Source organism: Chamaea fasciata, unplaced genomic scaffold, assembly GCF_029207755.1.
Source record: "Chamaea fasciata isolate MVZ Bird 193981 ecotype frontalis unplaced genomic scaffold, bChaFas1.0.hap1 SCAF_12, whole genome shotgun sequence".
In the NCBI taxonomy this organism is placed as follows: Eukaryota; Metazoa; Chordata; class Aves; order Passeriformes; family Sylviidae; genus Chamaea; species Chamaea fasciata.
The window spans coordinates 5,305,700-5,377,788 of record NW_027094097.1 but is presented as its reverse complement, the minus strand read 5'-3'; the positions used below and the strand labels follow the sequence as shown (position 1 = coordinate 5,377,788).

The 72,089-nt window shown below is 37.8% G+C and overlaps 1 long non-coding RNA gene across 1 annotated transcript; it reads left to right on the top strand.

The window, feature by feature from the left end:
- Positions 1-16,391: 16,391 nt before the first annotated feature.
- On the top strand, positions 16,392-20,167 carry LOC136295712 (uncharacterized). The gene is made up of 3 exons (XR_010722777.1): positions 16,392-16,454; positions 17,157-17,218; positions 20,097-20,167. It is a non-coding gene; the product is annotated as an uncharacterized lncRNA (long non-coding RNA).
- The last annotated feature ends 51,922 nt before the right edge of the window (positions 20,168-72,089 follow it).

The following is a 72,089-nucleotide window of genomic DNA, read 5'->3' as shown; positions in this document are numbered from 1 at the left end:
ATTCTCCATAATTCAGCTAACACAAAAACTGTGATACTTCTTCTGAAATGTAAAATTGGAGAGTAGGAGGATAGGCAAATATGTTTACAGAAATCTTCATAGTAGCGGTGTAACCAAGTTGTGAGAACATTATTGCTCAAAATATATCCAAGTGATATTCTGTCGCTGAAATGAAAAACGTCCTCATTTGCTTCAATGGGTGCAGTATTTGTGTGCATTCCAGATTACTGAATAAAAAATGAAACATTTCAGATTTATAATCCTTCATGCAGAGATTAGGAGAATGTACAAATTAGAAGAAAACAGTGGAAGCAACTCAGCAATAAAGCTTTTATAAATAAATAAAAAGCACCAAATTTTCAGAGTAAATGAGAGCGGACGATGAGTGATGTGTTCCTAATGAGTACTGAAAAGCTTCCAGTGTAAATAAACAGATGGTAAAAATACTTAAGTTACAAATTTTTCAAACCACAAATACCTAAGTCACAGGTCTGTGCTGCAGACTTCAAAGGAAAATATTGCATCCAGCTTTTCCACGGTGTAAACATTTTCTTCCTCTTCAGAGGGAGATAATAAATTGGTACTTCCTCCACACAGGAAGTTTGGGAAGCTTATTGAACAGCTCAGGTTTTGAGAACTGACAGGTGCTGTGCTACAGCAGGTGTTAGTAACACAGCAAGAGAGGAAGTTTGGTGTGAGGATTTGCCAGAAGAGACTTCAAATTAACTAACTGCAAAAGGGAGCTGTGTCCACATGAGCACTGGGCTGGGGGATTATCTTATTGGCCTCCAGAGACATTCGCTTGGTGCAGAAATGTGTTGGGAGACAGACATTTGTGTGAAATGCATCTCCCTGTGTGCATTAATATCTGAGTTACTGCATGGTTTTATTCTAAGGTAGCTCATAGAAAAGCCAGGTACACTTCAGAAAATAAAGACAACATCTGGAAGACATGGATGCATTTTGTTGAATAGTTAGATCTATATTGAGCCTCAATGCAAAGAGAAAATTGAAAGGATTTTTTTGTTGTTATTATCTAGGAATCACACAGAATTATCTCTAAATGTCAGGGTAGTTCAAATAGTGCTCAAATCAATACTTCGCTGATGTCTTTCAGGGGTGAGCTGATAAACTCCTGTCCATTACACAACACATGTTCCAGCGTGCCCATCATGTTTACATAATAATATCATATGTTCTGAGATATTATTTCTGGGGTAAAACATGTTTATATTTTGATCAAGAAGTAAATATGGGGAACTCAAATGGGATTTTGTTTCTGTTTCCAGGACTGAGCGCTGAGTCTTGGTGGATCAGCAGACACTCGTTTACTCCTTTTCCTTGTAGAAATTAGAGTCCCTCTCAGTTCAGGGAAAGGACTAAATTTTTAATTTGCACTTAGCCAAAGATGTTGTCTCAAGACATCTTTCCCTCATGTTTTGTGCAAGGTCTTGTGTTTGACATTTTCACTAGAAAAAAAAATTGGAGTGGGAAGCAGTTTCAGGCACTCAGTAGTTGTTTAGATTGTTGTTTTGACTCCATTTTTCTATACACCAGATTAATTTTGTACTTAGTGCTTTAGCCAAAATCAGAAATGAGTGGTGTGCATCTAATAAACTTTGTTTGTCTTCATTTGTTGAGCTAATCTCAATGATGCCTAGTTCCAGAAGAGTCCAAGTAACTCCCAGGGCATTAAATCAAATTCCTTTCATGGTGACTAGGACATGACTATGCTTTTTCTCTTCCCAGGAGGCTGGTATGCGAATTTAAGAGACTTTTCCTAGCTTCATAGAAACGCAGAGTTTAGCTGCTTTGAGTTGGCATGTTGGGTATCCTGAGTGGGTCAGATCACTTCTAAATCCTGTTCCAGACTTCCAGATCTTGTCTTGGTGCTGATGAATTTCCCCCAGTGCACTTCAGAAACATTTGTGCTTCACTTCTCTCATAACCAGATACTCCACAGAGGCTGTTGTAACTGATTCTGCCACATCTTTGGCTCCCAGCAGGAAAACCGAATTGCTCCTGGTAATTGCTTCAAATCTGCAGCCCCGACAGGTATTTTTAGGTCTGTCTTGAAGAGATATCAGCCCCCATACACTTCAACTTCTTTGTCTGGAGTCACTGCAGCTCCAGACATAGCACTGGAATGGGGTGTAATTGTGGGCTCATGACTTCTCTGTCCACCCACCAATCTCAGCTCCCTTAAAGCAGCCTCCTGCTGTGCTGCAGGGAGCATTTAGAGCCTTTCTGAGCAAAGCAAACTTGAACTGTGGCTTGCGCCTGAATTTAAAGACTACCTTGGAAGGAGGAGGAGTGGAGATGAGCTGTGAAATCCCTCCCTATATGACTTACAACAGGGGAACACTTCAAGCTATGGATTTCATTGGAATTGTATGATTTACACTGTTCATCCTCCTGAAATGTTGAATTCTCATTATTTTCTGTCATTTTAGCACAAGTGGTAAGATGTTATAAGGCTGATTAACAGGATAATGGAGGTCTAAACCATACTGTCATAAAAGTGAGTAGGATTTGGTGAGAAGTAGGGAAATAATCTGGTAGCACATAAATGTTCCAAGAGATTTTACCAAAAAGGGCAAGAGAGAGGAGGAGAAAAGCCACTTTCACTGCTCCATTTAGATCAGGTTGTGTCCATGCTAGAACACCAGAATGCTTATTCCCAGAAATAATCCCTTTGAACTCAGCAGAGCTAGTAATTGAGGTTTTGTGTGCAGGCTACATGCAGCTTCACTGGGCAGCTGCTGGTTAGCTCATGCAGCTTCAGTTTTTTTTTCCTTTCACTAACTTCTAGATGCTACATAAATGATTCCCAATAAAATGGGAAAGGAGGTGGAAGGAAGGGTTAATAAGGGGGTTGGGAAGTCTAGAAAGGAGAACAAGATAGGAAGGGGTTTTTTCCTTATTTTTGCTACTTTTATGCAACCCGAAGGATAAAATTAGCAAGACTGGAAACTTTTTCAACTGGTGCTGTATTCTCACATTTAAAATAAAACTTTTAATCTTCTGTAGCTGTTGAAAGATGTGGCTCTGGCTGGCTCCTTGCTTCTAATCAGTGAATAAAGTAAAAATACCACCAAGTCTGTCTTTCATCAAGCAAGTGAGAAATCTGTATGGTCACTCTAACACATCTTACCAGAGAGCAGCTGGGATATGCTCCGTGCTTTGGCAAACTGAAGTTTCTTTAACTGCTGGAATACAGTTGATTGAATTGTTGGCTTTTTGCAATACAAGGTTTTATGACTTCTTCTAATATAAAACAGAAGATAGAGGGGAAGCAATACAAAATAATATATCAGTGGCAGATAATGTTAACTTGATAGTGTATTTTTCTATTGCATAGTTTCAAGAAATACTTCAGACTATTCAAAATGCCTTGCCGTCAATTTAGATTATATTTGAAGAAAGCAGTATTAAAGTCAGAAAAATGTCAGCTATAAGTCAGTGCACTTAATATAGGCAGCAAATGGACAATAATGTGGATAATTTTTTCTGAATAAGGTAATGAATAGGAATCCATCTCCTAATTTATATCAACTCCATGTCAATCAAATAAGGCTGATCACTTGTTGGAACAGTATATTAAGAGTGGGAAAATGCAAGAACATGATGAGTGGCCAGTAAACTAAATTGGTAAATGGATGATATTTATTTTTCCAATATGGAAAATGTAATACATTTATCTCTTCAGATATTTTCAGAACTACAGCCACCGAAAAAAAAAGCAAACAACAGCAGTAGCAACCACAACCATGTCTTACATGGAGTGGAAGTAGTCTGTTTCAAGTAAAGCTGAACTGTTTTTCTCAGGAAGTATTCTGTAGAAACAAAAACATACAAAAACAATCAAAAGAAAATATTTTGCTCTGGTAAATCAGTTCATACTCATTGCAAGAACAATTGAGTTATTTAACTCAATTGGCACAAGTGCACATAGAGAAATACAATTACGTCTATCAAAATTTTCAGCAGAAATAGTAGCACATGAGCAAAACTGGAGGGAAAAAAAATCAAGTAATTTTAGTGTCAAAGAATATTTTCAGCAATAGAAGTACCTAAATGGAAAAAATATTTTCATATTTGAAGATAAGGTAACATCTACTTCCTATTGAGGTAAATTGCGTCTGTGCAGGAGCCCACTGTGCTCAATGTTAATCTTTCCATGTGTTTCTATGGGCTTTAATCAGGCCTGAGTTTTCAATTTGTCCGTCTGCATCTGTTTGTCTGTCAGCAACCAGTTCTTTGTAGCTCCTTCTGGGCTCACTTTATAAAGGTTTTACAAATCTAAACTGGGAAGAAAGCATTTGTTTAATGGCAGTTCAGCTCAAAACACAGACTCAGCTGTCAGTCTGAACTTCCCCAGTCCTTGCAGGGCTCTTTGCTGGCTTAGGGCAGCCAAGACTCCCAGCTTTGATCTACTGTGGCTTCAGCTGGACTGGTCCCAACTTCAGCTAGGACATAAATGGGAAGGAACCCTCTCAAGGGAGCTGCATTTAAAGCTAACAAAAATGTCACCATCACGTCAGTGAGAATATGTCTTGTTCTTCCTGGTTTGTCCCTTTAATATGTTCACTCTGTAAGGTCTCCGAGGCAGTGATTGTTTCTTCGTGTGGGTGTATGTGAGACTTGAAAGGGTAGTCACTGCAGCAATGCAAATAATATTAATACAAAATTTAAAGTAGGAAACTATGCTGTGATATGGATTGGGGGAATGTAAAAACAAAAATGCCAAAAGAATAGATTTAAATTACTCCTCTAATAATACATCTGTGGTTACACGAAATATAGGCTGAGTAAATGCACAGTCTATTCTCCCTTGCATGAATTTACGTCTAATGCAAAATTGACAGATCCATTCATGCCTATGAAATTAAATCCAAAAAGGTTAGTATAAGCACTAGGTTTAATGATCACTGCACAATATAATTAAAAGATGATGTTACTTGAATATCAGATTTTCTATATGCGTGTTTATTTGGAGTTTTTAATTGAAAATAAACAAAATCAGAAGTGCAAAAAAAAGTAGAAAAGATGTGTGAAATGTAATGATAATGGTTGACTTCTAAACAGCCAAGGAAATTATAGTCATCTTATGTGTGGGACAGGAACAAACACCTCTTAATTGCACTTCATTATAACGTACCTTTCTCTTCTCAGTTGTATATATTAATTATAAAAATCATGTTTCAGAGACGAAAAGCTGTACAATAGGGGTTTTTTTTCTTTTCCCTCCCTCCCTTGTGCTGTCTGCAGCAGGATGGAAGAACAATATCAACTGTCATCCACAGGAAGAGCTTAAGAGCTTTCAAAGACAAATCATAAAAAGAATGAAAGGCTATTATAAAAAAAGGAGGAAAATGCTTTGATTTCACAGATTTGCTACTTATTAATGTTTAAGGTTCTCTCTTCTTTAAAATATCTTCTCATATTGTTTTGTATGTGTTATGTGCAGGTACATCACTTTTTGATGACTATATCACATGACACGTGGATTACGTAGATCATTATTCACGGATGGAGGTTGAGGGATAAGACAGGGGAAAGGCACTGCAGCAGCCCTCCAGGACTTGTAGCACTTCTTCAGGTAAATTGTAGAAAACTTGGGTATGAATTTCATGGCACAAAATTACTCTGTCTTTTGAGGTTTTGGGTTTTTTTCCATTCCAGTTCATCCATGTGTTTCACTGGAGCAGTACTTAGAGACCCTTGAAAGCAAGGACATGACTGTCTCATGTTCCTGTGGGTGCAGATTGTTTTCTTGGTTTGGTTTTTCAGTTCTGCTGTTTCCTATACAATTAGCCAGGATGTTTCCTTAAAACCTGCCTTCCTGCTTACAGAGCTGAGTATTCTCACTGGTTTTGTTGAATCGAGCAGCTTCCTTGCTGAGCAAGATTTTGTGACTGCTGGATGTTGCCTTACAGCATAACTACCCACTGCATGACCCTCGGCGTGCAGTACCTGGGTGATAAAGCAGTGAGAAATTACCTGGTTATACTGACTTTTATTATCCAGCCTCTTGAAGCTTTTCCCATTTATTCCATTCTTTTCTGTGTCCCTCTATGCCTCTCCTGAAACAGGAGTCTGTGGTGCTGGGGGTCTCAGGTACTTCCTCAGGCTGATGTTTTGTTTCTCTTGAGCCTGATAGCATCTCCTGCAGCCTCTGAAGATCTTACAGGTGCAATGTCTCTGTCAGAGTCAGAGACAACCCATGGCTCTTTGTTGCGTGCACGGCCTATTGACAGCAGGTGAAGACCTACTGTTGCATGTGTGTTATATACAACATACATATTCTTGCAGGAAAAAACAAAACCAAAAACAATGAACTATGTTTCATTAGTAGCTGTGACTGTCAGGGTTTTCTGAAAGGTCAAGTGCTCACAGAGATACAGGTGCTGTGGTTTTCTGTATGTGCCCTCCAAACTTTTAAACTACAACTCCTTCAGAGAATAAAGAAAAGACATTCCTATATTCCATTCGTTACTTTGGTGCATTCCTGGGGATGGATGCTGGCTTCTGTCAGCTGAAAATTTCCTGCTAACGCATTCACATTTCAGCTGTTGTTTTCCCAGGTAGATGAGGGAACTCTTCTCAAAGCTGCCATATACTTTAGACCTTATGCTTGTTCTGGTGGGACAGAAATCCTCCAAGTGTGAAAACTTGAGGCTTATTAAATTTAAAGTGGATATAAAATAGGTATAAGGATATAAGTACTATCAATAGGTACTGTTCTCAGAATACAAACTTTTACTTCACTGATGAATTCCTTTAGTTTTTTCTGCTCCCTGCAAAAAAAACGTACCAGTTATTAGTGAAAATGGTGATAATTATCAAAGGTAGAACTCCTTTTCCAGTCTCATGAATAGTTACTGCTTAAAGATTTTTTCAATGGATTGCTAAATTTATATAAAAATAGATTAAACAGTAAAAAGGAAAGATGATTTATTTACAAAATTACTCTAAATTGTGAGCAGGAGCTAGACTGGCTAACAGATCATCCTGAGAGGACAGCAAATAGTTCTCTCTTTTTCTCTCTACCATGTGCAGTTCCATAAAGCAGCATATGCTTCTATGGATGGATTTTTTCATTCTTCCTATTATGTACTTTGGTCTGTATTATACGTCAGAGTAATTCAAAGGCACAACAGAATCAGCGGAAACTCTCTGCACTCCTCTCTGGTTTAATGTCATTTCTGAAGTAGTTTAACCATTAACATGTATAAAGCCACCTAACTACATGAAGAATAAACACATGATACAGGTTTTTTTTTTTCCTAAGGAAATATTAACTTTAAGCTAGGATAACCAACTTCCAAGAATTCACATAAAAACATAATGAAGTTAATATTAAATAAAAGGCTTGTGCAAGCTTTTATTTTTACAATATGTGCTGATGTGTCCCTGATTTAATCATGTTTTGTTTATGATTAATGAATGATTCACCTTGAAGATCAAAGTTTGATTCATATCTCATTAAGAATTGGAAGAAATCATCTGTTTAGAAAATAAAAGAAAGCTGCTTTGTGTCTTACCCAATACTGTAAATTTCGCCAACCGCTGAGAATTGAAGCTGAGAGTACATGGGAAAGCTTCAGTTTTGACAAGTATTATCAGACCTCAGACTGTTCAGGAAATCTTGTATAAATTGTGATAAATCAAAGCATGAAAAATTATCTTTTTTCTCTACTGTGTTTTATCATAAATGTTGATTTATGAGATGAACTAAAAATTTAAGCGTGGAATTTTTCAGTTTATTTTCAATGTATTTATAAGGCAAAATGAAATACTTTCATGAAGAAAAACAGCTAGAAGTGTGACCAGGTTTCCTTGTCAAAAGAAAATGCACAATTGTGCAAGTTTCAGTTTATATTTCACTAGGGGTATAGCCATTTCTGTGACACTTCACCTACATAAAATATTACTAGGTGACAGATCTTAGGAAAGATCTGAAGTAAACTGCGACACGAAGGAAAGTATTTGTGTTTAAATCCAGAGCACAGAAGTATTTGTCTCTATGTTATAAATTTATCAGTATTAATATGTTGGGTTTTTTCTGCTCACACAATAAGGATTATTTTGTAAGGATCCATGTTGGAGTGTGAGCAGGTAAATTTGCAGGAAGCATTATTTATAAAAAACCTGATATAATGGGAATGTTTTCATGTGCCAGTGACCTGAGATCTACGATGTTGCATCTTTTAATTTTTAGAAGAGAAACACAATCTGAAGATTGCCTGTGGTGGATAGATAATGGTTAATTTGATAGCCTAGCATTCATTGTACCTAACAACCTTTTCTGTCAAAATGGTTTTATTACAATGATAGACAGATGACCATTCTGCTGTTATCACTGGGTGACAGAAAATTGTTTATGCCCTAGAATACTGATATAACAGAATTATTGTCCAAGTATTAACGCAAAATTCATGGTAAAATTCAACTCTCAACTCACATCTATCTCTAGTTCTCTAACGAAGAGTGAGTGAGAAGGTTTTATGTGTTGGTTCTGGCCTATACTGCATTTAACTTTCTTAGAATAATTCTTTGGTGGTAATGATGCATGACCTACAGGATGACCAGTTGAAAAACATAATGCAAAACTAGACTGTGTAAAGTGAGTGGGAGCTTATGCAATAGTTCAAAATGTGTCTCTCCAGAGAAAAATGTTGCTGTTTTCCTGGTGGAAGAAATATTTCTGTCTCTTGTTTTCTTCATTTACTGATAGAAAAGTGGACAATTAATTACTTATTTTAGGTAAAGTCTTGCAAGCAGAGGATTATATGTCAAGTTGATTCTAGTGGCATTAGCACATGATATAAGACTATATCAGAACGTTAAAAATAAGAATGTTATAGTTTGCTTTCCTGTGAAATTCTCTTGATTATTTGATGAATAACTTTGCATTGTATTTTCCAACTTAAAGAAGTTTGAGAACTTTTGAAAAAAAAAGTCAGTTTTCTGGTTCAGCGAGTTCACTGCTTGCTGTTCATGTAAACTCCACATGCTTTACTTGGATTTTACATTTCATAATTCTTTGTGGCACATTTCATTCAGGCTGGTTCACCCTGATATTGACATCACAGAGTTCAATGACTTCTGCATGGTTTGTTTCCCCACTTAAAAATAATATAGCTCTGAGAATTGAGTGATCTTTGTCCTGTGGTTTGCTTAATATTGTGGGTTTATGTTTTTTCTATTTGTTCAGAACTATTTGTACTTGGATTATTAATCTATAACTAAATGTTGTCCTTTGTGTTCATCCTGCTGACGGTATCTGGAATCAGACCAAAGCTCTTTTCCTTAAAATTGTGCAAAGCATGTTTATTGTCACTTTCTTCTTCACTTATGATCTTTTGGGGATCATGGCTAAAGGGGGAAATATTAGCACAGAGTAATATTAGTACCTGTGCTGGTTCTACCTTTTTACAGCCAGAAGCCTTGGATATCCTGCGTAAACCAACCCTTAATGGGAATTCTGTCTGTCTCTCTCAACGGCAGCGTATCAGGCAGAGGATCTGAACTGTCACTTGAACAATCATGGTTTAATGGGAGCTACGGCCAGTCACTGTCTGAACTCACCGTGTTAGCACCAACAAACATTCCTGAGGAAATATCTTGTCTCAAAAGGAGCTCCTGAGGAAGTGGACCCAAAGGTTCTGTGCCATGTCTCTCAGGGGTCTCTCAGAGGAGGCACTGCAGTGCAGTCACACAGCCTGAAGCATTTTGCCTTCCAGTGTGGCTTGGCTGGAGGGGGGAAATCCTTCTTCCAGGGAAAATTTCCCTCAGAGGCATTGCTAGAGTCTAAGATGTTTATAGTCAGGATCACAGGTTTGATCCATTCGAGTTGTACAAAAAATTTCAGTCTTAGGAGTTGTTTGAAAGTTTGTACCACCTTAACCAAAAAGGAAACAAACCAAGCTTGAGGCCACAAGGAAGCTTTTGTTTGGGTCAAAACTTCAGATTTAGATGTTGTCCGCTGTTCTGAAAGACTGAACAAATGAAAATGAAAAAAATTCTTACTTATCATAGGTGGATTGAGCTCCCTATCAGCTCCATGGCATGAGGGCTGCACATCTTCTGGTACTATCATGACTACCTGTGCTGTTGTTAAAAGCAGCCTTAAATGAGACAGTTATAAGATGCATTTTTGTGTACAGGTACATTTTTGTGTACATCTATGTGATGAAAAAATATGAGATTCTTAATGACCACGTAACTGTTTGATGTTAGCCTCATAATGTGTTTTCCTTCTCTTTTTCACTATGATAGCGTGTGACAGATGGTATAAAACAGAACACCTCAGCTTCCTAAGAAATTAACCCAGTTTTGAACATCTGGAAGCACAGAATGCTGAGAAAATGGAGGCTTTGTGCAGAGTTTTCAAACAGTTGGGGGGACACACACATTCTTGTAAGTCTGCTTCATTGGGTGCAAGTGTGTGGTGCTATTGGTAAGCTTTTTAACTTGGGCAAAATTTCACCTGCCATCAAACAGAGTTTTCCTGAGTAATCTGCGTTATCTGGTCTTTAAAGGCATTACATTGAAAGGAAGTGAGGAATTTCTGATGCTACAGTTCAGATACCCATCTTATAAATTAACTATAAATAAACATTTATCTAAGCACTGAAGGTTCTCTATGGGTAGAAATTCTGCTCCTTCTTTTTCTCAGTTGTTGCCATTGTGAAAGACTGTGGGCCAATTCTGTTTGGATAAATCTTTCTGTCATGTATTTACCTTCAAGTGTATAAGTAATCAGTTTTAAAAACATGTTCCCATTCACATCCTATCACAAATTTGAGGGAAAATGAAAAAGTTACTTGCTCACATTAAAGTTAATGAAGTTGGAGACTTCCATCATTCTAAGTCACCAAGAAAATAACTTGAAGTGAGGAAGTTTGATGACTGTATCAAAATCTCCCTCATCATAACTGGCATCTTTTAAAGAGTGGACTCCTTCTGGATGGTGTGTACAGCACCACAAATATGCAAAAGAACAAGAAATAAAAATGCCAGAGTTCCTCTTCTTCTCCTCTTTCATACTTGAATGATGTATAAGTAAAGTTTGGTTCTCATTGAAGACAGATGAGTTCAGCAGTTTTTAAGAACCCTGTATTTGATGTCTGGAAAAATGTATATTTACGCTAATTTTCACCAGTGTGCACACACCAAGTCAAATCCCTAAGTCTGACAAAACACGATATGAATGGTAATTTTCATTTCAGTAACAGAATTAGAAATTATTCCAAAGATGTTGCTGAGCAGGGGGGAACAAGTGTGTGTAAAGAGAGGAAGCTCTAATTAGTATTTTTACAATAAAATTTTCCATGCAAGTTTAAAAATTGCATCATAGAGTTAAACAGAATCTCATGATTTTAGATCAACTTATGACAGATTTATAAATTAATGGCATGCATAAATAAGTGGGAGATAGGACCCAAAAGTAAACGGGCTATTTTATATGGTGATTATTTATTTATGCTGACCTGGACCAAGTATATTTCCATCTGCTGGCAGTTCCAGTAACTGTTTGGTACTGTTCTTCAGGCAAATGCAGCTTGATTGCTCTGGAAGAAATACACCAGATTTGAGCCGCTTAAATATATTTCAGAACATGGCTTGTTATGTAATAATACAATAGCAAGCACAAAGATGAATGAATATGCATCAAACACATTACAAAAGCACTTATTTTTGCAAACAGTAGTTGCCTTAAATTGCACTGCAAATAGGACTGCACAGACCCTTTGGATTCATTTCGTTTCCCTGAAAGAGTTAATTTCTAATTATTTTATTAGCAATGCAACAAGCTAATAAAAATGGAAGGTTGTACTGCCTCAGAGCAGAGGCCTTCCTGACGTGCTCAGAGCCCTTTAGTTCTGCTGTTGTTCCTGTGTAAGAATCTATACCACAGGCAGCAATTATGTGGTGTTGTTTTTTGGCTAAAATTCCCACACATCTGGGATAAACAGATATTCTATTCGAACTTCCTCTGTTAACTCCACCAGTTTCCATGGAATGACTCTCTATATGCTTGTTAAGTAAATGATTGTTATAAGACTATGGAGACATAGTCGATCAAATTAACCCCTTTTGTCCAGCCTCCAAAATGGTTCCCTTCATTTGCCTAAATTCAGCTGCTTTGGGGAATTTTTTCAAGCTTGAAGGACTCTCTGGATTCATCACATTAGCAAACTGTAACCTGAGAAGAGGGTCTTTGGAACAGCAGGACTTCTTTGGCCCCCAATTGTTTTGCTAATCAAGATTATTGCCACTATTGAGATGTGGAAAGATAGCCTAGCTGACAAAATTTGTCAGCTTCCCATGAAATAGTTCTGTCAGTTTAGTCAGGGTGCCGGCTAATATTAACATATAAATGAAGTCTCTCCCCCTCACCCCTTAATAGATGCAGAGAAAATATAAACACACGCACAAAAAACCCCTCTGTGCTTAAATCAAACAAGCTTCTTTTCTCAGCTCCAGCCCATGTCCCTGGAAATCCTGTGAGTAGTGGAGCTAAAGGGAGGGGGGAGGGAAGCAGAATTTGCACAAAACTACTTTTAAGCCATAAAGCAGCAAAGCCCCACTCCCTGCTGATAGCAACAGGAGATTGATTACGCCTGCAAAAGTACAAATGGTTGCCTGAATGCAAGTGGCAGACCTCCAAAGCAGTGTGCTCTATGTGCTGGTTTTACATTTTCCAGCGGAGGGCTTGGATACAAAGTGGAAGAGTGGAACAGGGGCTATGAAAGAGTTATCTTTGCCCGGAGGTCAAAGCTGGGAGCGCCGTCCCCGTGGGGCTCAGCCCGGCCCGGGCGCTGCCAACCCCAACCCCAGCCCTCAGCACCTGTTTTCTGCCTTTCTCTCTGTTTCCTCATCATCAGAATACATATTGTATTTTCCAGCTGACCTACGAGGTGATATAATCTAATGCTCTTTCACCCACTTATACAAATTTTGCATTACTTTGTCAAAGGCAAATGCCTCGCATCATTCTGGCGGCAACACTTTCAAAGCCCAGCTGTACCCGGATCATAAAAAAGTGATTCAAACTTACGCTCATTTCAATTGTAAATGGAGCTACTGAAAGTCCTCTTAATCTTTTAGCCTGATTTAAATATAAATAAATTAATATCTCGTGATATTTGTAATCTGCAAATCAGCAATATTGGCCTTTTGGTACTAAATTAGCCCTTGAATGGCAACTGTGCAGCAGCTTTGTGTAGTTAGTGCAGGCATCGGAGATGACTCTTCTAGCAAGTTCAATAGGCTTTGCAAAGCATAGCTTTAAATAGAAGAAATCCTTCAATCATGATTTGTTCTTGCTTTATGAGAAACAATCAGATTATTCCTTTGTGCTGGACTGTGACAATACTCTAAAGCATGAATGAAAACTGGAATATATGTTCCCCCAGTGGATTACATCAGCCTTCTTGATCACTGGGCTAATGTGAAAAATAGATTTAATGCGTAAAATATCTGTCACTGAAGAGAATATTAAGAAAATTGCTTGGGAGCAGTTTATGAGAACTTCAGAAGCAATGAGTTAATCGCAAAGCACAGCATTTGTTAAGAAGTTCAGGGCAGATCATTCCTAAAAGGTTCCAGGCAAGTAGCTAAGCTCTCTGCTTCATGATTTCAGAAGATGTCATACAGAATTGATTTCAACTTCTCCAAAGTAAAATATTGTGTAAAATATTGCATTAGTTGCCCAGAATGTGGAGCTAAAGAAGCATAATCTAAACAATTCCACTGGTACATCTTGCCCTGAGTTAATGCACTATTTGTGCTCCTACCTTTGATTTGAAGCTTCTAAAAAAATCCTGAGAGGCACAATATTAAACATTGTTGGAAATGTTTAAGAAAGAGTTTGCAATAATCATAATAAAATAATAAATCTTCTGGCTAATGTCATAGTCTGCTTAAAATTCTGGTCTCAGAGTCTTGGTGAATTTCCTGGATTTCACTTCTAGCTCAGTAAAGTTTGCCTACATTGAATCCTGCTCCCTCCTGTGACCTGACTGCTCTGCTGGTGAGGGAAGGCTGAGGGATATCTTACTACCCACCATGTTGTGTGGGGATGTTTTTATACAAGCAAAAGGAGTAGTCTTTGTCCCGGGGAGTTTACAGTCTGGAACAGCTTTTAATTATCTGTCGCAGTATCAGTACATCAAAACATAGATATTCTAAACTTTAGGTTCATCCAGCTCTAGAACCTCTTGCAGTCTGTCTTCTTTTATAAGCCTCAAGTCTAAAACTTCACAGATACCTTTAAATAGTTAAAGGAGTGATGCTGGCAGAAAGAAGTCAGTCTTCTGCTGAACAGCTGTCTTTCAGGCCAGCGCTATCCAGAACTCATGTAAAGTTTCCAGGAGTCAGCAAGACACACTTGGCCATATGCTTTAAAACCTCTATTTACTATGCACGACCTTTCCTCATGTTTGTTTCTGATCACACTCCTTCATTTTGCACCTGCACAACTTGTCAGGTGTACGGTTCCTCTAAGAAAAAGGAGTCCTGCCCAAAGGCCAGGCAGGGTGTGGAGTTTTCCTCCACTTCAGCAATTGCCCAGCTTGTGAACTTGCCTTGGAAAGGGAGCTGGGTGGTGCTGATAATGGAGCCCTTCATACCTCGAGAGAACAGCTGCCTCACACTCCAGTGCACACAAACAAAACACGTGCTTCAACCAGAAAAACCAGAAAGCACTGAGACTGGATATGGGGTGGATGGTGCTCAGACTTTCTCTTTTATCTCTTCTGAAATGTTGTAATACATTTTTTAGCGTTGCAGTCATTTTGAAAAATTGTGCAGTTTTGTTTATAGAACCATTTTTTTCTTCTCTTTTCGAGAGATGTTAAAAACCTCTGCTAATATTTTGCTTTTTTGTCATTAGTAAAGACGAACCTCCTTAAGGCTGGTTTGGGTAAGTGTCCTGCAAGTCTGGCTACTCAGCTTTTAGACTTCAAAGTGGATCACTTAAACTTGAGTACAGGCAGCCTTTCATTCACACCTATCCTTTTCGAAGTATCATTACAGGTGCTGAATTCTGCTTAATTTGGTATTTTTCTCTTGCATGTTGTAGACATACAGGTGAATATCTTTCATGCAGTAACAGCATTTCATCTGTCCTATTGAAGTGTAACTTCAAGGGTGCAACATCAAGGTTCTTTGTAAGACAAATGACATTTTGACATTCTAATTTTAGCTATCCCTTTCATAAATATCAGGCTGGGAGAAATGGCTCTTCAGGAATGGCAGAAAGATAAGTAACTCCACTGAAAATAAGTATATAACACTGATTAAAAGATGATGAACTTATAACTCAAGATCACCAATAAATTCTGTAACTTCTCACTTTCTGTTTCGCTCAGATTAATCCTCATCTCTGACAGATTTCCCTTGGTTTCATCTGAAATGCCCATTAGTGCAGGGAAGTTCTCCATAATGGCTGTTGTCATATGGCAGCTGTTATCATTTGCACTTTGTTATACAAATTTATCATCTCCATCAGTTCATAATAAGCCTGACTGATACCATAATACCCTATAATGCCAGCAACAATAATTGTCATTCTACTTGGATGTTGTAGAAGAGAGATTAAGGATTTAATGTTTAAATTTTAAATGAAATATTCTCTCACCATTATGGGTGGTCTCCTCCTGGAACCTTGGTAGGACAGTATAGTAACACTGCCCAACACTACTGCCTGAACTAAGCATTAAAAAATATCCTCAGTGCTCTCAGCCTTTAAATGTTCTAGGTTGAATAGGCAGCACGGAGTGTATACATTAATCAAAATAAATTTCAACTTCCCTTTTTTATTTTTAGTTTTGCCTTAAATTTTATTGGACTGAATAACTCTATGTAATAAGCATAACTATTTTATTTAACCAGGGGAAATGAGTGGGAACAAGTTCCGACTGACAATGGCTCTCTGCTGGAACCCAGAGAAGCAAATGCAAGCAATGCAGTAAGGAAGATCAAACTTGTTACACTGCTGATATTCTAAGAGTTTGAACTCGGACTCCCTGCTGACCTCAATTTTACAATGATAATCATTTCCTAAAATGTCTTCATTTTGTAAATGAAGCTGTACCTCCCTCTGAAGCAGGGGTTTGCAAAGATTAAATCATTTACATTTCAAAGGGTTCATTTTTTCGCCAGTGTGAGAAATACTCAAGCAGGAAAATGAGTGCTCCTTTTAATTTTTGAAAGCTGGGAGAGCATTCATAGTGAAAATAATCACAGCCTATTACAGCAGCCTTGCTTGCCCATTCCCACTTCAAAAGGATGAGCCTATCTTTTCCCCGCCCAGCAGTGAATGACCACTTAAATGAGTGATGGCTTATTAATACTATGACTCAGCCACTTCTCGATAAGGAGAACAATAAGGGGTCAAAGCTTGAGCATCCCTTACAGGAATTAATGAGAACATGTTGCTGGTAATTTGGTCTTTTGGAGATTACATTTAAATTAAAAGGTTCTTGTGTCAGGCTTAATGGTGAGACTGGTGTTGTCACTATTTGAAATCCAGAGACTGCATTTTTGTCCTTTCTACCTGTATAATTTCGTTGACTTTATCAAAGTTGCCTTGGGGCTTGGATACCATTTAAAGAACAAAATCAGGGAAACTGGCAAAACAAAACCTTAAGGAAGTTCTCCAAAAGTAACCCCCCAAAACTGCACGTATTCATTTGGGCATAGTGTTGTTTTCAGTGTCAGGATATATAATTGCAAAAACAATTAAATGCGCATATCTGAGATATGTTGCATTAACATTTCTGCATAAGACCTGGAACTGATTCATTGCCAAAGAATGTTTATTCTGAAGTTGTATGAATAACAATTTACCAGGCAGTGTTTGTGCAAATGTGGGGCAAATGTGGGGTCTTTTCATTGGTTCCTCATCCTTCTTTCCATTAAAGACTTAGCATTTGGGATGTCTGGTTTTATTCTTAACCATTTTTTTTTTACATTTTATTATTGATATTGAAATGGATGGTGTCACTTTTTAACAAAGGCATGAAACACAATGGTGGGATCAAATTTGCTTAAAGGAGTTAAATTGCTTATATCGTTGTGTGTGTTATTAACTTCAGCAGAGAAATCCAACATACACCTTTTCCATTCTCTGTTTCTTGCAGTTGTGGAAATACTGGATTTAGCATCTTTTCTGACCTGAAACTAACTCAAAGATGCGTTCTAGGTAGGATTACAAATATAAACCAGTGATCGTTGTGCTAATTAGTGCATTGTGTGCTAACTAATGCACATTGCATTTTCAAGGAACTTTGAAAAGGTGGGAATCAACTATTTATAAACATTTCAGATGTAATTCTGAGGGAAAGTAACAACTCAGTTGTTTTCTCACTGTGAAATTATATTTAAAATGCAGAAAAATTGACATATTATTATAAAAATAGGCAAATCATAAGCGTGAGAATTTTTATGGTCTTGATATGGGGTTTTTCTGATGTATCTAGAAGTAATATAACAATTTTCCTTTTTTTTTTATCTTTTTATCTATAGTAACATGATCTTACTATATCTGATGGAGAACTACAAACCTTACAAGATATAAAAGTGACACCATGCTATAAGAAAAGTAAATATGGTTGTTCTGAGATTAGTTGAAAAACTTATGAAGTATTAATGGAAAAATATTCACTCATAATACCAATCCGCAGATAAGGTTCTCCGTTCCATGCAAAAAATACTTAGATTTGCACTGGAAAAGAAAAGAACAGGTTCTAGTGCAAGTATACAAAATGTTGAATGAAGTCACAATGAACCTTCCTTATCCGGCATTAGTTCAATTAATGTGTGATTCTTGGGGAAATAAAATGTCATTTTGAGCAATAGCACCGCCAGATTAGGAATTCAGAAGGTGGAGGGAGGCTAAATCCCTATGGTAGTGTCACGGTAACAAATGACACAATGGGAAAAACAACGGACGAGGGACTCCTTCCCTTGTCTTTAAAGATACCTAAAAAAATATTGAAAAATGTGTACTTCAATGATCTCTTTCTGTATCTTGTTCCCCCTTTTTTCATTAAAACAGAGTTTCTGGGTGGCTGAGATTGTTTCTGTTTTGCCAGGTTGAGATGATCCCTCGATTTTGTGGTCAGCCTTTGCTGACATCTGTGGGATGTTCAAAATGCACTTGTGAGGGTTTACAAGGACTGTGCAACTCACTTTTCAGAGGACCTCTATGCCTTCTAGACTCTTAAAGAGTCAGAAACCTTCCAGATTCTTTTTCGTGGGCCTTTCTGGGGCCCCAGTGATATTTTTTGTCCTTTATTTGGTCAGTCAACCATTGGTTACTCTGAGCCTACTCATGATGCAGTAGGCTTGTACATATTGCTCTTGCCAGAGGCAATGAAACTCGTCCCATTTGGAAATATAGAATGTGACTACTCCTTAATCAGGAGAATATTTCATGGCTTGGAGCCTTAAATAGCCTCTCTTTGCTATGCAGTAACTTTTAAAAAGAATGTAATGCAGAGCAATGAGGAAGAGTTGTAAAGAGAGGGGAAGACTGAGCAGCCCAGTTTAGTTGATGCCAAGGAGAGGAGCTGGCAGCCCCCAGCACTGGGCACTGGGAAGCTGGAGCTGCCTGGAATTGCTGCCAGCCAGAGCCTCCCTGGGGGTGACTGGCTTGGTGCAGGGGACTCTTGTTTTGTGACTAGTGACTGACTTATTGTTCCTGAGAAAAGTGGCAACAAGCCAAGTAAAAGCCCTTTTTGTCCTTTACTCCCAACAGGGGACTTGGTAATGGTTTGTCATGTGCCTGGGCATAATCCAGGCAAAGTCCCCATACGCAATTAAAATAGATTTTGCTACTGTATGTGTTTCTTAGGAATTGGCACTCCAAGTTACGGGTACTGCTTTTTTATTATTATTTTTTCGCCTGATTTCAATGCTTAATTTTCTTGGGGATCGTTTTTGTCTTTTAATCAATACTCATTTTTCAGTATCAGCACTCCCTTAAATAATTCCAGTAGTTTGCATATTACATAAAAGAGATCTGATTTATAAACAGTAATGTCTATGAGTAGCCATCTCTCCTTAATGTAAATTTCAATATATGTCATGATCAGAAATCTCCAAAGTATAGGTTTACTATTTAATAAAAGTATTAAGTATTAAGTATTAAGCATAGACTTAATTCTCACAAATAAATTATATTCTTTTTGAACTGTCCTCACAATAGTCTGTCGCCATCGGTTTTTATGCCCTTGTAACCTTAGTTAGACTTTTATTTGTAATTTTTAAAGATTATTATTAGTATTCAATTTTAACATACTTGAATGTAATAGACCTAATGGTGCTAGAAAATCAATCTTAGTTGTTTTTTTTGTAGCTGTTGTGCAGTTTTATGCCATTTTCCACAGTTTGAATGCTGTGGACTATAGCTATCTTAGATGATCATGATAGATACGTGGCAGGCAGAGTCTCACAATTATTCACACTGAGTAGTAGTTCTCCAGCAGATTATTTCTATGAAATTCACTGGAATATTACGGGAAACAAGGGGCTGTGCAGTGCACTTTAGCTACCTTTTCTCATGACAAATCTGTGTTTTGTAAGGCAATATTAAAAATCATTTGAGAAAAAAATGTCTTTTGACAGAAAATATAATCTTATATAAAAACAGGAAGGTTCATACAACACTCTTAAGTTCTAAAAATTGAACTTTTCTAGAATAAAAAGATAATTGCATCCAGATTACAGCGACTGGTCTAAGGGTGCTGCCTCTGCTCTAGAATATGAAATGTTGGGATTATGCCCTCCTATGTGAAAGCACATTTTGAATTTCAGCTCCAGTAAATATTTCTACAGTGCTATAGAAATATTTCTGCAATAATTCTATGTTATCTCTGCATAACGGTAGAAAGTCTAATTAAAATCTTAATAGGAGCAGTTGAGAAAATTAATACAGATGGTGTCTAGGAGAGGGCTAGAATTTTCCCTGAGAATCTGTAAGGCAGGAGGATTCTGCCACATCTTGATGACTGATTAGGCCATACTAGATGCCCGTTTTTTCATTAACACCTCAAGCCATTCCTTTTTTTCTTGTGCAGGTATAAGGGCAGAATTGGCTGGATGTAAGATGCAGTGGAGAAGAGGGAATTGGCACTCAATTCTGCCTTTTAAAGAGTATCCTCATTGTAAGTATCCTCAATAGTTGTTTATTTCTTGTATTTTTAATAGATCAAGTAGCCTTTCCTTGCTGTGTAATACCATTGCTATGCACCTGATGCAAGCAATGGAGGAACACTCTGGATGCTATCCAGATTTCTTAACAGAACACTTTCATTAACGAAACAGCGCTGGCCATCACCAAGTCAACTGTATTCATGTTTTAATTATTGAAGCTCTCAAATTCCTCATGTTTATTCAGGACTGGCTCTTTCCTAATTATTTTAGAAGTAGCATAGTTCCCAAAAGCATGTCTTAACATTTCTCTTATGAGTAACTCTGAAACACTCAAATACTTTATTTAATTTTGTATCTCGTAGGTACTGATTCCTCAACTGAAACATTTAACAGGGAAACATCTGGGAGTGGTTTTTAATGAAATGTTTATAGGCTAGAAGGTAGTGCACTCTTCCAGATTCAGTGGGAACCCCAGTTTCACCTGGGGCTCTGTGAAAGTTGCCCCATAGAGTGCTCTGAGAGCAAGGTCCAGCACAAAGTGGAATAATTTAGGCCCACTTGCCTATGTAAAATTCCTGGATAAGTAATTATATATTTCTGTTGATGCAAGGAGAAATTCAACATACTCTCAGTTGTCATCTGGTAGTGAAGCATCTTCTGGAACATGCACCAGTTTGATTGTGGGACGCTTAGTCCAGGTGGAATTTCTCCAACTTGCTGGAGTTAAATTATTGCCAGGGTTGTCTCCTGTATGTAAGTAGAGGAAAGAGATATCCTCCTGAAGATTCTATTCTGAAAAATTTATTTTTATTTTTAAACAAATGGCATTTCTGAGAAATTGTGTAAAATGTTTTAAGACTAAAGAATGTTTGAGAAATTGAGTAAAATGTTTCAAGATAAAAGAACTTTAAATATAGCTAGAAATAAGAGAGCCATATGTTGAAAGCATATCAGCTTTGAAACCATGCACTTAACCCTGGAACTCAACAAGATTTCACATTTTAAATAAAAAATTTAACTTCCTGGAAAGATAAAGTTCATTCATCTTGAGAGTAGCCTAGAAAAAAATGGGGAAATGTGATCCGTGGAGAAGCCCTTCACTAAGATAAGTATCTCTGACATTTGAAAAAAAATATAATGTGTAAAAATAAAATGGGTCATATCCATTACTAAAAAAACTGTTGTTATAGTTGTACATCAAAGTAGGAGTAGGGTTATTTTCTGAGTGGTTTTTTTGGCTAACAAGTACATTATCTTACAAAACCATTGCCAGAAACATAAAATCTTTGTTCAATGGGAAAGAAATGTACCATTTTAGCACTCCTATTTGAAACATTATGCAGAACACAGGCTGTTCTAAGTTCAATGCAAGTGTTACACAAATATACCATTAAAAGTTTGGTCCACTAGAAAAAATTTATCTGGTTGGTTCTAAATCATATGGATAAATGTCAACATTTGTGTTTAACACAATATGCACATGTTTGTGCAACCATCATATCTGTTCAATTCAATTGATTTTATTTCTTGCACAAACTGAGCTTTCATCCTGGAAAATGTTTTCCAGTAACACAAGGGCAGATCAGGAAATGTGTAAAATGGATCAGTGCCCAAAAGACCAAGTTATGCATCTATTCTTGGAAAAACACAAGGACACGTTGTCTTAAAAAGAAAGGCATAAATTACAGAACATTAAGTTCTTTTGGACTGGCATACTGAGCTACACCATCAGCACAGATCCTCAGGATGGCACTCACTGCAACATGAAGGGTTTGTTTTGAAGGCAGGTATCAGGATATGCACATGATGGGGGCCAGTGAGTGCCAATGGGACAGAGTTGTCAGCTTCCCCAGGGATCTTGCTGATTTTCACAAAGGCTCCATGAATAGTCTCTGTGTCAGCAAAAGAGGGAGTTTAATTTTCACTGGAAGATTTCTTTCCAGAGGCAGTAAAGTTCTTCCCATTTTGCACTGCATCTGAAGATGCTTTCTAGGCTGAAATCTCACAGGTGTCATTGGCTGTGCCCAAATTTCAGACCAGGTGCCCCTTGAGGCCCTGGTCATTGGCCCCACCAGTGATCTGATGCCTTTTGGAACAGCGTCATGTTCATTTTATACCTTAAGAAAATACAAGACACCTTTGATTGTGCCATTAAGAGAAAAAATAGTATTTTTCAATAATATCCAAGGCATTTGTTTCAAACTGTTGGAGAATCACTGATTAAATAAATGCAATGTGTTTGTATGAATGCTTTCTCTAGATGTTGCCCTACCTTCTGATGATTGAGTCGAACCCTCTTTAACTTCTTTGACAAGATTATTGCCCGAAGTAACTTTTTTAATTAGCATTCTTGATTGTTTATGTCTAGAGATTGAGGAGGGAAATAACTAAAATCTTTGGAACAACTATTGAGTCTGCACTTGCTCTAAGCTGGAAGAAAATAATTTTTAGTATATGTTTAAAATTATATAACACGTTTCAGATGTTGGTTCAAGTTACTGTTAAAATGACATTCAAATCTGGGAGTGTTTCTTGCTGGTTTTATCCTTTTAAAAATTTCCACTGGGTTTTTTTCATCTTTAATTAAATTTCAATTCATTTTATAATAGTAATTAAAGTATTTACAGCAAGAAATTCTATCCATTTGCAAAACAGCAATAAATTGTAACATTTTCACAAACAAACTTTTTAGAAGGCTTGCAAAGTCTTTATCCTGCATTTGTAAGGCATTGAAGGGTGGATTATCAGCTGGTATAAGTCACTGTCATTCACTGGAGTCAGAATAGTAATTTTGATTTACAAGAGTTTAGAATTTGGCCAATAATGTAATTAATATAATCAAAACCATGTACAGACACCAGAATAAACAATACCAAACTGTAAGGCAAGTAACCTATCTTACAATGAAAATAAAATAAATATCCCAGGCTTCTTAAATCACTGTTTCATTACATAGCTTTGCTTTCTATCATCTTTGATCTCCTTCATTTCATTAGAGCAAACTTCTTGTTAGAGTCATGACTGTCTTCCTATGAAACTGATCTCACATTCAGCACTGATATCTAGTGACTTGTTCCAGTTTCATCTTTAGTCTTTTTATACAGCACTTAAAAAAAATAAACACAAATTATTACATCATCAGTAGAGGAACATATGGCACATCCAAAAGTGAGTACACAATAAATATGTTTCTAATAAATACTTTGATGCTGAGTAAATTTCAGAAGAGAGCAGACAATAAACCACCATTCTGCTATTAATGCATTTTCTTAGCAGTTATTACATTAGTTTAATCATAGCCAAGCAGTTGAGGTGCAGTAGCACTGCTTATTACACCAGCCATTATCATCTCACTGTTACCTTGAGCTTCCCTCATCTGTTTTGTATTCACTGTATCACTCAGATGCATGACTTGCAAACTTTCTTATGTTGTATAAAAAATGAGTGCATTTACATGTCACAACTGGGCCTTGATATATGATTATGGCCTTCAAGTTTTTCAAGAATAAATACTGATTACAATAATTTCAGGGCAATGGGGGGAAAAAAATCGTTTAGCCTCAGGATAGAACATTCTGTAAAAATTTTACCTTGTTTAGCTTGCATTGATCCACAGCTGCCTAGAGAAACACAACAGAGAAAGCTTAGAAGAGCATGGCTACTACATACCAATTTTTGCAATTGTTGTCTCCAAAGTAATTCTACAATGAAGTTCATGAAGTTCATGAAGGGATGCCAGTTTATTTGTAGTGTTTGTGAATTCTGACTATCAGGAAAAATTAGGACATTTTCAGTGGGCTCCCTTATCTGTAGTAAAAGTAATGGAATACCTGCATTTTGACAAACTGCATTTAGGAACAGATTCTTATATATGGAGTCTGGACAAATGAGGCTTCTGCAAATAATACACTATCCCATTACAGCTTTCTAATTAAAGATCAGCTGCAGGAAACAGTAATTTCAGAACAGTGATGACAATAGTAAAACTTCCCAGGGAAAAAGGAGAGCGTTGGAGATAAGGATGCAAATATCCTAATAGAAGAAATTACACTAAGTGCTTATGGTGACTCGAAGGCATTGTGCAACTATTCACAGTGGGCTGTAGATGAGAATATGAAAAAGATGAGTGTTCTAACATCAAGGGGTATGAATGACAAACAGATGCTAAACAGACAAATGAGCTATGGCTGAAGGAGGCCAGTGCTGTTGTATGCTGAGGGAAGAGAGAGGAGAGGAAGAGGTGGATAAAACAAAATATAGCCCCAGAGAAAGCTGAAAACCATGCTGAGAAGTAGTCTGGAGAAGATCACAGGAAACAGCTTATGGAATTAAAAACATTTGGGAAATTACAGCACTTAGGAGGAATTAAATGTAAGAAAGTAATGGTCATCTATGAAAATAGAAACTTCAAAAAGGAAAGAACTGCAGCGCAGAACCTGAAGGAGAAGAGCTAGAAAATCAGTAGATATGATCTCAGCACGAATAAAGAGAGTCAAATTAAGGATCCCATGCTGCATATCAGTCTCTAGTAAGACCTTTCATAAACAGTTAACAAGAGACTTTGGCAAGAGAGAACAAGGAAATGTCTGAGAGACAGGAATATGTGACTGAAGTGATGGTCTTACATCAGTCCCATCATGACTGGGAAGAATGTGTATCAGATATAAATAGCAGCTTAATTTATTTCAAGTGGAAATAACTAGTTTTTCACTAATACTTCTTATTGTTAATTTGTTAAAGATGCTGAGATTAAATGGATAATTATAAGCATAATTTACTAAGTAATGTAAATTTACATTTATAGTAAAGAGAAGTACTAAAGGAAGAGATGTACTAAAATTGTGCAAATGTATTTTTTACTTTCCTGATGAATGAACCATATTGAGAGTATTACTTTCAGACTCAATTACCCATGTAAGCCAGTGGAAATATTTGTCCTGTGTTCAGATTTAAGAAATGGACCCAGGCATAGATAAGAAAATGAGTTCATAATGAGAACAGATGCTACAGAGACAAAAGATATCTTTAAAAATCATATATGGCTTAATCCTGTAGCCATTTTCTGTGCATTTGGAGTCTAGCTTTTAAAAGTGTCTGACAATTGTTCTGCTCAGCAGTGTCTGATGCAGAAGCTGCAGAATTAATGCTGACCTCCCTGCCTGTGGCAGTCAGGTATCTTTGCCTGGGTGTTTGCCAGACCATTCCTGTACCAAACATGATATGAAGCTTCATGGGAAAGCAATTTTTATCTCATTTCCTTTGTGCCAAAATCTCCAAGGTGCAGACCATGGGAATTAAGTAGCAGAGTCTCATTGAATGGGACTGGGATTAGGCACCTTGGTACATTTGTACCCACTTTTTGGTTCTTATTTATCTGAACAAAACTTGCTTGTTACTTAGTTAAAAGCTCTGTGAGACAATCCTGAAGTTCCTTAGGCTAATGTAGAGTAACCTCGGTAGAAGACAACTTTTGCTTTCAAAATTATACAGAAGGTAGAAAAAATACGTTAAAATTGCTTTAATAATGGGTTCCAGCTCCCTCACTTTCTGGGCAGAAGAGGGGAAGTCCCTGCAGAAAAGGAGTGACCAGCTGTGCTTGGAGAATGCAAGTTCACTCAAACCTTGGGGGTCTAGGGGAAAGAAAGCTTCAGTTGTGGGTTCTGTGGATGATGATCCAAGTGTGCCCAAGAGCAGAACTTCAAATTCCGAGTGAGAACCTTTTTTTGAGTATGTGTGGGTTTGATCTTCTATATGCCTCTGAGCATAAGTACCATGAGAGAGCTTTTGACCTTTTGGTTTTGTACATTCTTGTGTGAGACCATGAATTGTCTTGCCATAACAGCTTGTTTTAAAGTTATAAAATCATCAAATGCTTCTGTGATCATAGTAATGGTTGCGTTTTTCAGTTGTACTGCAGAATGGCTGTGCAAACTGACCATCAGTGTGATACACATGAATGAATTCAAGAAATGTAATAAACATCAGAGCATGAGAAAATCTGGGGGAAAATAGAAAATCTCATGAGATACTTGATTCTCCTAAGAGCAAGAGCAAAAGTGTAGTGAGTTTGTCAGGAAGACTCTTACAGAAATTGATTAGAAGTTGACCTAGATATACTGCTGCAACAGTAAGCACAGTTTGGAAATGTGTATAAAATGCAGTCAATAGAGGAAACAGTTGGATCAGAATAGGAAAGAGAGAAGAAACCAGAGTCAAAGTTGGTCTCAGATCCATATGGCAACAAGTGCAAGGCAAGCTAAGATTACCTCACCAACAGAAGTCTCAAGTGTTGAATGCCAAGTTAGAGCCCCAAAAAAAGAGTTTTTCCTCATTCACTTTTGCAGAAATTTAGTAACGGTGCAGCTGGAGAACAAGAGGAAATGAAATGTTTCTCAGAAAATTTAAAGATAAGACACACGCGTGTTGATCAGGCAGAGTTTATATCCTCCTCCTTTGTTCTTCTCTGTCCACTTTCCCAAATTAGAAGGGTACCCTCAGCGTTCTGCCAGCAGGAGTATTCAAAAGAGAAGTATAACTGCTTTTCTTAGAAGTTCAGCCAAGTTTAATGCAGCCAGAGCCCTTAGAAAGCAGCATCTACCTATCCTAAAGAAGCTGAAGGTTGTTTTACTCCCAGAAGAACACATTATTCCACCTTATATTTCCTCAGGATTTTTCTTAAACCATTGCTATTTACAACTTGGATTCTGAGTAATAAAATCTCATTACAATTCTTTTGCCTTCATGATTCAGAAATCTGAAACGAAAGTAACTTGGGCTCTAAGACTTCTACTGGTTGTGCTGATCTTGTGGCTCTTTTCTCATTCTTAAAGTTGCCTTCAAGCCAGCAATACTTAACTAAAATTCTTTACATGTTCCAGTTTTGGGAGACCTAGAAGTCATCTTGACCTGGAGCTCTAGAACTATGAACAATCTTATCTCAAGTTAACCTGCAAAGCCATCAGATATTTCCAGGCAGAGAATAAAAGTCTCCATGGGCCAGCAAAGTGGCAAATGATATAATATGTTAATTACATCAGCATAATAAAATCCCATTGTGTTCCTGGGCAGTCTTTTAAATTCTGAGTGCCTCAAGGTGTGCTCTGAATCTGTGCTACCTGCAGCTTAAATCTGTATTGGTGATATAGAAAGAATCATTTTTACAAATTTTACAGTACACTCAAGTGCAAAATAGGTAAAGAATGTGGATTTCTAAACCTTTTGAATGCAGCTTATTGTGGCAATTGCATCTAATTATGATACTTTTTCTGTATGGATTTAATGGTATTTAAATACTCCATGGTGATGGGTTCTGTGCATGTGATACAGGAGTAGCACAACTTCTAAAAGTAGTTGTCATTGTGATCCATTACAGTCTAGCTAATGCAATATCTATCCCATAAAGTCTGGGGTTCATGAGACTACAATGTAATGATTAAGATAATAGTGTAGAAAATTGACAAAACCAAATTTATATAATTATGTAACACTAGCATTGATAGCTTTTTGTTATATAAAATTAGGTTTTGAAGTAGAAATGTACTAGGTTTTGCTCTGCAAAAGTATATTTTGTCAAATCAAAAGTATTTTTCTTACAGCATTGGCTACAAGTGTATTTTCTTATCTCCTATGATTTCCAGTACTATATAAATTCATAGCTCAGAGGAATGGTGTAATTTCACATAATGAGTTGCACAATATACAGAGCCAGTTTTCATGTATCGTAGTTTGAGAGAGAATTTTATAACTTTTCCCAAATATTATTTTGTTGTTTCGACATTACCATAAAACTTCATTCAGGTAACTCTAAGTATCTTCTTTAAAGCTTACACAGGCACCAGAACTGAGGGGATATGGACACAATGCAATCCTTAACTCACCCCTATTGTGCAGGAACAGAACAGGAGCCCCAGAGCTGCTGGGCGTCTCACATATCTCATATGTGCTGGAACAATGAAACAAATTATGAACAGGGCTTAAGGCTCAACTCTGAATTCTTGCCTTTGTGAGTTTGTGTCTCATGCATGGAGAGCATTGATTTTGCAAGGTACTCTGAGATGTGGCCTGTCTGTCTGTGAGTGGAACCAGGTGGATTCTTGTCTGAAGTTTGACATTCAGACAGCGATCTTTCCTTCTTTGGTCCGGCACTATTATTAAGTCTGCACATGGAGGTTTTATGTATTAATTCATTCATTTCAATAATAATGTATTTATACTGATAAAAGCATAATAGCTAATCTCACACACTGATGTTCTCTTCTGCTTTAAAATGTGCTAGGGTAAAAAATGCAATTACTTTAATGCACAGAATCTAAACCCACCCAGTTTTAGACTGTGTTGAAGAAATGATTATAAGGCCGAAAGTGCACATTCAAAGTTATTTCACAGAGAGCATCTGAAGTGGTAGCTAGTTTTACAAAGTGTTTCAAATGTGTTGAATTGGCCGGCAGAAGAACTCCTTGGCTGATATCATGACAAAAGATGTGTGAGTGTTCATGGCCCCAGAGTCCCACCAGTGAGACAGAGCCAGGTTGCACCAGATGCCATTCAGTTGAATCTGCTCTTGGATAACCTCCATGGGTTTATTCCAAGAGGAAAATACTTTTCAGTGTGACAAGCTAAGCCTTTAGCTGCTCAGAAAACAAATGCTGTATTAAGTTTAATTACTTCAGCCACCTACTGATGATCTGAAAAAAATCTTTTAACAAACCAAGTGTTCTCAGCTTGTCTGTTGCCTTGGCTGCATGATCTTTCACTGTATAACTGTGTGGAAGCGCAGCAATCAGAGTTTAGACTATCCTTTTGGCAGGTCATGAAACAGAAATAGTTTCTCTTTACCCTCCTACCTTAAATTTTTGATTTGGTGACATTATCAGGTTTATAAAGATGATCTGCATTTGCCAATACAGAGAAGTGAAGAGAGGGGGAAGATGTCATTACAAAAAAAGAGGTCAATAATTATGGGCGAAATCCTGCTTTGATTGAAGTGACAGAAATGGCATGGCTTTCAACAAAATCAATAGTTGCAAATTACTGACAGTAAAACCCAATAAAATTTTATTTCTATTCATAAGATTGTTCACAGTTCATATTTGTATGATACAAAGCAAACTTGGAAAATCCTTAGCATAATTTATATTTTATACGAATGGCACTTTTTCAGACTGCTGTGAGGAATGCATAGTGTATGTAAAAGATCAACCACTGGAATTCAATTAGGTGTATATGTCATACAGGAACGCCACATTTTAGCATAAGCATCAGCAACTGGATGCTGTTCTTACAAAATTCACTTTTATGTCTTATCCCTGATTCACATTCTGTGACTCTGAAATGCAAGTTTCTCTGAAGGTAAAAAATCAGAGTGGATACCTTGACCCCTCCTTTTTCTGAAGTAGAAAGATTGTGCATCAAGAGATTTTGATCCTTGAAATTTAGGAAGTGTGAACCTTAAAGACACCATAGCAGTTCTTCTAAGAAGTAGGCGCAGGACACCTGTGCATGGCTTAGGGAGCTCTGCTTCACTGTCTGCTTTCAATGTGCTTTATGCACGTGGGTGGAACCCACCCAGCAACTTTCAGCACACATGGTTTCTACAGTGGGATGCTATTAACTGGACAGTTGGATTATTTTCCATTTTTAGAATAGCTACTGCATTTCAGAAAAGCAGAGGGAAGCTCTTGTAGTTTTGTTTTGGTTACAGCTACATAACAACATTTTCTCAAATTCTTAATAGAGCTCGCTTTCTTACAAGAAGAAAAAAATCACTGGCCTGTTCACAAAAAAAATGTCTTTGGTCTCAAGGCTTATGCATTCACTAGGAGGTTGGACTGTGCTTCAGCAAACAGAATTAATCAGCAAGTCATTGCCTTCCAGAAGTAATGTGTAACACCTTGTTTTGTTCCTTGGTTCAAAAGGCACTGTCACTGTTGTACACCAGTGTGGGGGTTTTTATGGTTTTTTTGTTGTTTTTTTTTTTTTTTTTTAAGCTATAATTCATATGCAAACTAAGCAGGGATTCATGATTTCATAATAAAATGTTGAAACGCTTTGATCATGAGCTGGAAGGAGGTGTGAAACAGTGCTTCAGAAACAGACAGATATTTGTGTAATCAGCCTTTATGTATTGCCAGTTCAGAATAATAACATATAAAAAGCCCCAACTTACCTCATCTGCCTGGTACAGCCAAGGCATAAATAAAAGAGAACAATGGAATTACTATTACTCACTCACTGAGCCCCAGCTACATCACTGTATTCTTTATAATTGCTGGCAAGAAGATTAATGTTTTGTTAAATATCAGAGTAAGGTCACAAGGGGGCTTGCAGGGCTGTCTAAACATCTAGGTTTTAAACTCCTTCCTTCCTTCTTTCCTTCCTTCTTTTTTTCTTTTTCCTATTTTTTTTTTTTATTCTAGTTTCACAGAGATGAACTTTCACCACCTCCTTGTGACTTTTATGTTTTTGCATTTGAAAACTTTTAACACAAAAATTAAATAAGGACAACAATTCCTGCATGGCTGATAAAGCTTAGTCACCATATTGATAGGACGATGGTCAGGGGTTTAATATGTTAGAAAAAGACCCATTTCATTTTGCCTCTCGTGTGTCTTTTTTCATGTCTGTTAGTTCTGTGTCTAAATAGAGAAATTTTTTCTCATTACATTAATGCTAGTTATCCTAAATAGCAATCTATTTGTTCTTTCTAAATGTCTGTTAACTTATAGCTTGTGAATACAATGACAAGAGCAGTTGAAGTGAAAAGCTCATAGTTTTGCAGATTGAGATTTTCACCTTCTGCCCCTTCAGGTATATGTACTCGAGGTTACTAGCTCCAGTTTCAGATCTTTTGCAGCAAACAGGTATTAACATTTTCTCTTCGTACGGATAAAACCTTATGGTTATCAGTCTCCCCCGTCATTCTATAGAAATACTCAAAGAAGTATTCCATCATAAATTAAATGATTTTTTTTTTTGAGAAAGTAAAATATCTGATCCATATGGGAGAACAGCTTTAGTTAGAAATGAATGTTCACATAAGAGATTTGTGGTAAATATAAACACAGTTGTTTCTGGTGAAGGAGCAAAGAAATTATATAGTCATCTTAATCTCTTGTTTAGACTATTGCCAGTCATTTGCAAAATGCAAATATCTTCCTCATTTGGCTCAGATTATCCTCCAAATTACACAGGAGCAGTCTGGGCAGCAGCAACCACTCTCATGCAAAAATGGTGAATGTGTTTTTCATGCTAGCCCCAGAGCCATCCTCGGTAGAAGGTCTCAGTGCTTTTGGCCCTTCAGATGCTCAGTGTGGGGCCAGTTCAAGGACCTGAGTGCCACAGGACCACAACCAGGTGCCCCTCCCATCTCTCCATCACTTTTGAGAACAGAGGGGGGCATTAATGGCACCAGTAAAGCAGAGAAATGTTTGTATTGAAACATTCTAATTCCTTGGTGTCATTTGCCCACTAACGCTGAAAGGGCTCCTTACCAAAATTATGTCATTAGAGTCCATTTGTGGTTTTTAGTGGTTCAGGTCTTTTCTCAAAGAGGGGTAATTTTATTTGGTATTACTGATTCTATGAATGTTATCTTCAGTTATCTAATATCGAACAAAGAGGAGGACTTCAAAGATCAATGAATGGGCAGCAGTGGTGAAAGTCATACATTTAAATCCTACCACTTAACACAGAATTAGCAGTGCTGCCAAAAGACAGAATAAGCAGTCCACAATACCTCAACAGCTCTCACTGGCTTCAGAAAAAAAGGTTTTGTAATCTGAGCTAAAGGAGATAATAGACCCAAGAACCCCTGCTCTTGGTCCAGTTTAATCTATGATTCTCACTAAAAGTATTTTATTCTGTCTTACTCAGTTTGCCTGTTAGAAATGAAAAATATTGAAAATTCTCTTCCTGCTTTTCTCGAGGTCAGTCATGAAAATATTGTGTGGTTAATTATATACCAAGAGGTGTTAAAGTGTTGTTATAAGAATCCTATTCTCTACCTTCTTCAATGTGGAACAGTGAAAATTAGCTGTAGAAAATAAAATTTGAGATCTAGATTGACTAATACTGAAAATACCCTTCAGTTTCATCATTTCTTGTTATCACCATTAGATATACCAAGATGTATTACCACATCATTGAAAAATTACTGCAGCCTTTTCCTTTCATTACAATCTACTGGAATTATAAGGAAAGGTGCCTAGAAGGAGTGTGAGGGAATGGAATTTGTTAATTTTTATTTAATTAAAATAAGAAGAAGTAAGACCACTTTTGATTCATTTAATTTGTAAGAATTCTTTATAAGCCATCACAATATTGTCAACTAATTACTCCATAATTTCAATTTGTAGCTCTGCCCTGGAGGCATGAATGCTATTCCTGTTTGTATCAGCCAAAGATCTGGTGCAGTCTTCCTTTCTTAGCAACAAGTGTAGGGAAAAGCCAGCAGTCTTGGCAATCTTGCACCTAATTTTGGCTAAGAAAAATTACTAAATATCAATCAATAAATGTTAAATCTGTCCCCTCTGACACTGCAGCCTCAGAGGGGCTTGCAAAAAGCCTGTGTCCAATGAGATGTTTCAAGTTTTAGCGCCGAGTGTGGTTGACACCAGGTTCTCTTCAGAGAGAAGCTCCAGGTTTGCACACTCTGCTGCTGCAATTATGTGTTCCCCCACCTGTTTTTGGTATGGGTTATCTAAAGAGAAGAACTGAAGCCCAAGCTTTTGCAAGAAAAATAAATTAAGTTGGAAAACAGTTAAAGGGAGCAGGTCTGGTTCTTTAGTTTTTTCTTAGTGCTTGAAACTGAGACATTGACAAGTTTTTTAGTCTACTTTCAAAACATTCAGCTCAGTGTCACAAATCTCAAATAAAGGGTTTCTTACAGATTCCTCTCTCAGGGTTACCGGTGAGATTTACTCACCAACTCTTGTCAGACCGGGTCACATAAGTCTTAAAACTACCCTTTATTATTTGCATATGCTTGATCAAGAAGCTTATCTGTCAAAAGTCCTTTATCTTTCCTCATATCACATTTTCTTCCTAGTGCATATTGCTTTGGTGATGTTTCTGTAGGAATCAGGTCACTGTAATTATTAATGAGGTTAGAATAGGCAGAATCTAGGTTTTGCCAAAATTCAGGGTGGTTTTGAACTAAGCCAAACCTGTGGACAATCAGTTGAGACCTACAACCCTGAGTTATTGCAGTTCTTTTAATCCTGGCTCTTGTCCAGCTAACTCCTTAACCCAAACACAAGAAAATATGCTTCTTAACTATCCTCAGTGGCTCTTTAGCATAGTGTGGATAAATTTCTTCTACAGCTCCTCTGGAGTGGCAGGAGGCAAAGCACTCTGCCATGGTCACATTGCTGTGCTGAGGGTCCCTGAAGGGGAGCTCCAGTCCTTCGGACAGCAGATTGGAATCAAATAGTGAGAAACCCTGAGCACCAGGTTTTAGCTTGATGTCTTTTATACAGTCAAGATCAAAAAAAAGGAGTTGGTGGCCAAGTCAGGGATGGAACTTATTTTTCAGACTCAGTTCCTCAGCTCTAAACATGATGCATATTAACAAAATAAACTTTTTCGTTGCACATGTAAAAACTGAAATTATTGTTGTTCAGTCGTGAGATTCTTTCCATTGGCTGAATTCAAAGTATTTGCATGGACAGTGAATGAAAGTATTAATCAGTGAAATTAAATGAAACAGAGTAGAACATCTTTAATATAGACAACCCTTTATAATTTACAGAGAGAAGGGACAGCATTTGTATGTGTAGAAGCATGTATGGTGTGCATAGGAGGAAAAAAAAAGGTGGAAGAAACAACACTAGAAGTTATTTATTAAAGACATATGACACATTAAAACTTAAAAAATTAAATGACTGTTCAGCTTAAGGACCTATAAAATGTATTAACAAATACAAAAACAAGAATATGAAATCAATGAAATTAATGGTCTTGCTTTAAAGGAGAATTTTCCAAAGGCTGGAGTTCTTGTGACTTATGTTGGGAAGCTATGGGCTATGGGAAAGAGTATTTCTACTTATTTGTTGATCTATTCAGCTGAACTTTTTGTAGCTATTTGTAACCTTGTTAATTCAGACAGATGTGATGTCATCTCTCACTGCTCCCATCCAGTCTCTCTCTGCTACAGTTAAATTAAACCACTGGAGAAGAGCAGTCAGGAGCACAGAGGAGTTCCATAATTGAAAATAGGTGCATTCTTCAGTTGAACATTCCCGCAATTTGGAACTGAAACCAAAAGTGAATATGCAGCTTTGCTCCTGGGAGAACAAGAATGGGAATTATTCTCTAACTATGCCTGATCTATGAAGTTCATACCAGTGATCATATTTTAATAGGTACCACCTCTCCATTATTTCTAGTACTTCTAAGGACAACAATGTTACTATGCCAGCTTTTTATCTTAGGCGACTTGTGAGCAAATAAGTTGTTAAACTTCTAGAAGAGGGGCAGACAATATAAATATCAAAGATAAGAATGAGAAAACTCAGAAATACAGTGTGAATACTGAAGATAGACTTCAGGCTAGAACCTACTAGCAGAAAACATCAAAAGACAACACTGGCTTCTGGGATTCTGTTTTGCCCGTCACTTTGGGACAGCTGCTGTAGTATATTAGTAAATAGCAAAGAAAACAAGAAAGACACTGGAAGCCTGGAGAGGGTTCAGCAATGGGCCACCATGAGTGGCTCAGGTGTTGGGTCTTGTCCAGCTTGGAAAGGACAAGGCTTTGGTGGGACCTCTCAGCAGTCCCCAGCAGTTGCCGGAGGGGGTTGTGAACAGGGACCAGGTCAAAATTCTAGAGTTAAAATTAAGCTGAGTATTTGAAAATATTTTAAAATATGATCATTCAGTTTTCATTGTATTCTAAACCAGTTAGAGAATCCAACTCCCTCTTTCAAAATGCCATGTTAGGGCACGAACTAGCACGCAGGGTATTTTGATTAGAGATAACATCCAAGAAAATTTTGTAATTGAGAAATAGAGCCTTGAAGCTTATGTGCCTAAACATTGACAGTGATGGTTTTTATTTTATTTATTAATCTAAATGTAAAAGACAGGTGGCAAAAACTTATTAGTAAGCTCCCTGGGAGTGTTTTCTTCTTACATTTTTTTTTGTGTGGTTATATTGATTTTTATATGGCTAATTTGCCTCCAGACACACCTGTGTATCCCTCAGATTCACCCGCAGGGCTGGATTTGGCTGCAAATTGTGGTCAACATCATCATTCTTGATGAGGTACATGGTTCAGATTGCAAAGCAGCTGTATTACTTCAGGCTCTGTGCATCTAAACTAATCTAACAGTAAAAAATCTTTCTTTGAGGTTTCAGTCAACATGTTGAAAGATGTTAGGTGGCAACTTTGCAGAAGCTGGGCACACAGATACCTTTGAAATTCTGGAGTATTCACTGGATTGTAGGACTAGTTTTCGCACATTGGGAGTTGCTCCTGGCAAAACCTATAGTGATGTAAATCAGACATTTAGATGGCAAATATATTCTTGTAATTATAAACAAATTTACTATAAAACCTTTTATTTCTTGTTAAACCTTGCATTGAAAGAGAAATTCTGAAATGCAAAAGATGGATGTGACCTGGGTTTTGCTAAGACACAGGCTGCCCTTAGAATCTGGATCTGTGAACAGACTAGTTGGAATAAACTTTAATTTTAGTTACAAAACAGGTTAGACAGCTTTTATATTTGTGAGCAGCATTCAGAGGGACACTGTGACAGGCCCTAAAATCCCACAATCCTCCAACACTTTAGTTTTGAGCAGTCATCACATTACTTCTTTCATAAGGTCAAAATTTACAACCCAGTCACTACCTCTAGAGTTATTATATCTGTTTCATCTTTCCTGTGCGTGAATGTGAGAACTACTCCTGTAGAATTACAGTTTAGAAATATCAATCATGTGAAATTTAATTTGTTGAAATGCCACAAAATATACTATTTCTTGTAGGCAAAAATCAATGAGAACTGCAATTTTTTTTTTAAATTGTACAAATAAATAAAAACCAGTCTAGCTGCTGAGAAGAAGACAAATTTTATGAAGGATAAATGAGGAAGAAAGAGTATTATTAACTACTGCAGGATAAATAGTCTCAGCATTCTTAAAGTTTTTTTTCTTTTTGCCTGTCATTCCATGTACAGAAAATTCAAAATAAAAAGAAGTAGCAAAATTATCTTGTAATAGGAAGCTCAGGAATAAATGTTAATGGGTTGCATGGGGCATAGCCTTTTGAGTCTTACTGTGCTCCATATTCACTTACATTTTTCTGTACTTGAGCAGGGGAAAGTGTTTTTGTCCTTTCTTCCTCTCAGTTAACATATCAGGGGAGCTGCCTACCTGCACGTGATGAAAGGCTGCAGGCTCAGTGACTCCCCATGACAAAAAAAAGTATGACAAAGTCAAAAGGAAATGAATCAGGCAGCTTGTATTGATTCAAGGTGTTCTGAAAGCTTTACTGATTCAGAACTATTGAAAATGTGTAAGAAAAATAGCAGGAGGGAATTAGGGTGAGGACAAGAAACCAGGTAGGGTTAGAAAGGGAAGATCTGCAGATGAGCCTCAAAATGTCACCATATTTCTCATGTGAATTATTCCCTCAGGATTACCAGCTCTCTCTAGAGGTCCATGACTCCCTGAAGCCTGGCAGGGAGCAGAGGTGGTGTGGTGGCAGCCTCTGCTCCCCCAGCAATCCCATCCTTGGCTCGGGATGGGCTCAGCTGCCAGGAGATGGGATGGATGTTGCTGGGTGTGTGTGTGTGTGTGTGTGGATGTTTCTGGGTGTGTGGATGTTGCTGGGTTTGTGGATAGTACCGAGTGTGTGTGTGTATGTTACTCTGTGTGTGTGTGTGGATATTGCTGGGTGTGTGGATGGTGCTGGGTGTGTGTGAGGATGTTGCCTGGTGTGTGTGTGGATGTTGCCGGGTGCGTGGATATTTCTGGGTGTGTGCTTGTGGATCTTTCTGGGTGTGTGGATGTTACTGGGTGTGCACACTGGAGGGTGCTCTCATTTAGAGAAGGAGCACATTGTGCCGGGGTCCTCTCGCAGGCAGGGAGTGAGATGGAAGAGCTGAGCTTTTGGCATCTGGTTGCTGTCAGGGAGCAGCAGTCACTCTGGGGCACTACTCTGACACTGCTTTATCACCCAGGCTGGACAAACTTTAAGTAAATTTTTGTGCTTATTCAAAAAATTTGGGCTGAGCTCATGATTTGCAGTGCTTACATTACACATGTTTGATGTACCTATATGCAAGTCTGTACTTCAATGATTTTCCTGTTGGTGTATTTCTCCTTGTTTATATGTGTATTTATTCGTGTTTTCCTCAGGCTGTTTTGAATGTCATTGGGAGTTAAAGACGATGTATGGCACATTCCAAAGATTGTAATAAAAGACAATAGAGCATCTTTCTTTCATGCCTGAGTATATTAATACTTGCTTATATAAGAAAATGCGCCAAAAAAAAAATTGTAAACAAGGAATCAGTTGAAATCAGATTATGCATGATTAATGATATGCAGCCTCATCTCAAATAGAAACAACAACAAAAAAAATTAGGTTTAACTGCTAATGGGTTTAGGAAATATTTTCTTTTTCAAAGGAAATTACTCAGTGGAATAAAAATATACTTTTTCATATAAAAGGATTAATTTACCTTTTGTTTCAAGATAAATAAATAATCATAAATACTGTACTTAGCATTAGAAGAGGTATAATTCTATCACACACATACTTGTGTTGGTGATGGAGTTTGACCTTGGCTTTATGACACTCATGTCTGCTTTCTTTAAAAACTCTTTCTGGGTTTTATGGCTGCTCCTTTACCTGCAGTCCTGCAGTTTGTTGGTCACTGCAACTGATTCAAAGCATATCAATGAGAAAATTCTTTCCAACTTTACTGGGTTCTTGTATCAGTCTCTGATTTGATCCGGTCCTTCTGCCAGTAAAGTTCCTTACAACACTTCTAGAGGCTTCAGTGTCTCTTCTGGCCAGCACTTTCTGTGTATCATTACGCACCTACAGTCATAGTTCACTTTTTTCATTGACTTTTCCATGTCTGTTGCATCAGACATTTTTTTCCACGATATATTTTAAAACTGCATTTTCCAAAAGTTTGTGGAGCTCTTTTCTTTATTAAACACCAGTAACATATAATTTCTTTCCTGCCTGTATGTTTTTAACCTTAATGCCAGAGGATAAGAAAATAAATAGCGCTGTATTTACTTTTCAGATTCAGTTTAAGTGTGTGAGTATAGAAAGAGAAATTTTTCCTTCTGGTTATATGAATAAAGCTCCATAAGTGTTTGCAGGATTGAGGTTTTAATTTGTAACCCTGATCTGGCTGCACGAACAATTCTAATAAAGTTTAATGAACATTATTAAAAGTTTATATGCAGGCAAATAGGGTTGCACATTTGGAGTAGTCATTACTACCCTCCAAAAGAGAAGTGGCTTGAAGTAGCTCCAATTTTCCATTGACAGAAATGGGGGCATCAGGACAGTAAGGAGCAGAACGGGATCCCCTCGTCCTCCAGACAAAACACAGCAGAATAGGGGGGGGTTTAAACAGGAACCAGGAGTGCTTCTTTTGCAAAGTAAGAAAGAATATCCCTCCACAGATCAGAGTTTACACCTGAGGGGTAATGCACGTGCTGGAAGGTTCCTTACAGCAGCCTCAGAGTGCAGACAGTGAGCTCTGGCCGGTCGTCGCTGAGAGCCAGCCCTGTCACACTGGGGTGCATGAAGGAGGAACACAGCAAACATCCGCTTTCCCTGGTGTGCACCAAGCCATGTGTTGGAGCTGTTTCTCAATCACTGACTAATTTTTCTGTCTCAATTGAGAAAATATTACAAATACTCATCAAAGGCTTTCACTGAATCCAACTTATCAGTACAAAAACTGCTTAGCTTCCCTCCTTCCTTGCTTTGGCTTATCTTTATCATGGAACAAAATCCTACTGTAAGGTTTTCTCAGCAGAAGTTAGTGCCCAGCTCAAGTAGTTATTCCTATGAACTGGGTTCTTCACCTGTGGCTTCAGATGCAATGTCTGAGATGAGAGGGTCTGACCTGGAAGAGATAACCATGTCAATAAATTGTTTTTTTGAAAAATCTCATTGGTTCCAAGGGAGGTTAGTCCTGCAAATGAAGTTGCTCATGTACTTAACTCTTTGCTGGAACAGGTACTGTAAACTCTCTGGGGGAGGACCCATGTTTTCTTTTATTTGTCTGTAAAGTGCCATGTATACCTATGGCACTGTATAAATAAATAATAATAATAGAAACAATAAAAACCATCTAGGGATTAAGCAGGCCTTTTTAAGAGGCCAACTGTTCTTCACATAAATCTTGGATCTAATTTGAGCTCTAATAAGCTCCATTTCCTGCTTTTCCAATATTTTTAAGCCGCGTTGCAATAGCTATCTTTTTTTTTTTTTTTAACAGGTGTTTTAAGAGGGCCCTAAGGCAAGTATCTAATCAACCTAATGGAATTTTCCATGCAGTTAAGTGTTTTATTCAGCTCAAAACATTGTCTTTGATTAGACTTACCACCTTCCCTTTTGCCCTTTTACATTGTTTTGGCAGGCTCTGCAGGTGGAAAAGCTCCATCTCTGCTGCAGCTCCATCATGTGTGAAACAGCCTCTCGGTGTGTGCCTGCTTGGCTGCCTTTGAGCCAAAGGAGAAAACTTCAGAGGCAGCTCCACAGCCCCAGCCTTGGATGTGACTGTGCCACGTTGTAGCTGTAGGATGGCCTTTTGTACAACGTATTCAGTTTTTGTACGAGGAACTCAGCTTTTGATGAGCCGGCCCATATCCTGTGAGTGGCCCCATCCCAGTGCTGCAATCCAGCCTAGCTATCCTGCCGGATTTGCCTGGAGTCTGGGCTAGGCTGTGTAGTCTTGCTGAACCCTGGCTGCCGAGCCTGTGCTGGTTCTGAACTGGATTAATTAAAGCTGACTCATGTATGCCTGTGAGAACCACAGTCCTCTTAGGTGGTAGTGGAGGTTTTTCTGCAGAACATTGCCAGCTCAGGGGTTTTAAACAAACTCTTTTAACTTCCCAGCATTCTTTTTAACTTGGTTTTCTAGAATGAAAATTGGTTTAAATCATACGAGGATATAATTTATTACATTATGCTTAATATTTTCCCACCTCCTGAGGTGTTGTGAGGATTTTAAAAGTAATATTTATACAGCATTTTGAAGATAAAAAGCATTGCATAAGTGATAATTATTATCTACATTTATTTTCATGCCTCAGTTGAAACATCTTTTTCTCTTCGTCTAAGATACTTAATTTTTCTTTCGCCTTCTTTTTTCTTTTTTTTTTTTTAATTACTGTGTTATTTAACTTTGAGATTTCGGGGTATAATTTTGGAGAAGAAAACTGCTGCACAGATTATATTGTACTGTGTCAGATAGTTCTTCTCTTTTTTGTTTTTCATCCCATGATGAACTGATGCTTTCACCAATCCAATCTGCAACCAGAGGTTCATTCATGCCAGAACACAAGAATAGTTTGATTGTTCAGGAAATCAGCCAAGACTCAGAAGGCCTAGATTTTCTCCATTCTAATACAGGTTTCTTGTTTGACATTGGGAAAATCACTTAATTTCTTCATGTCTCAGCTGGCCATCTGCGAAGCAGAAATGGTGCTTCCCTACTGTGTACTCGGGGTTTAATATTACTTTTCTATATGAGACAGTGTTCATAAGGGTGATAGGAGAACCAATATACTTCAAAAGGCATTTTTGATCTCCTGTCTGCAGATTCCTCATAGATCCAGTGACTTACAAAATGGATATGGGGCCTATATTTCAGAAATGCATACTAATTTAACTCTCAATTAACTATTTGGTATTTTTTTATTCACAATATCAAATTCGTGTTTTATTGAATTTATTATAGCCATATTTAGTTAAATATGACAGTTTCCATATTCTTTGGAAAGAAGCAGTAAAGAATCTTGCCAAGGTAATTAATCGGCATATACCTATGGTTCCTGTCAGTGCCTGCTTTCCTGAAATATGATAGTATTCAGGGTTTGGCCCCCAGGAAAATGGTGATGCAGTTGTCTGTAAATTTTGCTTTGGATATGTATTTCTATGATTTGGTGCTGGATACAAGCAGTCATTTCATTCTGCTACCTGGAGACCATTTGTTCTTGCCATGGTATGCAAAGGCGTATTTTCATCTCTCTTCATATCTTCATCCATTTATTACATTGCTGCTGGTGGACTGTATATTGGTGATTAGATATGGAAATATATATGTTCATCCTTCTTTCTAGGAGGAAGTTATTCTCTACTTTACATAGTAGGGGAAAATATAAAGGTATTTTACAACATATGATCAGACAAAAGCTTCTAAACATAAACACTCATGGTTTTGTTGCTTTCTTGATCAGCATGCAGCGCTGAAAGGTGGGTAAGATGGAGATAAAAATTTATCATATTTCAACAGAATTCAGTTATGCTTTTCAAATGGTTCTACTATCCCAGTGGGAATGAACCATGGCAAGATAATGTTACTTAATAGTTTTATTTCTAAAATGCATCTTCTTTTCTCTATGCATGCTTTACAGCTTCAATAAAAACCATTGTGAAACAGATGCTAAAACATTAACCTAAATATCATTTCACTTTCTGCCTTAAATGTAGGCATTAAAGTAGTAAAAGGAGGTATACTACAAAAGTAAAAATGAAAAATTGGAAAGTTTGCATGTGGGGACGGCAGATCATTCTAATCATGTTGAAGTGTTTATCAGCTGCAGTTTCAGTATCTTGAAATTGTACTGGATAGGCTCAGACCCAAACTTCCCCCCTGAAATAAGGTTGGTTGCTTGAGACCTCAGACATATTCTAAATGTATTCCTATGGAGGAATGAAGTTATGTCCTGCAATCACTATTGTCTCAGATAGAAATAATAGATTCTGTTAAAATGATCAACACTAGGGCAGTAGATCTGCACATCAAGTGGTTTTCTCTTAGTTCTATGTTCCTATTTGTGATACCAGCACCAAAGTATTTTATTGTATTTTGATATCTACTGGCTTCTGACAGATGCACTTTTTAACCTGCATAGTGCTATCATTAAGCTGCCTAAAGACTTGGTTTTTAACTGAAGCTTCTACAGAGCTGCCAAAGGTGAAAATGCCTCAGAAATTAATTTATTTGCCTTTCACGGCATGTGGTGATGCAGGCAGTATAAGACAGTATTGTAATTTCATGAGCGAGAAAAAGTAGTTATCTCTTATCTAAGATTCTTTTGCCTGAAACTTGAAGCTAAAAATAGTAATAGAATCTCACTAAGAAGTGAATACTCAAACCTGAGATGTTAAAGAGAGCTCCCATTAATTTTAATTATTTGTTTGGAAGTTATTAAACTTTCAGAAAAGACACTGAGAAATGAAAAGGCAGGGTAGTAAAATCTCAGTATTACAGAACCAAATATGTGCTTACTAAAAAGGGAAGTAAATGTTATGATGCCATGTAGATCTTAGAGTGAAAGTGTTGTATGTGACTGGACAGTTAGCAGGAAACAAGATGATGTCTGGAAATTATTTCCTGTAGGTCAATGGTTGCGTGGTTAAGTTGCATTGATGGGCATTTTGATGAATTTGCCAACCACAAGTCCAGAACAAGCATGTGGGACCCATGATAAATCCCATTTTTGGCTGAAGACAAGCTAAAGTAATGAATCCACTGAAGAATGGCTTACAGGAGCCCCAGGAGTTTTCTGTGGTCACTGCCTGGAGTGGTGTCTCACTTGAATGCTTTCCTTTCCTTTCCCAGTGTAAAAAACCTTCACACTCAACCCTAAATTTGTTTTCTCCCCTCCACTACGGGAAGTCTTCCATTAGCTTCTAGTCTGTTTGTCACCTTGACATCACTCATGCTCATGGTCTTTTTCTGCACAGATCACCAATTCATTATATAAAACCCTCTGCTCAAGGATTTCAAGTCAAGTGTGTTCCCAAACTTTAAAGCTATTCAAAAGCCAAACCCAATTCTGAATCTAAATTTTGCAGTCCTTAAAGAGAATAAAAACAAAATGCGTGGGTGTGATGTTGGCTCAGTAACATAATTAGCAAACTTTTAGTTGACTTCAGGAGAGCAGCTTTGCATCCCAAACATCGATAGCTCCAGCCACCAGCATGGTTTCAAATAAGAAGCTGGCTGTGAATCCTGCTTTATTAATTTCTGCTGAAAAGTGAACTTAACTTTGCAAAGTGTTTTCTGCTTACACTTTATTTAGTTACTGTCCCAACTAAATTTAACTTTCCTAAAACAATCTGAGAATTTAAATGAGTTTCCTGTCCATGCACATTTGTGATTTTTTTGTACCACTCATTTCTTTTTTGATAGCACATTGTTTTATTCTTTCAGTCTTAAAAAAAAAGAGAGAGAGAAAAGAAAAACCTGACACAAAAGTGAATTTTTTTTTTATTGCATTTCATTTTAAGTCGTCTTTTTAAAGATCTGTCATTTATACAATGACAAGAAAACTTTCTAAATTGGAACTAATTTATGAATTCCTTCTTTTTGGCATAATGTCACTTTGCAAGTTAAAATGATAATGACTGGAAAGATCAAATATGTTTATCTAAAAAAAGAAGAGGGGTTTTAAGAGTTTGTGCTCATTAGAAATCTTCTCAAACTCTGTACACAGCAGGTATTATAGATTTTTTGAGTGCAAAAATCCTTTTGGTTAAGAAAAAGATGTAGCTGAGAATGAGAAAGGTTGAAGAGAGCTCAGAATCCCTTTGTCTAGCGACTATAAATGGGTGAAATATCTGTTTCTCACTTATGTGATTTTTAGAATGAGATTTGATTTTGTCACCAAACTGATCCTTCATGCTCATGTATGTGATTGGATTCTTCCCATTCAATCTCCCATTCATGAGCAATCCTTCAATTGCACAGATATTCACAAGCCAGTGTGTTACCTGTTGTTTTTTAATAACTTCTCCTTTGCAACAGTGATTTAGGAATGTGCATCCAAATGGCTTACAGTGGACCTTCAGTACACTGGAAAACTTTCTGACCTCTCTCCTTTCATTATGAGGATTTTGATGTGAAGGAAACAACTAAGCTGTAGCAAATGAAGTAGAATTAATACCATTATGCTCACAATATGCCCACTGCCTGGGGGAATGCTGTCGACTGATCTAATAATCCCAGAATCGCATCCTCACACCATTGTAAAATGCATCCATATGTTTCTTATCAAGGCCACTGGTGGCACAAGTCCTTGATCCAGGCAAGTAATAGTCTTTAAAGCTGCTCAGAAGAAAAGTTTCATTTGGCGCTGCTCCTGTGCCCTGCATTGTTGCTTCCTCTTACACTTCTGAATTTCTTGTTCCTACCGGTACTGTTGGCATGTCACCATCTGTTCCCTCTTCCAACATGTCAGTTTGTGTCTTTATCCTATGTTTCAATCTCTCATGATGTGCTCTTCACTAATGAAGTGTTTAAAAGTGGTGTGAAGAAGGTATTTGTCTATGATATAAAAAGGGATGAATCTGTTTCTCCCACTCATTTTCTTTCAGTGAATATGTGCAGATTTTTAAAACAAGTGCTTAAAAATAATTATGAAAGAATTATGAAAATGCTACAAAAATGCCATATAAGATTTTCAAATGCTTTGTGTAGGCATTACACAACTGGATTCAGTGCAGATTTCAGATTGCAAGAGAATAAAGAAACCATTTCTGCCTTATATTAGCAAAAATAGATGGGCTTGTAGTTACACCTTAACGTCATTTTAGCTGCAGCTTTCATACACACACAAAAAAAATTCCTTCTATTATCTGATGCAAAAGCATGCAATGATTGGAAACAAAAATAGAAACATGATTAAGATAAAAAGTATTCAGACTGCATTGTTTCATTTTTAAATCACTCTGAGGATCGTTTTTTCCCTCGAGATTGTGAAAAAACTTCCTATCCAGGGTTTTACTTTGGTAACACTTGTCACAGAAGAACATCTCACAGATGAGTGGTGATCTCTGAACCTCTGTCTTATTCTCACAAGCTTTCACTGTCATGTCCTGGTGATGCTACTTTTTTTGACTAAACACAGCTTCTGAGGGTCAGTTGCTTTGGACATGATGAAAAAAAAAATTAGCAAATTAGTATGTATGACATAACCCAACGAAAAATAAGTATAATTTGTCTTTTTGTTTATGGAATAATTCGTTGGGGTTTTTCCATCTGTTGTCTGCAAAGTTTCGAAGGCAGTTCCAGACTGGAATGGGACAAAAACCCACCTATATGTGCAGTACTTACACGGATACTCCTGAGCTGAGGATTCAGCACCATTCTCCATTTTATATTCAGTGTCGTGAAGACGAAAGCTTAAACAAGAAGACTACAATTAGTTAACGTGCCCTGTTATACAAAGCTTCAAATCTCGAGTGAAATATGAAAAGTGAACACAAGAGCAGGTGCTGCAGCTGGCTGGCATAAAAAAAAAAAAAGAAAAGGTTTCATTGCTGTCACATATTTGAAGCACAAGAAGATGGGAGTGTCTACGATCAACATCATATTAAAATCCTTTTCAAAGAACATAAGTGATCCCAAACTATTTGGATGCTATCCAGATTTCTTTGGAAGCAGTCTAATATGAGAGTAATTGAAAGCAAATCTCTTGATAAAGATTTAGTGTTTATTCTGAGATCAGAAATTTATCCTACCACTTTACAGTGCTCAAAAGGTATGTGGATGTGGCACTTGGGAATATACTTTATTGTTGAACATTGTACTGGGTTTGCAGTTGGTCTCAATGATCTTACAGGTCTTGTACAGCTTTAAGGATTCTATGTTTAGCTGTCCCATTTATAGGATCATGTTCTTGACTTATATTCTTTATTTCAAAGATAATTTGAGAAACAGTGAAATGCACTGAGGTGCATCCTGCTAAGGATCCATAGCATTTGTGAATCAACAACCTTTTCCTGAAGCTGAAAGACAGTAAAAGATGATTATTCAAAATATTCCTGAACTAGATTTTGTCAATCTGTTGCAGGTAAATATAGTAAAGATATCCTTGAAATTATATATTTTAAATGTTTTGAGTTATTTGCAGAGGGTGGTGGGACAGAATTTAGATTTTTCATGAAATCCACCAAAACCACAATTTACACCAGCTATATTATAAAACAAAAGATAAGTTTTGAATAATCTTTTCTCATTTTTCAATGTATTAAGCTAGTTAACAATATGACGTGTAAGACTGAAAATTCAGTTCCATCCCCAGATCAGGAGCTGAATCCTGTTCCCCTTCTTTTTTGCCTGTCTCCACATAGATAGAGCTTTATTTAAAAGCATTAAGAGACTGTTACAATCTTTACATTTACAGAGAATGTCAGGGTATAATAAGAATTAGTTCATGGTTGTTTCTCCTTCCATACTTGCGTTGAGGTTTTAATCCCATCTAGAGATGAGCCACACAGGTTTTCAAGAAGGAGCAGGAAGACTGAGAGAGATCTGCTCCTGAATGGTTACTTGCAATAAAAATTATCCTCTTATATTATATATACTTGATAGAAAGTCTTGGATGTGCCTACAAGTGATGGCAGAAAAAGGTTTGTCCTGAAGGCCCTCTTGGATATTGCTTAGTGCAAATGTTGAGTCAGCACAGTGGTATCAGGATGGAATTGCACTGATGTGTCTGATAAAATGGGCTTGGGCAACTATTTTCTTTAGATACAGGTAAATAATTTGCAGTGAAAGTTTTAGAATTCTTCAATGTTTCCACCAGTTCTTTTATTCTGGAGGCAGTGTGTCTGTCAGGCAAGTGTTAAAATCATTAATTTTGGAATGTTCTGCCCCCCAACTTGCAGTATTGCCAATCATATTGTAATATTGCCATATTATAGAATTACAATACTGACCACTCAACAGGTTTTACCTCTTTCTCTCTAGAACTGCCTATGTATTTTGACAAACCTTTGAGCATGGTCACTAAGGGGTGATGTCTGGATATTATTTAAATATCAATTCTTCAGATTCAGCACGAGTACAATTTCTTTCTGCAGTACTAGTGCATATGTGCCAACAGTAGTGAAGTGTTGCTTTGAGTGGATATCCAAAGGAAATTCTGCCAGCCAAGGTTATTTTGTTGGATGCAGTTATAAGAACTCCAATGGTATCACCCAGCTGGTTAAAGGTAAAAGCCAGTCAAACTGCTTAAAGTCAGTCAAACTGCCAAACACTAAGACTTAACAACAGAAATTTTTAAGATTGTTTGTCTACTGTTTCTTTTTGCTTTTAAAGAAATGCGGCTTAGAAAAATGCTGTCATGGGCTAGAAGGTTTGCGCAGACAGAAGGTAGTTAGCAAATAGAATTATGTGCAGAAAGGCTTTAATCCCTGTAGCCCCTATATAAGAACATCTGCTTGAATTACAGGCCATACATAAATGGTGTGTGCTTTTTTTTTTGTCACAGATCCTTCCCTTCCACCCTCTGCTCCCTACATCTTATATGATACACTGCAAAAAACCCCCACCCTACAAAAAAGCTAATTAGTACTGCCAGCCCCCCCATTAGTGAAACTTGATATGTTTACTAAAAAAATAATTGCGACATTCCATTCATAAATCTTTAGCAATGTCAGCATTATACTGATGGAATTATGATGTCCCAGTACAAATTGTCTGACCTGCTTTATGTTCCCCAGCACATAATTAAGGTGGCGGTGTGTTAAAGGAAGTAATTTTGTTCAAAGCTTTGGCACCAGCAGTGCAATGTCTTTTGCTCGTATTACTAACAGTTACCAGTCAAGGTAGGAGCTGCACCGTGTTTGACTCTGAGATTAGACATATTTCTGCAGCTCTGAGCACAAGGCTTTGAGCAACACATGCAAAATTTAAAATAATGTTTGGTGTAGTGACTTTGTCAGGATTTGAGTTTTACTCTCTTGAGGATTTGAATGAGCAAATAAGTTAATGAATGATGACAAGACAAGCTTAAAAGCAAGCTTTAAATTTTGTTCACAGGTAGTTTGAAATGTAACTTGTTTCCTTTCTTTGTAATCTTTGAACTTTCTTTTTCTCTTCTTTGAACATAGAAACTTTAGGAGAGTATTTAACAGGCCTTGAAACTTGTTAGCAAATTGAATTTTATTTTCAAAGTGCATATTCTTAATAGTGATTTTAGAGGACCCATAGCAGTGTAAATTTCCAGAGAAAATGCCAGTGGCAATGTGAGATCCTGGTCCCATGAGCAGCTAAGAGTGTGTGCCTCACTGAAGTTCTGGAGTAATCACACTGACCTTGAGAATCACAATGTTTCTGTACAATTCAGTCACACAAATGTCTTTTTTCCCATTTGCAGTCCCTGGTGAGGTCTCCAAGCCTGTTGACTGTAACTTGGGGCTGAGCCTTTGTAGAATCAGATTTTATGAGCCCTTCTCATGTATTCTTCAGTGACTTCCAGGCACAACTCATATTTGCAATATTTCCTTACAGGATAGATCATGGGATTTGAGCATTAAAAGAAGTCAATAAAATGCATAGTAATTAATAAAGTAAAAGTGATTAAATGTGTTTTCCTTACCCCTGTGAAGCACTCAGGCTTATGCAGATGATAGAGAAATTGCTACTGTTATTTTAGTTTAGGATTTTAAATACCCAGTGCTTTGAACACTGTGAAATTGCTTTTTGTTTTCACTATGCTTTAGTGTAATGATGACCTCTTCTTTGTTATTATTTATTTAAATCCCCAGAAAAACAGGTTTTGGTTTAAAATTTTTGTAGTTTTACATAGGTTATGTCTTTAAAGAGCTATTAACGCAATTTCTGTTTACAAGTCAAAAATACATGCACTTTTATTTCTACTACAGTTAGTACATGGTATAATGTTTACATTTGGCAAAAGGCAGAAAGTTTGCTCTGTGTTTAGAAGCAGGTGTTCATATTTGAGCTTGGCCAAAACTTTCTCCTTAAAGTCAGGAAAACATTTAACTCAGGATAAGTTTTAATTTGTCTTTCCAGCTAGTTATATGGCCTCAACATATATACTCCTATGCCATCATTAATACTGAGTCTGCCATTTTTTTTTTTGTTTTGTTTTGCTTAGCATTCTAAGATTTGAGTAAAGCTTGGAAGATATATTTTGATACCATTGCATCTACAACACTTTCAAAACAGGATAGTAACCCAAAATATACATCTTAGAGCAATTTGCCTGCTGTGATATGGTACAACACTGGCCTTCCTGCTCTGTCTCTAAATGAAAATACTGACTAAAAGATCACAAGATTCCTTGAAATTTGTGTTGTCCATTTCAGTGGGTCTGAACGATCCAGGCATTTCATTTCGGCACGCTTTTCTACTGTCTGTTCAAACCTGCAGCTAAGGCTCAGATACATTACACATCTAAACATATAGAAATGGGTTATTGAAATTTCTGGGGTTTAGTCATCTTATACCAGTGTAAACCTGTCTTTTTATGTCTGTTATTTCTAAGGTCTAGGAAATATGCCATTGGACAAATTGTCCTGTGAGGCCAAAATTAGCTGCTGCTCTTTCCTTCAAAATACTAACTGCTTAATAATTTCCATGCAAATACATTAGCAATTAATAATTGCATTGCAATGACTTGGCTGTTTATAGCCTGTAAATTGAAACTTTAGGTGTATGTAAATATCTTGACTTCAGTGGGAAATGGAAAGACGCTGCTTAGTAATAAAAGCTGTCTTATTCAATTAGCAAAAATGTTACATATCCTGTTTCCTTCTAAACACCATAGGGTCTCCTAAACATTCGCAGGGTTGGTGTTGACTAAGCAGGCTGTTGCATTGCAGATTACAGGAAGCCTTGTACTTAAAATTACCATTTGAAGTAAAACAGAACAAAAAATTTTACCAAGTAGCAGTAAGGCTGTGGCTTAGCCATTTGAAAAGCAAAGCTGAGAAGTGGGGGGAACTCAGGGTAACATTTATGGCTGAGAAAAGGTTCAGAGTGGTTGAAACTATTTGACAAACAGAGCAGAAACAAAACTCACAAATGTTTTCACCGCAATGCTGAAATGCTTCACTTTGGAAATGTCACATGAACTGTTTTAGCATTTTGAAATGTTTTGGAGTTGTGCATTGTGATGGAAGCCGAGGAAATAACAGGCTAAGTTCACCCAACTACCTGAGGACTGTGTCCTCTTACCAAATAAATGCCATGAGATACCTTGGCTCAAGCACATCTCAATCTCCCTGCCTTCCAAGCATGCCCTCACCCTTCCTCCAGATGATGTGTGCTCTGATTCTCATCCTGACAAAAGTTTCACTTTGCATGGTCAACTTGTATGTCATTGAGTAGAGGAGGAATCTTCCTCACATCTCAGGAGTTCATTCATATGCCAGAAGAGCCCAAATTTCTGCCCATGCACTGAATCCAGCAGAGGCTGAACTAAGGACTCTGATGTCTCAAGGAACTGTGTTACCCCACAGCATCATCTACTTTGCGATGGCACATCCTTAGGCTTCTCTTTTGTATGGAGTCTTTAAATGTTATCTGCTGAAGAAAACAAAAGCAGTTTTAAACTACATCTGGAATATCATTGAGCAATAATCCTTAGGCGCCTAATTATTTCTTTCTTAATTTCTCCAAAATAAACTTCCTTTTTATGGAGTTTTTTTTTTTTTTTGCAACTTATTTCACTTCTATGTTTTGAACAAGTCATCTGACACGAAAAAATAATCAGTATTTTCACATTCTTCCTCCAGATGTTAAATTTTCAGAAATCACAGTATGACAGGGTTTCATAGCTGGAGTGACGGAAGTTGCTGGAATGTGTCAAGGAGCAGAATTTCCCTTTACATCTCTTTGGCTGCTGTGTAGATCGATGTAAGTAAGCATAGCTCCATTCACATCACTAAAGTGTGCTGTTTTATACTGAGCAAAGGATTGATGCACTGTATTTTGACTTCTATTAAGCAAATTAAGATTAGACGTGCTACTGGGTTTGGGGTTCCCCCCACTGATTTTAGTAGTCCTTTCTTACTCTTATGCATCTGCTTCTTTTGAAAAAGACATAATTGACTAAGTGATATATTCATCAACATAAGGTAAGTTTGTAAGTTTCTGGAAAGACTGAGATCTAGGATTGTAAGTCTGGTACATTTTGAAAATTAGTAATATTTGTTCTAGATGTATTTGTGCGTACGTTGTGTGTGGTTTTGTGCAAGCATTATTGTTAAAAAGCATGTTTTCTTTCCACCTCTCAACTGAAGAAGACAAAAAACACAAGCAAACTTAAAGACATTATATTACTCTCCATTCAAACAATGTTATAATCCTAGTTCCTGTGAACAAAAGACAGTTATAAGAATCTTATTGAACTTCTTTTTACAGGTATCAGCATCTACATCTGCATAGCTGAAGTCAAAACTTTTGCCTTCAATATTTTATGGACTTCTTAAAAACTGAGGAATTTATGTATGTGGCAGATTATTTCACAATATTGTCAATCTGCCATGGCCTCCCATCCTCTTTGAAAAAATTCCCCCATTGCAAAGCACATTATCACTTTTATGAAAACAAAAAGAGTGCATATTTATTTTCCACAATCTTCTTCAAGACTTTCATAAGGTTACTTCATAAAATGTTAGACTGTGTCCTTTGTCTTCTCATCATTTCCATCTGCTGAAGAACTATGTGTGAAATACCACTAAATCAGAGTAACCATGGAGCATCAGGCTGTGAAGAGTAGGCCACACCACTAAGAGCCCACAGTCTTCCTATTTTCAACCCCATTGATGGTATTGTACTCAGGCATTGTACTCTTGTTTGATTAAAGTTTAAATATGTATCGTGGCTCAAATTAAGATTAAAATGGGCTTTTCTTAAACAGGATCTCTTAACTGCTCTTCCAAAGTCCAATAAATTCAGAATACTTTGGATTACTTTCAATGTAGTTAAAGGCCAAACATCTGAGTGCCTGTTTAGGGAAAACTGGTTTTTATTAGCCAAAAGTATATAATTTTAGGTTTTTGTACTGAGACAGTCCTGATAAATTATGTCTTATTCCAGGGTTGCACAACTAAATGCAGCAGAGTTATGGAGACAAAAATCACTTCAGGATAGCATGATGTTTCTTTTCTACTCTAGAAAGGAACTCAAAAAACATGTCACTTTAGAAAGTCAGCCTCTTCTTATCTATCTATCTTATCTATCAGGCTTCACTTATCTATCATAGGCACTGAAAAGTTGCTCAAACTTTTCCCCTTTTCTCTGTGTCCAAACTTGCGAAAATTAAGTAACAATTTTGTATGCTGCCTGCCAACCTGAGGCTGTTGAAGAAATGCATCAACAGGAAGTGAAAAACAAAACTATGTCTCAAGTCCATGTGTTTTTAAGCCAATGCCATAGACAAACAGGCAAGATACTAGCTTTGCGTAGGCCATTAATTGAGTTTTAAGCCATTCCAGATTAATATCTTCTATTGGTTTTTTTCTGCATATAAGGAGAATCATTTTTTTAAATTAACATCTTAAAATAAAAAACATTTTTTGAATCAGTTTGGAGAAAAAATCAACAATTGGACACAGGCATTCCCATCATTTTTCTCTGATTCCATATTCCAGAAAATCCCAATGGATACAAACCATGTATTCATGGCAAAATATTAGACACAGTTCTTTGGTCTCCAATTTTGGGGAATGCAGACCAGCGAATTAACACGGGTCTCTCTCAGAAAAATCTCTAAAGCTCATTATAGCTTAGTGTGCACCTTTGAAAAGGCAAGTGCTACATAAGCATCCTTCAGATGCACTTTCTATACAGGAGAGTTCGGAAATGTGTAAGCCATGGGAGTCATGCACTGCCTCTGCCTGCCTTTACTCTCAGGATTTGCCAGTGGGACATTGTCCACAACCACTGACTCGCTACAGCTCTGAGATAAACTGTAGCCCGTTCCCCCAGCCTCTAACCAGGTGCAGAATTTATATCCAGCCTCCTGGCCTTGAGGCAGGAATGCTCCCCAGTGAGCTCTCCTGACACTATAGTACATCCTGCCACGACTTCTAACATCACTAGAGACGTTTTTTCCCCCAAAGGAAATAATGACTTGCAGTAACACAGCCTGTTGTGAGATCTTGTTGGAAATCCAAACATGTGGCAATTTACGAGTGTCAGCAGAAATTTTTAGACTTGTGTGGCAGTACGTGCTGTGTGTTAGATGTTGGAATCTGACCCTTAGGCTTTGCCACAGTGGTGTCCCAGGAAAACCATGTAGAGTTGCCTCTACTCTCTTTTCTATTTACTTTCTTTCCCTAATATTCTGCAATACAGTTTACCTATATGCAATTTGTACCTGTTCTGCCTGTAGATTCTTTTTCACAATCTGAAATCCTGCCTAAGACCTTTTTATTTCATCTGATCAATCAATTTTGATCTTTTTGTTTTTCTTTGTACAGTTCATGTTTTTTTATGGAATTCTTGACTAGCTGAAATAGGGTTGTAAAGTAGGAGACAGAAAATGGTGGAGACGATAAATTTATTTTTTCTTTCTCACCCCAATCTTGTAACAATTGGTATTTTTTAGTAAGAATAGATGTGTTTTTTCCTACAAAAGATGAAACTCAATTTCTAAAATCCAGTTTTAATACCTGTGTTCTGCCTAACCAGATCTGAAAGCAATATAGATCTCAAGTTTTTTTCATGACAAAACAGTCTTTGCATTCAGCCTTGAGCAAGTGAAAGAGGGTTTCTGGTTATTCCTATTAAAAGCAGCATAAATAAACCTGAGCACACTGCTGTGTAATGTTCAAGTAGAAAATAGTCCTATTACAGACTGGCTTGTCTGAAACTTGGGTTTGGCATGTTTAACATGTTTTACATCATCAGTTTTTGTTACAGCTGTTGGCACTAGACTGCAACATGATTGAGAGGTTTTGATGACCTCAGCTTCTGCAGTTTATTAAGTCACCAAACAAATAAAGAGGTTCTGTCAAGTAGCTTGCTCACAACATCTGCCTTACCTGTATATTTTTATGGTCTAGTATAATTGTAATTTGAATTTTAAGTGTCTATCAGCGAGGGAAAGAGGGAGAAGAGAAAGCTCCTATTCTGTGGCTGAAAGGAAAGGGTAAAAGACACCTTGGCTACCATCTCTATGGAATACATTATGAAGGGCTAAGAAAACAACGTTTTAATGGCCTCGATATTGATCCTATTGATAAAATAAGCATGTTTTCATCCTGAAGATCAGTAGCAGCCAATTATTATGAATATAGGTATTGCCGAAATTTCATAGAAAGGCAGAAACACGTATTGCATCTGCTGCAAGAAACAGTGAGAGTAATGCATTCATCTGAAGGAAGCAGATTGGTTTTATGAAAGTACTTTTCCCTGGGCCAGTGGCATATCCAGTGTCTCCTAGTTCTCCACTAGTATCCAGATGGTTCTGCATTGCTGAGAGAGCAATGCCATTTTAACAACTGTTGATTATTTCTTCAGAACTGGAGCTTTTCAGAGAGCCTTTTCCTCAGTTCTTGACTGACATAGGGCTGATAGTTAGGACACGGGATAAATGACAAAACTTGAAAACTCGAAGGCTTTTTTTTTTCTAAATCAGATGAAACTATTTGACTTTTACAAATCCTTGTAGTGTGGTGGTAAAACTGATGGTTTGAGCCAGGTTGAAATTAGAGTGAAAACAGCTTTCCTGCTGGCATTTCAACAACATCTGTCAGGCAAGCAGGCTTTGGCACAGTGGGAAAAAGAGAAGACCAAAGCAACATTAAGCAACTCTGGTGATCCCCAAGTCGCTATTAAAGAAGTCAGTAAGATTAAGCAGAGTGGCAAGTGTGTATCAGTTTCATGTTGCCTGGAGGTGCCTGTGTGCGGCTGCAGGGTCCCGGGTGATCCCTGGGCCTGGCCCTCGAGGTCAGGCAATCCTGAGGGTCACGTTCAGAGGGCAGGAAAGTGTTTGGAGATGGAATGCTCCCATTTTCTTTTTCCTTTGGAAACTGTAACATGATAGGTAATACCTGTTGGTGTTAGTACCAGCTGATTCTTACATTTTCAGAGGAAGATTACCTGAAGTCAACAGCAAGAACTTCCTACAGGGACCTGGTGAGTGGTCTCTGGCTGTGGATAATCCCTCTGTGCAGTGCCCCTGTCTAAAGTACATCGTGTACATCCCCTTGGATATGGTCCAGCGCACCTGGATTATCTAATGCTGCCCCTAGGAGTGTATGGTAAATGTGCCTTGGCAGTAAAAGTAGGACTAGCTACCACAAATATGAGATGCAACTAAAGCAAAGTGCATTTTCAGATTACATCTTGTAACCCCTGTGCCATGCCTCGAGCTCATCCAGGGACTTTGCATTTGTGTATGTGTAAATCCAAACAGACCATCCTGAACGGGCAATCGGTGGCTTTGGGTTTCAGTAGCAGCAGACTTCAGTGAGATTTGATTAGATCACATTCTAGAGAATCACGTAGAGAAACGCAGCTTGCTCTTTTCTTACAAAGCCAAAGGGACGGTCAGAGTACTCTGAGTCATGACACAGAAAGGTCTATTTTCTCTTAAATTAGGAATTTGCTGTGTAGTAGTTTGGACTATCCTATCACCATCAACAAAATACTGGCACGGGCCACTAAAATGCTTGGCTGGTTTCTCAGTCTGGGGGAGTTTGCAGTGATGTCAGCAACTGAGAAGTGCATCAGAAGTTGTTTTAAAGTACTGAAAAGCAACGTGTAAAAACAGTGAGCAAATACATGAGTAAATGGAGAATGAAGCTGTCATCAGCTGTCCTTCTGTGGAAGCAGGAAAATGCATGTTTTAAAATGTGCCTAGTAGCAGAACTCTCTTTTATTTGCTGCCTCGATGAGTACTCAGCGTTCAGAAATCCAAAGCTGATCATTTTCGAGTCCACCCTCACAATATGTCTGTTTAAGCTGCTGCAGAAATAACCCTTATGGAAAATAATGGAAAAAAAAGTCACACTGTCCTTCAAGTCAATATTTTCCTTGTGGTTTTAATTTAGGTCCTGGTCAGAAGCTAATGGGATTTATTTTCCTTTGACTTCCACAATCTTTGAATCCAGTCTTTTGCATGCACAAATTATGAAAAGCTGGGGAGCATGTTTTTTTCCCAAAGTGGAGCAGTCTTACAGGCATTTCTCTTTCTCTTCTAAAGCTGCCCTTTTCTCTTTGAAATAAAGGTGTGGGCAATAGGCCATGTTTCAATGTCTGAGACCATCTGCCAATGCAAACAGAAAAAAAATAATTATGAATGGTGTCTTCCCATGCTAAATCATTTATTGTAAAGGAGTTTTTCAGCTTGTTTGTAATGGCTGTAGCCTAAGGGTGCACACTGTATAAATTGCCTGATTACAGGATACAGAACAGTTCTAAATAGGCCTCAGATGATTAGGAGAGGGGAAAGAAATTAAAAAGGCCATTTCCCTTTAGGTATGCAAATGGATTGCAGAACAATAGACAAAGATATGAAAGACCATGATAAAACATGCCCTCTTTTCTTTTACCTTAAATGATGTACTAGGCAAGTAGCGTGCTTCATTACATGTGTCAGCTATGTGAATTGTTTCATAATTGAAACAATGCTGTTGCCAGATAGTGCATGTTAGATTTCCAGATAAAGTACCAGTTTTTGTGCCCTCAAGCAGTTTGGGGTTTGCTGCCTAAATCTATCTTAGGAATGGTTGCATTCTGACCTTGGTTTAATTTAACTCTGCCTACTTTAGCTTCTTTTGAGCTACCTCTTCGGATAGAAAGGACTAAATTTGCTTTTGTCTCACTAGATCCTCCTCTCAAGTCACAGTGACTTGTCTCCTCTCCTGAGCAGCCAATGCTGGTATTTTCCTGCCTGTTAGAAGGCAGCTGGGTGTGTTTAGGCAGTTCAGTGAGCGGCAGGAGCCGTCTCCCAGTCTGTCACACCCTTACACATCTCTGCATTCCCTCTTTCCCATAGCCTTACACACATACACATCTGCGTGGGCCAAGCACCTGCTATTTCCTGGGAGCCTGAATACTTGGGGAGAGAAAAATTTAAGTTTCTTGGTACTAAAGAAACTCGAATGTCTCAGTAGTAAATAGCAGCTCCAAGGGAACTGAAAGGTGAGAGGTGATAGATAATATTGACTTTAAGTATTGCTCTCCCATGACATAGGGCTCCTGGGAGTTTAAGAGACTGTGGAAATCGGTCAGAAGTGGGTGCTTAACAGCTACAGCCCTCTGGAAAATTGCATCCCCAGATCTCCACATTTCTGTGTCTCAAGTATGCAACAGACAGGACACTGAGAATCACCAGATGGGGTTTAAGATTCATATTTTTTTAAATCATAGATTTTTAGAAAACTTTTGATGTCTTATTTGTCTGTTATATTAAGTGTTTGGGGTTAATATCCTCCTTACAAGTATGATGTGTCAAAAGTAGCAGATATTAGGACCCCAAATCCAGTATGGGCTGAATTTTTTGGCTAGCCAAAGCTAGAATTCTCCCATAATTATAAAAAGCCAGTACCTGAACATAATATTTGAAACTTGTTCTAAACATATCAGATTTGAAAACCTCCCACTATTTAATCTCCCTTTATTTTGCTCTATTTCTTACAACAGCAAGTTTGCAAGTTTGGCCAGAGGAAGCTTATAAGAGCTGAACTGCGTGTTACAGTCATGAGGAGCTCAGCTGAACATGAGAACCAGAGATATTTTGGTGTGTCTCCCAAAGAAAAAGTCAAAATGAAGATTCAGGAATTAATCAAGTATACATTTTTTAGATAAAAAAGTAAGACAAGTAAACAAACAAGGAATTGAAATTATTCTCCATGTCCATGCACTGTGCCTGTACAGTCCAGTCTGCCCTACTTTCTCTGCCCAGTCTTTCCCCAAAGATGAAATGCTTCTGCAGGTGCACCTTACATGTAGAGCCCAATCCTCGGATCCAAGTGTTGAGTCTAGGACTGCCCTTACTCCCATTTGGAATCTGTTGATCATTATTATATCTTACTCAGCTTAGGTCAGGCCACAGATTCAGGCTTCAGCTCCTTGCAGTGGGCAGTTCTTCTCTCAGTCAGATGAAAGGCAAAAAGGAGCGGAGAGGGGGAGGCTGAGGAGAATTTTATGATACAGTCATCTGGGCCTTGCAAGAGCTGTAAATTGGAATTTAGAGTGATATCACTATTCTTTCATTTATTTCACCAAATAACAAGGGAAACAGCACTTTGAATGTAGTACTAATGAATAAATAATGCTCTCATTTGAAAGCTGGAGCTGAGATTAAGAAATATATGCAGTTTTTCTTTGTGGGCCTGAAGTTCCATTAACGTGCCAGCTCAGAGGGAGGACCCAGGCAGGGAGATGCACTTGATGCCAGTATGGCCTTGCCCCAGCCACAGGGAGGCAAGCCCAGCTGTTCCTCCCATATTTTTGCTGGCAATTCCTATGCTCCCCAGCCACTGTTGAACTTTTTTCACCTAAGGGATGTGACAAGAGAATGGTAGGTTAAAATTTGTTTGAATCTGTGTTTCCTTTTGTTTAGCATTCACACACTGCTTGCCTCAGGCTTGGGTTTGGTTGTATCCTGTGAGGTCCTTGACCTGCTGGAACAAAGCACAGCGAGGGTCACCAGACTCTCTAGGGAAACTCTGAATACTTCCAGTGCCCTGTAGCCATGTCCTTGGGCTGTTTGATGAACTTTGCATAGATAACTGTCTGTGGTCCGTTTAGTTGTTAACCAACAGTCGTTGCAGTAATGTGTGAAGTTTCTGGGTTGGGTGAAACACTATCTGGTCCTCTAAACATCAAAAATGATCAAGGAGCAAAGCACTTAAAAGTTTTCTGTCCTAATAATTTCCTTAATTCATTCTGTCCACGTTCTTTCCAGGCAATCATCCTGGGGTTGTGTAGACTTCCTTACAACCGTCCCTTGGTTGCCCAGTGGTTCTCTCTTGGTTCAATTACAGCATGAACAAGCTATAATTTATTGCCTTGTGCAACTTCAAATACACTGCTGCTGATTATTTTTCCTAATAATTTGAAAACAGGGTAAAAATCTGTCATGAGCATCTTTTCTGTCTTTACCTAGCTAACAGAATCTGGAAAGGTCTAGAAGCTGTGATGAATATTTCTGTTGTTTTGGAGGAGGAGTGCCTTCCACAAAGAGGAGCTTGTGGAATTTCCCCTCCCCACTTCTGTGGATTATAAATTCTTGATGAGTATTTGAGATCAGGTCACAATGGGATGAAATCTGTGAAAGATTATTGATTTCTTTAAGAAATGAGGAAATTTGTAAGCCACGACATGCGCTTTAATATTGGTCCTGTCTGGCAGATCTGCTGCTTGGATCAGTGGCTCTCTATGGATGCAGTCATTTCAGAATCCCTATCATCATTCAGACATGAAAAATTATTTTTAAATGGATGTGTAATAGACTTAATTTTTATAAAATGAATATTTGCAGTTAGCATCAACAAATACATTTCATTTCATTTGATGTTTGTGTTTTTCCTTGTTCCTAACTATTAGATAGATGAAAAGCTTTGAATCCAGCTTGAAATATGGTATTATATATCCTACACTAGGTATCTTTGAAATAGCGTGTGTGGGTGTTTATGACAGTTTTGAAGATTGATGATTGACAGTCACTCCCATAAAAAGTAGTAATATGAAGAATCACTTGTTTCAGGAATGCTGAGAACATTCCTTACTTCGATTTTTTTCCTTCTTTTCTAAAACCTGAAAAATAGTTTTATTTTTTAAGAATAGGAAAATATGAACAAAAAGACACTTCATTATGTTAATCTGCCTTTTTTTTTCTTTTTTTTTACTGCCTGATCGGAAAAATCAGCTTACGTTCTGCCTCCTAATGTCCTACAGAGTCCTTTTCCAGGTCTTATTTATTGTAAGCTCAGTACTACATGATCCTTTCTACGCCACAAAAACTCGGGAAGTCACAGCAACCAGAAAATCAATGGAAGGACAAGATGATTTTGTAAAGCAAACCCTTCCACAGTGAGTGTGAAACCCAGCAGAAAATAATGTCCTCGGAAGGGAAAAGTAGCTTTGTCTTCTAACCACACTTCACCGCTCTTGGGATAACTGTCACAGAGTTTTGGACTCTGAGGAAGGCACACCATGGTAGCAGCTGCCTGGGCAGCCAGCTCCTCGGGGAGCGCAAAGCCCAGCCCTGCAGGATCCTCCTCTCCCCTTTCCGGGTGACACAAGCCCCCGACTCTACTCTCTCACTATATGTGGTGATACATATTGTGGTCATATTGCTTAAGATTGACTGGAATCTTAAAATGTTTTTTCATTTATTAAATTTTCAGGTTTGTGGCAGCAATTCCCCTTCGCTCCCCACCACTGAGTTTGTTGTTTTTTAGGTTCCAGGTTTGTAGGCAAGAGGGGAGCATATAAAGGGATCAAAGCAAAAGCTGAGGACGATGGGTGCATTAAAATACCTTTTTAATCCATTGCAGAACTTTGACAGGCAAAATGAGTTTATATCATAACGTTTAAATTTCAGTCTCTCTAACGTTTAGACTAAGTTTTTTGTTTGCTCCACAAGTTTCTGGTAGGTTCAACTGGTTTTGATACAAAACAGTCAAAAATTTTATAATGTCTATTCCGGGTTAATCTTCATTATAGACTTAATTTTATCTAGTCATATAGCCCAAAATTATGTAGCTAAAAAACCAAAACAGTACAGCTTATTAAAAATGATAAATAATGTGCTTTAATTTATAAAAATAAGCAAGTTCCTTTCCCATGGGCTTTTCTGTGAAAATGCAGATCTTGCCCATCGGTGTTCCACTTAAATTGCATCGTGTGACACTGATGGTACTCACGTGGCCTTCGAGGAGTATTGGCTCATGATGCTACAGGGGGCTTGGAGGGAGGACAATTAATTTTCATTTTGTGAGTATGGAGGGGAAAGACACTGATCTGCAGACTTCTCCTGTTCAGAATGCTGACAAATGAGATTTTTAGCTGGTGCGAATAAATACAGCTCCTTCATGATTCCTTACAGCAGCTTAACCTCTAACATAACAGGTTCAAAAAAGAGAAACAAGCCAGATTCCATTGCTTGAAAACTAGTCTCTTTATCAGTGAATCATATGTGTTTAGGAAGTAGAGAATATCTACTTACCTTTTTAAAGATATGTTGATATACTTCAAAAAAGAGAGAGAAAACTGCACCTACTTTATAGGAGGGTGTAATAGAAATGTAGGTAAATTTCAAGCTTAAACTGCAATTCCTATACAACCTCTAAGAGCCTGACTAGAACCTTCACCTTCCTCAGAAAGTGCTTTATTTAATACCTGATGAAAAAAGAGGATCTCTAGGATCACAAAAATAAATTGTCGGCATAAAACCTGAATATATATTTTCTTTTTTGTCTTACAGGACAGATCGCTTCTCAGACTGTGCATCCAGGCAGAGAAGTGACAGGTAAGATCCTCATTGTGTGCCTGTGTCTCTTAGCTTAACCTTTTCCTGTTTAAAAGAGGGGGAATGATAGCACTTCAAATAATATGTTTTTAAGGTTTTCTAAGTCCTCTTTCTCAACTGACTGGGACATACGTAGTTGCTAATTAGGGGGAAATTCTATGTAGACTCCTCATGTTACACAGCTCACAAGTAATGGCCAGGCTCTGTAGAAATGAAACATTTCTACTCATTTTGTGGTGAAGCAATCGTGCATCTTGCAGTCTGAAACTCTTTATGCTTACTATATATGGTAAAAAGCACTTTACTTTTCTGGGTCACCGGTACTTTAGCCCATACTTTGTGAACAGGAGCAAAATGCCACCATTTTTGCTAGATCCTGGGTGATAATTCTGTGTATTTTAATAGGAAAAATGTGGTAATGTGTTGAAAGATTGATAAATAACTTGTGAAAAAACTTAGTTACTGGCATACTCTGAATGGCCTGTTGTCCTCCCATCATAGTAAAACTTCATCGTAGTATGAATCACTCAGCAGGCCTGAAACAACGTATCTCGGGTAGCATATACCTTTACATTGCAGAAGAGTGACAAACATGGTATTTTACAGTGCTGTGCATGACTGATGATGCAGGAATAAGTAGGAGTAGGAAGTACACTGGTGTTATAAAGATGTTTTAAATGAAACCTCAAAAGCAATCAGCTAGTGAATTTTATTTTCTGATTGTTTTGTGCTTGAGAGAGTGGGAGCAAAAACCAGGTGTCATTTCAAGCCTCACGACTGTACTTTCCTGGCATGCAATTACACAAGGACACAATTTATTTTTGTTTCTATGTTTTGAAACTAGGGATTTAGATTTACCTGGGCCATCTGCATACATTTTTACAAACCAATGCCAGTGTAAGGTTTCCTTTTGGAAAGATTGTTCGCTGGTGTGGCTCAAGCCCTGTAACTCTTGTCTGTGATGTGTTTGTGAATTTAGTGACGTAAGATACACAAAAGCTGGTGGGGAAACGATAACCTTAGATAAAGTTGCTCTATCTCTCATGTAGCACAACTGATTTAGGAGACTGTTGCCAACCTCACATCTGCCACCAGCATTTCACAAAAGCTTTTGAACCCAGATCGGTTTACAGCAAACTTTATAGTATGACTTCATAAACAGCTCCAGTGGTACAACTCAGACGGAAATAAATTGAAGCAGGAGGTGGGAGCAGTGTCCCAATGCAGGAGACTTCCTTTTGGGAAATTGAGCTGAGGTGGGCTCCCACTCATCCTGTTGGTTACTTCCATTGCCAGCAGAAGCAGGGGAAGGATGCTGGAGCTGTTTCTGCAGTGTTGGACTCTGGGCTGTTGCATAAGGGCACCAACCCGCAGGCTGAAGATGGGTTCTCCTATGCACATTGATCTTTGGTTGATCTGCTGTTCTTGTTCATGCATACCAACCCTACCCTTGTTAGGAACAGTTATGTGTTTACTATTTAATCTAAAATTATATCTCTGTACTCAAAGAGGTGCCTACCCTGTACTCATACCGGCAAGGAGGGAGACAATCATGGGCACAAGGAAATTCGACCAGGCACATTGTTTTAATACTAATCATTTCACATGCTCATGAGAAATGTCTCAGTCCAGTTCTAAGAGAGGTATCTTTAAATGTTCCCAGTTTAATTTTTCAGGCTACATCAATGGACAAGATAGACATAACATTCTTTGAAACAGGAATTTTCCTAAAGTACGTTTTAGGGCTTTACATGTACTCTAACTAAAATTGGTTTACAATCTGATCAGAAAGGAAACCTGTTGCTGATGCGGTTCTAGTACTTATTTTCTCTAGAGGTGGAGGCAACTGTGAAGGTTCCCTGACTGTACTGTGCTTCTACAGATTTTTGTGAGGCCACTTCTGTAGATTTCAGCACAGAAGAGGATTAACTGCAGCACAGGAATAGAAATGAACAGTCAGCATTTAAAGGAAATGCAAAAACTTCTATGCCTTACTGTCAGAGAAAAATGTCAGGTAATTACACCTTGAGCAACACCAAGATTGCATTTCAGTGATTATTAAGACAACAGATATCTTTGAATTTGTTTCTCAACTGTCTCCTTCCTGTAAAAGAGTGAGTTTATTGTCAGATTCACTAATGACTTTAAACAGCCTTTATGTTGTTTTATAGATCAGCTAGAACTGCAGGAAAGCCTTAACCAATGCAGGCGCTGGGGCCTGGACTTCAGCAAAATCATTCATTGACACAGTGTGACCAAGGCACAGCCTGCCCGTAGCACAGAAACTGTTCTTTGAGTGGTTAAAGCCTTTTGTTTTGAGGTGAAGGGTGGTGTTTGGGGATGGAGTTTTTGATGAAAAGCATCCAGTTCAAGTGTGTACCTCATACATTACAGTGTATGAACTAGAATATTTTACAACCATGCAGAGATGCTTTCCCTCCCAGAAAAGAAAGATCCAAATTCTAGAGTCTTCCAGAAGTCAGAAAAAACAATTGTTATCTATTAGCGGCATTTATGATTGCTCTTTTGAAACAAACTGATCAAACAAAACATTTTTCCTTCCTTCTACCTGGAAAGTTCTGGCATCAGCATGGGTAAGTAACACTCACAAATTATAGCAAAGGAATTCTTAGGAACTGTCCTTTTCTCATTCATATATATGTACATGTGCACTGTTGTACCTCAGCTTTCAAGCATCATGTATTTGTTTAAAAGAAAAGGACACACACCTAGAAAATCAGTTGTCAAACAAAGTGCTTGAATTCCAGCTGCACGGGATTCCCAAAAGAGCAATCCTTGCCAGTTTGTATTATGGAAAAGCCTAATTCTGACACACTGTTCTGTGTAGCCTTGTCCACACGCTAAAGCAGCCTGAATTAATTCTCATGTTAGAGTCAATCAGCTTGGGAGTTTTCCTGAAGGCAGGCGTTTCAAAGTGCATGCAGTTTTAATGAAAAGTGAAGATAGCTGTTTCCAAGCATGTAGACCTAGAAGGAGAATTTCACACAGGCTGCTGTACATATACTAACCCATTAACAGTTAAAAAAGTAAGAGTCTCTCCAGTGTCAAGCATGTCTGGTCAACCAGCTTTACAAAGGCGAGAAGCTTGTCTCTGATCAGCTCTCTCTTCCCCTTTGTCTGATGCTGTCATGCAGGCTCAACACTAAAATATTCTATTTTATGGGCTTGCTGTGACGCCATTTGTCATTTTGGTGTTATCCAGTTACTCCTTGACTCCTTGTTCTTGCTGAATGTTGCTTCTTCTTGTGATGGATTTGGTCTTCTTCATTAAGAAATTAGGAAAGGATTAGACTGCTAACCACAAAACAAGGAATTTTCAAATCTTAGGAACTTGGTGTGCATGGCTCGCTAACACTGAGTGTTAGTATCTGCATTGTGCTTGTTTAGCTGAGAGAGTAATGAGGGAATGTTTGAGAGAGGTAAGATTCTATGGGGACAGACTGTCCTTAGACTTTGTTTATATTTATTTAGTTAATAAACTCTCATAATAAAACAGTTTCTGTCTACATAAACTGTTTTCAGAAATTACTTTAGGAATATCCATGTAAGGTGAGTTTGGGTGTAGATGGGGACAAATCAGTATCTGAAGCATGCCATGTATATTCTAAGATTAATAGGAAAATCTTTCGGTGTGGTCTGATTGCATCACCGATGCACCCTGCCTATTGAGGCAACTTGCTTTTGCAGCTGTTTGATATAAATTCCTCGCATATGTCTTAGTCCACTGGGTTTATTTTTATAAACAATAAATAGCCCAACATTCCTGCAGTGTTTCCCTGCCCTCGGACAATCCCATGGAGCCATTTGCCATGAGGACGGTGGCTGAGATTAGTGGCGTTTGCACAGATGGCGGCCATCGTTTGGGAAATCTCATAAATAGTGGAACACGTGGACTTTTTCCTCCCCCTTCAACATGATCACAATAGATTATGAGGGCCTACAAATCACTACCAGATGATATTAAGTTGCTTTGATAACACTCTGGGTCCCTTCCGGTGTGATATTTTTCTTCATTAGAAAGGATAGCTCAAGCACACCAAATCCTCTTACTCTTTTCTCAAAATTTATAGATCTCAGTCTCTAAACTAATTGTTAGTTGCACAGCATGCCTTAAGCTGTGCCCAGACAGAGCAATTACATCCCCCAGCCCTGATTAAAGGCACAGAGGAAACAGAAGTGCAAAGAAAATGAAACACTCTTGGCTGTTTGGGCAGGATGTCATTGCTGTTGTTTGCCTTTTTTGACATTTGTTGATAAAAGTGAGAAAGGAGGTCAGTTATCCATCACTGACCCTTGCTCAGTGCCAAAGATGTGACAGGCTTGTCTCAGGCTACTGACTCCGTTTATGAAATTATAAACAAAAAGGGGTTTCTAGGCCAATGTGCTTCTTTTCTATTAGCAGCTCAAGAATTTCTCCATTTTCCCCTTGCTAATTTATATGGCTTTCTGTGTCTTTTAAACTCATTTGCTTCTGTGTGTCTGCCTAATACTACAAATATCTGTTCATGAACGAGCAGGGCTGTGCAATCAGAAAAGCTCTACAAATTACCTTGAACAAGGGAAAACTCATATTCAAATATTTCTGCATATTCAGGCATTTTTTATAAAATGTATCACACCTGTAAACTGCGGCTTCTAAAAGTTGTCCTTTCCTTTTGTTATTTACAGTGACTTTATGGCTGTGTGCTTTAACAGTCAAAGTCAAGATTTTCAAAGGAAAATGGGAAAACACTGTGTTCACCCCATATCTGAGGTAATCATGCCCAAGTTTGTAAATGTGAAGTGGATGTTTTTAAAGTGCTGAAGTAGCTTTAAAATCATCTAAAGCATCTAAAAATCAGATGGAAGACAGCAGCAACTCTCTTGCATTAAATCTAAGCTTGTGTTTTCAGTGATGTCTCTGCTAATGTTTGCAGTCTGGTGGGAGTTATCTATTTCATAGAGCAGTTTATGGAAAAGCCACTGTATTGTATTTTAAATATTTTAGCCAGGACTGCCAGACACTTCACATTTTGAAGTCTTTGTTTAACCAGTTCTTCTAATTGCTTTACATGATACACTAACACTGCTTCATATCAAACAGATGGGTTGTACAAAGGATCCAACCATAACCTCATGGTGTCTATAAGGAGTCAGAAACCAACAGCTTAAATATTTTTGAAAGTAAAAATAAAATTATTTGCCTAACTTTTTTCACTTCATACTCTGTTTTCTCCCTTTTTAAGACACAGAGGGATTTCCTATTAAGTGACCACACCCAGTCCCAATGTGTAAATATCTGATATAGTCAGATTGTCCATAAGCAATGGTGGTAGCTGTTGCTGTCCTTTGTGTCCATGCACCACGACTGAACAGAAGAGAAGCTTTCAGCAGTCACTGTCTCTTAAAATGACCAAACATCAAAGAAGTTCAGTGAACTTGAAATTATATCAGGAAGTAGATCAGACAAAACCTTACTCGTGCGCATCTGTAGTTTCCCCAGTTCTGTGCTTTTAAGTGGATTTAGTTTCAGATACTCTGTCTGTGGAAACTGTAGTCTTGCAAAACTACAGGTCACTCCCCCGTGAGCCTTGGTCTCGTGGACAGTTTTATGATTGCTGTGGAAGGCTGACTGATCAAGTATTAGTAGAATAATACAGTAAATAAACAGCATGCAATAAATTAGAGCTTCTCACTTTAAAGTCTTTCTTTAACCAGTTTCTTAATTGCTTTTTGTGATACACTGGCACAGATGGCTTCATGGTACAAAGATTGGCTGCACCATGGATCAAATCTATAATCTCATGCTGGCTGTAAAAAAATAAACACCTAAATAAATGAAAACAAGCAAAAAAAAAACTATTTAAACAAAGTGCTTATGGGCTAGGATCCCCACAAAACTGCTGAAACTAATGACTGAACATTGCCAGCATGGGAGTCAGTGTGTTAAGATCCTACAGAGGAAGGCAAGCATGAAACCTTGTATTACATTCCCACAAGAAGCAGTGATGAGCAGAAACCTATTTTCAGGTGCAGTGAGTTTCTACCCTTCTCAGATAATCCAAATTATAAAGACTGATTTAAGATGATATTTGCTAAACGCAGATTGCCTTATGCTTGAAGAGCTCCTTAAACCAGATCCCTTGCAGAAAAGATATGCCCCTGTCTCACTGTCTTTTTACCAGTCATCACTAACCAGTGTTTCTGGAGAAGCCCTGGGGAAAAAATAAAATTTAAAAAAAAAAATAATAATAATTAAAAAAAAAAATCCAGTAGCCTTTTCTCCAACCTTAGCTGACAGATAGAGCTGTTGAGAGATGTGAAGGGGTGATTCCTCTTTTCTTGGCCAAAACCCTCATAGATTTTCCCCGTATTCCTTTCTATAGCATGCCTATATATGTGTTGATCTGTGCAGTTCAGAAGTCACAGAGGGGGTTTTTTGGCAGACAGAGGGAGCAAAAACTCTGGTTTTTCTGTTCCCTTGTTGTTTAAGGACCTTACAAGAAAAAGGAAATCCACTTTGGCATTCTATTTTCAAGCTATCTATAAATTATTTTCTGGAACATCTCCTGAAATAAACAGAATGCACAAGGTCTGACAGCTCTCCACATGTGCTTTTGGTGCAATGGGTGAATGTAACTACTGTTCCTGTAAGACAAGGCAGAAGTGAGACATTACATGCCATGTGGGAGAGGCTGTTAACAAATTGGTGGAAATGGTTACGGTTTTCAACTTGTCAAGCATCATTTTCTTAGCTTGATGACACCTTGTAAGACCAATAAATAATTTATGGGGTATCTAAATGTTTCAAATAGGAGTTTAAGGACTGGAGGAAAGAGGTCTAGGGTCTCATAGTTAATCCTATTCGAGCAGCTTCTTATTAAAACAGCCCTCCACAAATTGATTACAGCTGCAATCCCTTTTAAGAAGGATTATTTAAAAATCCCAATTATAAAGACTATTTGTAAAGAGTAAAATACTTAGTGTCAGTTTTGCATGGAGACTGTGGCTTGACTCAGTTGGCAAAGTGGGTTATCCTTTTCCTGCCTTTCTTTTCAGGAGAATCTGCTCAGAGTGGGCATTTCAAACAGTGGCTTTAACACAGTTGCTGCAAAGGAGTTTAGTTTCTTTTCTTGCCACTTGTGTTCCCTGGCTGCCTCTGCTGGCCCACCTCTGCTAGGCTATAGCTTGGCCTTTGCCTCCTTTTGGCTCTTCTGCTCAATTTCATCTGACACAGAGAACTGATATTTAAAGTCCAACATAATTCAGGACTTGATTCTGAGATCTTTTAATAGTGTTTCCCCCAAAGGTCACATCTTCATCCTTTGAATTCCTACATACAACCGACAGTAAATGTGAGTGAATCTGATGGAAACAAGGGCCTCATATATCAGTGGTTGGTCTCAGCTTAGGTGCCTAAGACCACTTTTAAAAAGCTTCTTCGCACCATTCAGATGATATAAGCAGTAATAAACTCACTGATGAGCACAGTTTCACAACTGTTTTGCAACTCTGGAACCATGCAAAGGAACCAAGACAGGTCAGTGGATTTGATTCTGTGGTCTATATCCAAACATTTATAAAAATCTGACTATGCCATTTTATTTCACAATATCCTAGTGGGTTCAGAGGGGTTCACACAATGCACTGTGACTACAAGGGTAGTTTTCTTACAGCTAACCTATATGATACATCATGTTTGCATTTTCAAGTAGAATGACATCAGTTGTACTCCCTCAAACGAGTAATGTCCCTTCTGAAACTTCACTCACCAGAGATTGTTGCTTGAACTGCTGTAACAAGACTTATTTTCTTATGGCAGTAATGTTTGAAAGAGTGTACATTAAATAAATATTTAAGAACAGTCTTAGAAAGAGAGTTGTAAATTTGTAAACATGAGTACTTAATCAAGAAACAGAACACTTAGAGATTTAGTCAGGGACAGAAACATACCCTATAGCCATTTATCTAATCAAAATTAACCAAGTACTTAAAGAGTGAATGCTTGTAATGAGTTGCTTGAGAATAAGCTGGCAACCACGAATAAATCTCTGAATACAAATACTCTTTCAAGGAAAAGCTGAACTGCTTCTGAGCAGCTAGTGAATAGAAAAACAAAAAACAGGTGACATTTACCAAGCAAACTCTGCATTTCACCCTGTTTTGCTGACCATGACAGGAGTGATAAAGACAAACAATACTTCCTTTCACAGAAAAAGAAAAGGGATAGCTGGAAGATGCTAGATTGGGCAACTTGTATTCAGATCTTCATTTAATTACACACTCACCATTCCATTCTAGTCTCACTGCTTTACCCTCATGTTTTATTCTGAGATCTCGGGGTTGCATTTTTCAGGGCTGAAATCAGCTCCAGTTAATTTTAGCAGGAGTTAAATGCAAGCCTTAGCATTCCGGTCTGTGCTCACATTTACACACTGGTTCACATCGGCAGTAGCTGGTCCTTACTTCAGCTAGGCACTGGGAGGGTCCATGTATTGATGGGGGAGAAGCATGGGAGTAAAGTATTTCAGATCTGGCCCATGGGGTGTAAGCATCTCTCCTACTAGGCAGCTATGACACGTACACTGTGTCAGGTTGTTCATGCTTGTGCTTACGCCCTTTTTTTTTTTAATGACTGCATGAGTACAGACAAATCTTTTTCATCAAACTCCAGAATGGTCTGTCTATTTGAAGTCTACTGAAGTGTGCATTTTACTTTGCTACCATTTTCCAAGTAGTGTTAGGAGAAGAAGCATATTAAAAAGATTTTAAAAAATATTTTTAAATATATATTTTTTTTGTCTTTCTGAGGTTTAGCCAGTTAGTTTATGAGAAGCTGAGAAGACAGTCTGCTAATAAACCTTTCAGTCTAGGATCTCACTACTCTGTGGGCTGCTCTGTGGGCTTCTTTCCATATAGACATACATATCTGCACACGTACATGTATCTATTTCCCAGGAATATTTAGTCATCATTCCTTTTCCAGTAGTTCCAACTTTCTGTACATGTGCTGAGCTGTAAAGTATTAAGCCTTGTAATCCCTCAACCCCTTAGATGTGGTGTGCTGGGGGGGAGGGCTGTAAATCCATGGTGGCAAACAAGAAAAGCCTGAAGCTGTGAGCAAACAGGAAACAAATTATCTCAATCCCAGAATGTAAACTGGCATTGACAGAGATGCATGAAAGAATCATAACAGGGAAACCTGCTACAATTTTTCATCCAGTTACCAGCTGAATCACTGCCATTACACTGAAGAAGAAAGCTGCCAGCCCACCACTGACATGGCAGAGCTCTTTATGTGTTGTGTGCACAAAGCAACCATATAGCCTGCCTGGCATTTACTCCTTTTCATGCTTGCAGACTGATAATTATTGTGCACTGCTTCAAGCTTGTAATTAGAGGCCACCAAGAAACAAAAAATAGCTGAATTCCAAGATTAAGCCTTTTCCATGATGGGTCATATTTTCCCAGCAGGGAATATGTTGTTGCCAGTAAAAACAGAATTCACCTGTGCTGTACAGATACCAGATTAAGGGCCATATCAGCTGCAGGAACAAATGGAGAATTTGCATATAATAAAAAGTAATAATAACTGTCGTTGTTACTGGTGACACAATCAGAGTTGATGCTGGCTTCTGTGTCACAATGCAGCTTTTAAGGGGGATGAGACAAAACAGTGAGCAGCCAAGAACTTTTAATTACATATTCTGTAGTCATTTTGCAGTACGGATATTCACTCTGTGTTTTAAGCATGTTCTCATTTCACTTTCCCTGACTTTTCTAGCTCCCAAAGTCTGCAGTTTAAGCGCACAGGGAATACTTCACTTCCTTTATTGCATAAAAAATGTGTCCTTCTAACATGTGCCCTGCTTGGCTCCCTTTCAGTGGTAGGCAGAGGATAGCAAGTTACTAAAGCATTAGAGAAATACTTAGGGCAAAGTAGAATACATAAAGAAGACATTGTCAATGTGGAATTTTAAGAGAAGGTTTTGAGTTTCTTTTTTACTTTCTCATTTTATGACTTTTTCTGTGTTATATAGTGATGACTAAGATAAGTTGCCTTGGAAAAATTTGAGCTGCTCTGCAATAATAATCAAATCAGTCTATATATGGATGTGTTTAGTGGTATGTTTATTGTAAAATACATTGTTTTCACTTAATGGAGGATTTGAAAGGGGGAAATAGAAGGAGAAGGAATGGCCCAAGTTGAAACTTCTTGGCACACCATTCAGAATAATTTAGGAAAGTTCTATCAGCTCTGAGCCTTCCTCTATGGCTATTTGAACCAGGACAAGAAAAGTGCTACAAACACAGGAGGGGAAAAAAAAAAAAAAAGTAGGTGGTAGATTTCAAAGGATGATCAGTTTAGAGGTGGAATTTTATGGTTCAGGAGAATTTGACAGAGGAAGATCTGCTGTCTGGGAGCTCACACTGTCAGAAATGGCACAGATGTCAATACCAT